Genomic DNA, 70,661 nt, shown 5'->3' on the forward strand with positions numbered 1-70,661 from the left:
TTTGACTAAAATATGTAAACTGGGAGGCTGGTGAGTGGTCAACAGAGATGAAAATTAGATGAGAGTTAAATCTAAATGCAGAAAGCAACATGAGAAAATGGATTTCCATGAACTCAAACAACAAAATCAATTCCACACAGTTAAACCATGATAGCTTGCTGTGCTGCATGAGGTCAACCACAGGCTTCTTTTTGGTTATTTCCTCTATCTCCTTGTTTTTACGGTCTGATGACTTGTGCTTCTGCTTGGGGCACGACGACCTGTTGATCTGATGGCTCGGACTTCCTCTAAACATTAGATACACCTCGATCGCAGCTCCGCAATTTACGTTCCTTCCTACACATGTAAATCTGCAGACATCTGTTAGGTTATATGAAAACAGGCAAACTGTGAGGAAAAAGATGTAATGGCAACATTGGTGTTTGCCCATGTCACATTTTAAGATTTGCCTTGAGGAATAATCTATTTTTAGACATGGTGTCTGCCTGTGTGTGCTTTCTTGCCATGTGCTAAATTGGTCACTTCAAACTGAACCGTTTACACTGCAATTTAGTGTCCTCAGTGGTCACGCTGGGCCACAAGACGTCAGATTTGGCCAGAGGGAGATTAGAGAAGGGTGGTCTGTCTAAGCTCTTCACTGCGCTAAAAGGCAAACAACAATGTCATCACTAAATAACTCTTCCTCCTCACAGAAGATGAAAATAAACCGAGGCACAGGCAGCATGACTCGTCATCAGGATGTTTGAAGTGTTTTCAGCCACATTGCCTTCACTTTCACAGGGGGTTGGGTGAAGTAAATACAGTGTAGTGGAGGATAGATTTGAGTATATTTAGGTGCACTTGAATTTATTCTTCTCACCCTGGTTGCCACATGTTTGTGTGTGCATTGAATGAGCAACTAATAAATTAATATCTTAAATAACAGAGGTGTTGCGAGTACTGTAGATAGTAATTGGGGCAAATGGAGTGCTATCTTAAGAAAGTGGTCAAACTGGAGGATAAGTGTTTTTCCCCGTTCTGTATTTCCTCATCAATGTTTTTTTTAAGTAAATCCTTAAAGGAAAAAGGAAATGTAATGTTTCTTTTGTGTTTCGAGTGTTGAAGCAACACCTTGACACCTCTTTCCGATATGTGCATGACAACAAAGAGCAAAGGCTCAGGTGTTGACAGGTTTATGTATTCCATATGCATGTTAATCATAAGAATGTATGTATTGGCTGAACAGTTTGGTGTAAGTGGCTGGTGGGAGATGAACATGCAGTTTGACAAGTTCACATTAAAAGCTACTGCTTAAAGCCAATTGTACATTTATGTTTATTGGTGTATAAGTAATGACTTTAACCACTTGTGTACCAAAATCTTCTGAATTTTTCCAGTCACAAATTGATTTGTGTGGTTATCTTACACCATACAAACTCATAGTAAATTACTTCAACTTTGTTTTTCGTAAATAATCCTGATTTGCCGGAGGTTGTGCCTGAATACTACAATACCCAGAAGTCATAGGTGCAAGTCTAGAATCATAGTTGGTGAATTCACCTAAAATTGACCAAGAATTTATACAAACGTTCAAAGTTTTAATGAAAGAACCGGATATTTTTCTCACACAGTTTTAAAGCTTCTGTATGTATTATTTTAGAGGGGGAGTTTTCTGTTGATTAAAGCCATAGAAGTGTCCCAACCCTGAGTCATTGTCTATCGGAGAAATTAAAGGCGCCTTTACTGCTGAAACCAAAATTGCTCCCCCGCCTTTCCAACTCTATAGATGATATCCTCCAAAATAAAGCTGGTGGACATCCCATCATTTCTTGAATATAGTTTGTTTTGTCTGCCTCAGCCTGTTGTCCTTTAAGACAGACGTCCTCTACTCTGCAGCTCTTTGCTTGTATTCTAGTGTGTAAGCTGTGCATGCATGTGAGTTAGTCAGTTCTGTCAAAAAGATGCATGCGCAGAAGTGAGTGTGCGACAGCTGTTATTTCAATGTCTCAGATATTTCATCAACATTTGACAAACACGAGTATTTATTTGGAGTTGGCATTAATATAGACTAAATTGTATTTATTTCTTTACTCTGTACTACATGGCAGTCATAGCCAGGTTGTCTCTGATCACTTAACGCAGCGAAAATCCATATTGTCAAGAGGTGACCTAATCAGCCTCTACATCTTTATATCTTTACGACAGAGAAACAAAGACACATTGTTTTCTGATCACGATCTATTTTTCTTTCCTTGTCCGTACTTTAGCGGGAGACGCTGGAGCCAGGTGCTGTGCAGCTGAGGTGAGTTTCTCTAAGTGCTGATGGAGGAAAACATCAAGGTATCCTGCCAAAGAGCAGATGGTGCGGTGGAACAGACTAGGAGAATAGGATGGACACAATGGATTTTGAGCTTTTTCAAAATTCCTCCATAAACATATTCTCTTTTGTACATTTTATCAGTCGTTGACAATGTTGAGTTACTCATTTATTTGGAGTTATATCAAAAAACATATAAAACTGCATTCTGTACCTAATATCTGTATGAATATACTTTTCATGGTATTGATATTACACCTGTCGAAGTCAAGATCAAACCAGATTATATTAAAGGGATAGTTCAACCAAAAATGACAATTCACTCATCATCAGCTCACCACTAAGCCGATGGAGGGGTGGGTGAAGTGTTTGAGTCGACTCACTTCTGGAGTTTATTGGGTAAACAGCGTTGCACCCACCCTTCCATCGGCCTAGTGGTGAGTAGATTATGAGTGAAGTTTCCTTTTTGGGTGAACTATCCCTTTAACAACCAGGGTTATATGAGAGCTAATCGGCTGCTGCGTTCCATCCTCGTCTCGTTTATTCCACTTACACAGCTCTGCGGCCATTGAAGGCGCTTTTCTCCATTCAAGGGCACAGTTTACATGAATGTATGCAATAGTACTACCGCTTTCATGATACAACATTTATGAATTGCGTTCGTCAAGGTTGCACATTCATCCGTTTGCTTTTGTGCGCAACAAAGGAACAAAGGCAGGTGCAAAGTCTTTTGTTTCTGTTTTCTTTATGAGTAATGGACAGGGGAGCAAGGTTGAGCAAGCCAGAGCTGCTCTGCTGGTAGCAACAAGCGTCTCTCGCTGTAGCAAACCTTTACCTTGACATTTTACTTCTACTTTTGTGCTCCACCTTAAAGAACTCTGTACACTCACATGTCCGTTTTGTGTCAGCTCGTTATCTCTTTGACTCGCTCTGTTATCTTTATGTCATGTCTTTCCCCTAGAATTAGAAGGCTTTATTGTCCTCGTGTTAAATAGTAGAATGAAATTTCCTGTGCAGAACACTAAGAACAATACATACATACACACATTCCTACACACACATCTTTCCACATTCATAATTAATTAATAAATACTAGTAAGAAAGCTAAAACTTAGTATAATAAGAGCATCATATCATAAGCATCGTAATGGGCACTGTAAAAACTATGGCACGAGTAGAACTTGTGGATTGCACTTCTCTGTCTTCACCCTGTGTGTTGCATTGCATTTAGTTCAATATTTAAAGTCTGAGTCAAGGGGCTAAAGGGAAAATGTGAGTTTTAAAAGACTCACATTTGTGTAATGGGCAATAAAAAAAAATGAATGACAGATTGAGGTATTAAAACCCCTTGAAAGACATTCTGCATATGGGAATTACAGAGGTTTCATGCTGGGTTAGGGATAAAACTGTGAGACATGAAAGGCTGACACTAACAGAGGTGTGTGTGTGTGTGCATGTGTGTGTGTGAGAGAGAGAGAGAGAGAGGGAATGAGGGAGGGGGGGCTGCTGTGTGGAGAATGCATGTGTGTACAAGAAGGAGCTTTAAGAGGGAGAGCAGAGCAGCAGAGAGGGGACTTAGGGGGAGAGAGTGGGAGCTGCACACTGCCAGAGAGGAGGAGAGAGCAGAGACCAGAGGAGCGAGGAGGCAGCACGTCTGTCTCTATCTGTTGCCTCTCGAGCACAGCTGCCGGGCTGCTGCTGCTGCTGCTGCTGCTGCTGCTCACTGCGAGTGGCTCATCTCGCACAGCGCACACCAGAGTTTCCCAGTGGCAATACGCACAAGTGTGGGTTCAGCTGTTCCCGTTGTAGCACTGCCACACATGGGTGAAGGTTTGACTCTCTTCGATCTGGACTTGACTCAACACCGATGATCTCCAGCCAAATCTGGCATCTCCTCTCATTAAGGTAAGGAGGGAAACAATTGTATTGACCTTATTCTGTGTGTTTTGGGGGATTTTACAGCTTTTGTTTGTAAAGAAGATGATTAAATAATAGAAATTCTTGAGCACATTTTGAGTTTTATTAAGCAAGCATGGTTTATTTAGAAGAAACAAGCGTGCAGTGGAATGCACAACACAGTAGATCACATTGTGCTTGTCCCGGGCTCTAGCGTCCCTGTTTGTTGTGTCTGGTCTGACCTGTTTTGTGAGTGCAAACATCCTCGTGCACTTGGTTTTGTTATCTCTTCCCGGCTCTTGTTTCCACTAAATAATTGCACATTAGGCCATTACTCAGTCATTAGCTCACGGCAGTTGAAAAGAAGTTGGCTGGTTATTTTCAACGGAAACAGATTCTGAGGATGATGAGGAGTTCTTGTGAGGCTGCAAACCTCAGTGTTTGTAAAGCAAAGGACACGAGCGTCAGATTCTATATGTTGTACCATGCACTCAATTGAATGAAAGTTAATTTGGAGTTAAGGAAAGTTGATTGGAAACTGTCATGTGGATTGTGTTAGTTCTGACATAACAGCCCTATGGAGAGTGGACTGAACATGTTACATTGACTGACGTTCATTATACAGCACGTTGCGTGTATGGTTAATACCACAGTGATCATAGATGTATTAAGTGTCAGGGGTGAGTCATCGTAGAGCGCGTTTTCCCAACTTTACAAAATGTTAATTAACACGTGATTCCAGCGCCACATGTGACCCTCCACTGGGGGGTTGCAATGAATGATGTGTTTGTAATTGAGACTCTCGCAACATACAAATAGGGATAATGAACCATCTCCCTCGGTGGCTTTCCCTAAATATACACGTCTCCCTCTGAAATGTGAGCTGAAACTATTTGGAACGCTCTCTGCTGCGTCTCTCTTCAGACAGCAACTGTGTGTGTGTGTGTGTGTGTGTGTGTGTGTGTGTGTGTGTGTGTGTGTGTGTGTGTATTCTGACTAGTTCTGCCTTTACGTGTTTTTGTTGTGCACGTGCTGTCTTGAGTGCGTGCTTTTTCAAAATGACATTTGAAGTGTTCAGCAGCATATGAGCACCTGAGTGTCACTTTCCCTCACTTTAAGAATTAGTGCGTTTTATAAATACTCTCCACTTGATTCTCTAACTGACTTACTTGTTGCCAGACCTGTGAAAAAATGTTGATTTGATTTATTTAATTGATTCTTCTCAGTTCCAGTGCTGGTGACTTGAGCTGTTTCGTGCCACAACAGCTTGGTTCTCAGTGCACAAATCACTGGTTTAAATGTGAAAGGTTGAGTAACTGATTCTGGAGGGAAACTGCTGATATTTGAACAGTAAAACAAACACAACCCTCCCTTCTCTGCTCCTTAAGAGGCTCCACTCTCCAGATTCACTGACAACAATGGTGCAATGACACAATGGTGGAATCCAGAACTTCTTATGAGGCATGGAAGTAGAAACTCTTGCTCTCTGGATGAATCAAGGCATATATCACAGGAGAGACTGAGACCAGAGGCAATTTGCAGCGTTGTTCTCCAAATGTTTGGGGGGGAATGTTTTTTCTCTCACAGTGGGTTTCCCCTTGTTGGTCAGTAAACTAATATGTTTTTTAAATTTATTTAATCGGTTTAAAACTACAGGGACAATTTTCTTTAATAAACATTTTTGTAAATTAGCTAGTTTAGCCATCTTGGCAAATTTTCAACTGTAGGACAAATAAAATACATAGACATACAAACTCTTCATAAGAACACACAATGTTTAAAAACTGGATAATAATACATAACACATGAAACATAAAAGGCTACTTAATTCTACAGAGTATGGTCATACACTAGATTCTTTCAACCATAATTTTAAGTTCATTTTAAATGAAGGAAAAGTACCACAGTCTCTGATGGATGTTTGCAGGTTGTTCCAAGTGTGAGCTGCTCTAACTGAGAAAGCTGACTGCCCAAAGTTAAAGTCCTCCTCGGTGGTTTTATACAATCCCCTCATACCTTAAATACAGAACACAAACTAATCAATTAGCTGAGAAAGTTATTTGTATTTTGACAATATTCATAGTGACATAAAGGTTCCAGACATTTTCTAAATTCAGCTCCTCAAATGTGTTGACTTTCTGCTTTTCTCTTTAGTTGTAAAACAGACTAACTTGACAAAATAAGCAATATGACAAATGTCAATTAATCAGAAATTTGTTCAATCAAATCAAATGTTGAAACAAATGTCAAATATCCTCTGATCCCATCCTCTCATATGAAGATTTTTTGCTTTTCTCTGTTTTATATCATTGTTTTCTGACAAAAATAATAATTGGTTGAAGTCCCTACATAATGTGCACATATGTATCCTTCTGCTGGTATGAACGCATGCCCTGGTCTACCTGAGGTGCCATTTGACTTTTTATCTGTAGGTGACATAACCCAGTTCGTCCCACTGTGTGACACCATGGAGCTGTGGGAGGGAAGGTGTTTAGCAGTTATGTGCCAGGAGGGGCGAAGGGCTGAGTGCACAATTAATCAGGTTTATGGAGCAGATGAGGGAGAACTCCCAGGCAGCTTGGAGTGAGGAAGGGGGTGTTTTATAAGACCACTGGTTGCATGTGTTCTTGCTGTCTCGTGGTTACATCACATCGTTTGTGCCGTGTCGTTCCAGATAATAACCCTGTCTCTTTTATCTGCTTCTGGCTAATATATGTTGTCATGTGTACTTGGGTGAAGAAAAGATTAATAAAATCTACATATATAGTATGAAATATGCTAACATGGCTTCAAGGGTACGACAGAGGTCATGGTGAAGGAGAGAAGGTGTTCATGAGCACACAACCGCATCTTTGTACCTACTCGTGAATTGAAGAGGTCACTGGCACAGTGTGAAGGAGTACTTTTATGAATGAACATTTATTATAGTTTCAGTGTGGGCACACAAACTTGTTCCCTCTGTACACTACTTATTCTATAACACCACGCAGAGACAGTCATAGCTTATGAAACTCAAAAAACCCACAGAGTCTGGATCTAGTTCAGTTTACTCTGATTCATTCACTGACTTGATGTCCGCCTGAGCTGCCTCTTCTCCACCTCACCCCTCTCTCTGCGGCAGAAGCTGAAAAAGGCTGATGCTTGTGAATTTTGCGGAGGCATCCACTCATCTGTCATTTGGTAAATGAATGAGTTTGCCATTTGAATGTTGTTACCGACCAGAAAACCACTTAGGAGGTGAGGGAGGCACTTTAATGCAAGAGCGATCTGGCATTTATCATCATTTACTGTTTCTAAGAGGGTGATTATCAGGTTTTCGCTATTGTATAAATCAAACACTCAGGGACGCAAACAAAGTAATAAGGCGGCAGGTGGAGACAACTCAATTAAACAAACGCACACAGTTTCACTGAACTGAAGCGGACCTCTCTAATCAAGCACCCCTGTATTTATCCCACAGACACTTCTCATGTGTGTGTTTTTACATGACCCAGAACATTAGATAATTGAATCATTATTATTCAATGATTTCATTAAATCATTATATCGCTGCTTTAATGAGTTAACAAATGTCACACATGAGTAGCGTTCACTTTGCCTAATGGACTTATGCAATCAAAATATGAATCAAATCTTATCTGACCTTATATCGCGCATGTGACTGTATAAGTCTGTTTTAATTTTTTTAATAAATATGATGTTAGGGTTAGGGTTAACATACGTGGACACTCAAATTGAGGGTATGTAAAGATGGACGACACAACAGCTTTATCCTGATCGCCCCCTGGTGGCTGACGGCAGTAGAGGTCATAAACCCTGCCTCCTCCATGTTAGCAGATGACATTTGGCTCAAACTATACAGTAAAGTAAACGCTAAATAATGTTTTCCCAGAGATGGTTTCAGTCATTTTAGGTATTTTTTTCTGACACTGACATACTGTGTTCAGTTAAGTTTGGTTTTGTTTATAAATTAAATACTTTAAAAAGGGGGTGAGGTGTCATGATTGACAGCTGAGACTGACTCCCGGGCTGATGTACTTGCTCGATACCTCAATACTGCAACTCTACTCTGATTCACTCCAATTGCTCACCTGTGCAGGATGGCAGCGCCTGAATCTGCGATATTTTGGCTTCATTTTTGTACAGTTGGAGGAAGTGGAGATGCATTGTCCTTAGTAAGTGGAATTGGCAGTGTGTGCATGAATGGTGGATCGTCTCTGCATGTTGGCCCTGAGGTACGCTGGCGACCTTTCCAGGGTGCACCCCACCTGTCAGCAGGGAATGGCTCTCCCCCACACCACCCCCACAGACATCAAAGGACAAGCGGTACAGATGGACGGATGGACAGTCAAAGACAGATAGAGATCATTGAACTCAAGACCACACTTTTGATGATCTCATTTTGGGCTGTTTGGGACAAAGTCTCATTTTCAGCGTGCCCAGTAGCGAGAGCTGCCATAATTGGGGATGAATGTAACCAGTACAATGCATTGATGCATCTACATATTTACACAATGCAGGTAATTGAGTACTTTGATGCGTCGTTCCAGCCCTAAGTGGATACAATAAAACTCTGGAGATAGAAACGAGTGTTTAGACATCCGACTTTATTGCTTTATTGAAATTAGTTTTCACAGTAATTTCAGTACAATACAACACAGTGTTGTTCTTAAGTGAGAGAGAACATTGAATTAGGGAGGAAACCAGCGAGAGGCCTTATTTCGAGGAGCAGGCTATAGGGGCTTGTTGTCTCTCTACCTCATCTGCCAAGTTATTCTGCCTGTCCTTCACAAAACACTGAGCTATAATATTGTGATATTACGCCAAATTGAATGTGATAACTGGTGTCGAATGGTAGAATAGTTTTGTTTCTTGGCAGTTTTTTCTCAAATATTGAGAAAAACATTTGGCTTTAAGTTGTATGAGTATATGAGCATACAGTACATGTTTGTCCATTGCTTTAGTAGTTTGTGCTGTAAATGTTGACCAGCTCATGAAGTGACATGTCTCAATGTGACTCACTGTAGTCGTCACTATTATTCTTATACAGAGTAGATTACTCAGTTTACTTAAAGTTAATGAACCTTATATGGAACTTTGGCAAATCTACAACTCTTAGTCTTTGTAGCTTTAAAGAGAGCACAAGAGCAAAACTTTTAGACATTTAAGTGACCCAAATAACAATAATTTAACAAAAGCCTAAACTTTAAAGCTGTTTTTAGAAATGACAGACCAACATAGCAACACATGAATCTCCAGAGCTTTCATGTGAGTAGTGGCTCAGGAGGCAGGACGTGAGATATATATATACGTTCCACTGCAGAGGTCATGTGATTTTGTTTACAGCACAACGACACCAGTGTTTGGGCTTATCGCCAAAAGCTTGTAAATGTAAATGTCTTTCCAAGTTGACATCTTGATTTGCATCATTTATGTGTTTTTCATCCTGAAATGTTTGTGCCCTTTTTGTTTTTTACAGTTTTGTGTCTGTCACTTCTTGGGGGGAATTCTCCAAACATGTTCTTGCTGTAAAACCAACACAGAAGTTAGCTGTGTCATTGACAAAACTATACAACATGAAGGCAGCAATTCAAAATAGGAAACATTCTTTAATTGTTGAGGAGAATTTCCATTTAACGAGTGTAGAGCATCGATTTTTCCAGTGAGAAAAGCATTTCTTGCTCTTGGGGCTTGTATCCGAATGATTAAATCCGAGCTTCTTCTGATAAAAAAAAAAACTCCAAGATACTTTGAGAGTTTCGTGCCTTGAGAGTCATTTTCTTTCTTTTTACGTTTGACATCTTCTTTAGCCTCTTATACATATGTGCGTATGGCACCTCTTTTTCATCCTAAGATATGTAGAAATGCCGATTTAGAAGTGGATACAAGAATCTTTCAATGTTTCTTTGAACTATGTATGAAGATGCACTGAACAAGAGTTTGATGCAATACAATTCTTTCAACAAAGAGTCTTTGAGCCTTTGGTTAAGCAGCCTTTGGTTTTCGTCCTCAACGTGAAGAGGGAAAAATGCAATTTTACAGTCCTTGTCATTCCTAACCCTCAGGCACGCCACGCACGCACTTCTATTCTGTTGTGTTTCACTCTTGTGAAAGGATAGTTCGAAGATGAGGACAACCATCGGAGATTTGTTTTCATGGATCACCACGTGTCCACTGTTATAAAATATTTGACATTTTGAAGATACAGTTAGGACAAGACAAATTTTGATACCTGTTGTGCCCTCTCTGTGTGCCTGTCATTGGAGGTACGCAGCGCGCGGTCCCCACCGGATAATCTTTGGCGGCTTTGTACTTATCTGCTGGGGCCCACCCCAGGGAACCAGGGCTGCCTTTCCTTTACTGTTCACCCCTGGAGTGAAATGCAATGCTGTGAATCCATGTTGGAGTTTTTATCTTTTGCCCTCAGAAAAGAGGCCAAATTTCAGAGACCATTTTTGGTATTCTGACAGAACATTTTATTATAACAATGTCCTCATCTCGTAGCTCCTCGGAAAGAAGCCTACATCTACTTTAAACAACGTCTTTATCGATATTCTTCTTAACAGAAAAACCTGTGTGTATTATATTTAAACATGAAAACATTTAACTTGCACTAAGCCTCCGCGATGTGGTCGGTGTGTGGTTAATCCTCAGCCAGCAAACACAGAGCTGGGATCACATTGTTAACAGCTGTGACCGTAGCCGTTGCCAATATTAAATGCTCAATGGAAGAAAACAAAAAAGAACATTATATTCATTTCACAGTCTGCTTTTTTCCCCCTCAGCAGTTACTTTGGGATCTAGTTTAGTTATTATCTATTCATTCCATTACAGAAAGTCAGGGCAGTAATTTGGAGCAGTAAGTTTCTTCCATTTTCCCACATGTCCAATATGGATTGTGAAAAGGCCACAGGCACAAGTTACACTGGGGACAAGGGGCACTTATTCCTATTATGACATTTGTAAATTACTTTAATCTCCTGCAGCCTCTAGTGCCCCAACTAGATTTAGCATATAATCACGTTGTCATAGTTATGCACATTAATACAGCAGATGTCATATAAATTAAGTGTTTTAGTCTGAGGTATGAAGCATTAGTAAGATTGATAGCAGTGGTAAGATATTTGTAACGAGTAATACATTTTGCAGTGTGGAATCTGTGGTTATTCATCCAGTTGACAGTTTATTAGGTATTAGGTTTTATTAGGTATATATCTAAGGAAAATTCAGTCTAATATAATAATGTTCTATTTTTTAGTTAAAACAAATGTTGATTCAACTATGTGAGCTGTAAGATTATACGCAGAACATGATCAAAGTATATCAATGTATTTCACCATCACCACAAACTGCAGCTTGTAAAATGAGCAAACAGTTGAAAACCTCTCTGAAAAGGTTTCAACTTTATAGCCCTTAATGAAGGAGGATTTATTCCAGGGCTGTTACATTAGACTGGATAAGTTACCTAATAAAGAGCCTCAGTGGAATTAGACTGAATGTTTAGTATAACATGGCACAAGTATTTTTTTCTTTTTCAGGTTCATTAAATCCAGGCTCTCGAAGTCGGGTTTGGGGCAAATTAAACCTCTTTGCCAGCACACGCCCTCCACATCCTTCAACGACTCTCAAAACAAATATATACGAGCCCTCATGTTCAGTGTTGTTGCAAAATCAAGACTAGAATGGCACCGGGTCAACCTCCGCCAAAGCCAAACAATCCTCAATATGTCCGATTTTTTTCAGCATCATTTCCTGAGGCGCTAACAAAAATATCCCAAAAATCGTGCAATGTTGGAGAAAGTTGTAAAAAAAATGGATCTGCACTTTCAAGCAAACCATTTAATTTTAAGTTTTCACCCCAGTCTATTTGTTGGTTAGTTTGTAAAAAAGATTCCTTAATTAAAAAATCCCTGAATGGATTTAAAAAAGACTTGGTGAAAGGAAGTGTTATGGGTCAGAGAAAAACCTTCTAAATGTCGCTGTGTTTCCAGATCAGGGGGCTGATCCTGGAACTTGTTATCAGGTTCTTTCACATTGCGAGATTTTCCCCATTTTATCAGGGAATATTCATGGATCTTGATAAAAGAAAAACAGGCACATTTAGGGAAGTTATGCTTCTAAGTGTGTAAAATTGGATGCGACTTGATTAAATGTAAGTGGACCTGCCTTGGTGGAGGTATGGAATCTACCGAGTGCTATTCTCTTGTGTGACACATGAGTTCGCATAATATGTCATCATGGTCCCCTCTCGCTTAAGTGGAACAAAACAGCCAATTTTTGTGTGTGTGTGTGTGGGGTGTGTGTGTGTTTGTGTGTGTGGGGGGGGGGGTGTTGTCATGCTACCCAATTTTCTGTGTAATTTTAGTCGATACACTTCAACCATTTATCTTCCAACATCGATGCTTGTCTCATTTGAATATTCTCCGACCAATCATGATTGTATTTGACTGTGAATTAGTGCTGACAGACAGATTCCGTTGCCATTGCAATATGAGCATGTGCAGTAAACACATTTCTAATCACTGCCTGAAGCGCCATGAATTAGAAAAAAGAAAGTCCAGTACAGTACAGTTGTAGCACTGTAAGCTTAATCAAAACCTGTATGGATAAGATATCATATGACCATACATCTGCCGCACTCCATTTTAATCGGCATGATATTAAGCGGTGAAATTTCTCTTAAATCCATCCTGCATACTGTGAATTCTGTTATATGTTAAATAAGGAGAAGCTGAACAATTGACTAATTATGATCCACAGTGATTTGCCTTAAAGCTGAATGGAGCCTTTGACTCTGACGGGGACATCTGCCATTTACAGTACCCTAAAGAGAAACACGCCTTGGCCTTTGTACAGTATGTGTGTATGTCTGTGTGCACTGTGTATAATGTCCGTGTGTGATTATCTGCAGCATGGTCATTCCCCCGGGGTAGATATATCCTGAATGACAAGCAACCAAATGTCAGCCGTCCTTATCCTCATGTACTGCATGCATTATGTATGAGGCTGTCACTCCCCAGCTTAGACTGTAAGAACAACAAGAACACGCTCTTACACACATCCACCACACAAACTAGTGTATGCATAAATACACACACACATTCATGCACATACTAAATTGCATCGGTAAGGGTATGGCTTCCAAATTATTAGGCTGTGTTCACAAATGTCTACCTTGCTTTCTCTTTGAATAATGGCTTCTTTACCTCAGCACAGAACCGGCCATGTTTAGGCTTTACAAACTACCATGGCATCTTATTGTAAACATGTATTAGAAAAAGTGTCATGTTGCTGTTAGTGGGATTCCACATTAACATAAAATGGGTTTACAGTCCCCACACGTATGGCAGGTCATTCCCACAACTGCTTAGATGGCTTCAATACAAACGTTAAACCACACAACCAGCAATGAGTAATTTAATTAGAACATGTGAACCAAAGTACTGCTTGCCGCTACTTTGTCTATACTTCATAACTTGATTTCTATATTTCATTACATGTACATCATGTACACGTGGGTGTGCATGTGTGTGTAATGTTGGAAGCCCTGCCCCCACTCAAACACACTCAGGCACTGGGCCTAAGTACAATAACGGGAGGTAGAACCCTGAAATCTACACTCCCAGTTGCATTGTTTTCGGTTTTTCCAATGACCACAGCTGAGTTTTACATTTCTGATCATAGTATTTTCTACTTCAAGAGATAATCTGTCAAGAGAGAATCCTGATACATCTTGGAATTGAGGAATATATCCACTCCTCTTGGTGGAGATAAAAAAAAAAAACAAATTTTAAAAAGTCGATAGAGGTAGAGAATGAGAGGAAAATAATGAGATTATTGAAAATGTCCTTAACATCTGTGTACCTTTTATCTTTTATTCATCAGTTTTTTATTGCCATGCATTGTGTGAAGCACTTTGTTACCTTGTTTAGATGAGTGCCATATAAATTACGTTAATATTATTATTAATATTATTATTATTATTGTCAGCTTGTTCCACTGCCTCTCAATAGATAAAACATTTGTAAATCCATTGTAATGAAATTGGACTATTGTTCAAAGGGATTTTTGCATATGGATTTTTTTTATTTTGCATGTTTCTGTTCTCCTGCTTTGTTCTTTGTGATAGTTGCAATATGTTTCCCTTGTCAGTATAACACCAGATGCTTTGCCTTCATCAAGTTACATTAAATCTAATTAGTATCAATTTACAATCATGAAAGATGACAGATTTGCTCCCAAGTTGCACCCATGGCGCAAAGCTGCATATTTACCATCGGTTCTCCTGCACAAGCCTCCAAATGTACATTCAAACATCACAGAGGACCTGTGCACAACCTCCACTGACACACTCACAGATAAACTACCTTTAGTGCAACAGGTGTAAGATCAAATATACACACTCAAGAAAACCTTCACACATTCACACACATTTTAAATAATCACTGCCACAGCCTGCAAACTCCCACAACGTGAATTATGCACACGAGCCCTTCGGATCTCATTAACTTTGAAATGACTCATATAAACATCTCAGTGGATTTTGGTTTGAAGTCCGAGGCGAACGCCACATCTCTTGCTCTCTCTGCTCCTCATCTCTTGCATGACTTTGGTTGTCAGCCGAGAATATTACATCACAGCCTCCCTCTCTGTGTTACTCTCCCTCGGGCCCTGTGCCTCACATGTCCGTGTGACACAGATCTTAAGCTTAAGTACCCCCCCACACCTACAATATTGACGTCTGACGAGAAAGCAAGTCATCGCAGAGGTACAGTAAAAGGTACAGTAAAATGATGCCAGTAGCACTTACACCTGTGCCACACAGGCTTTAAATTAATCCTCTTCAATTATATATGAGAGCATTCACTCTTCTGTAACAGGTCAGTTATGTGAGCAGCATAAACAAATTATGATACCTATATATACCGAGATAGCATCTGGATATGAGGCTTATCTTAATGTAACTACAAACTGCAGACGTTTATGGAAACAAACACTCAAAGCCGCACAGGGAAGTGAGGGCAGGAAAGAAACATGCTAAAATAAACACAATAGTATTGGGGGCAAAGAGGTTGTTTAGGCAGCCTCTTCACCTTTGACTCGGCTCTGATTATTAATGAAGATCTCTGTGGATGGATGATTATCTGAGTACTAGTCTGCTGCTCTGAATTAGCTGTTTGTTTATGAAAAACCGACTATCGAGCAGTCTGGGCCTCTTTCATTTCCGCTCTTTAACACCACAATCACATGGAAAATGGGACAGTGGACGACAGTTAAATCTAGCATGGAGGAGAAGTTGAAAAAATAAGATCATGGGAAAGGGGATTTTTGCCATGCCAGGTCATTTTTTTTTTTTCATTTTCATCGATTTCTCAGGGAATAATTCATGGACTTTGATGGAAAATAATCAGTCATGTGTAGGGGACTAATATTTGTGAATGTGTGTTATTCCGTGCAGATCTAAATTTAAATCTAGTGGATTTAAATGTGGTTTCATAAGGAAACAGTTGGGCCCTGGCTGTGGAACACGCTCTTTTAATGCCATTCTAGTTGTATAAATAAATGAACAACGACAATAATTTTTACAAAGCGATAAAAGTCACTTTTTTTTGCCCACCTCAAAGTTAAAACAAATATCACAATAGAATTCTAAATTATTATTATTAGCCAGAGTAAACACTGAGGGCATCATTTTTGATTGGATGCGGATGAATGGATGAAGAACTGAAGAGAGGCTTAAAAGGACAATGAGCCATACAGAGACAAGGGGATATAGTGCCCTTCAGCAAATTGCCTGATGAGTGAAGTGTCACATCTTCACTGGGTGACTGACGGCCGATTGAAACGGCACAGATAAAAATTGCAAACAGTTTCATTTACTAAACATAATTGCAAAACCAACAGATCGAAGTACGAGTTGTACTTAAAGTGGTGTCGTGTGATTATGTGGAGTAGGAAGTGGGTGTTCATATAGGAAATGGATTAATTGGATTTCTTTCTCTGAATGGGAATGTTGCTCATTAATAATTGGAGGAGGGGAAATCAATTTAAAGTTGTGTCTCACACACGTGTATCTTGTGGAAAACGTGTAACTCCAGGGGGCAGTGAAATGTCCAAGTGTCTACATGTTCAGTTTGTGTTCTGCCGTGTGCATGTCCACAGCGTCCAGGAGTCGTGTGTCTCATACTGTCCACGGCCGCTTTCTTACTCCGCTGTGTTTACACGCTTGGTTTATTTTTGCCAGACCAGCTCCCGTATCATTGCATTTATCCAATCATCCAGTCATGTGGCAGAAGTGCAATGCATACAAATCATGCAGATACAGGTCAGGAGCTTCAGTTAATGTTCACATCAATCATCAGAACAGGGAATTATAAAGTCTCAGTGACTTTGACCACTGTGTGATGGTTGGTACCAAACAGCTGGTTTCAGTATTTCTGTTACTGTTAATCTCCTGGGAATTTCACATTCGTCAGTCTCTAGAGTTTTTGTACTCAGAATGCTGCCAAAGACCAAAAAAAAAACCATCCAGCAGTTCTCTGGATGGAAACGCCTGAGAGAGGTCAGAGGAGAATGGCTGGACTGGTTTGAGCTGACAGAAAGGCTACGATAATTCATTTTTACAGCTGTGATGAGCAGAAAGCATCTCAGAGAGCAAAACTCAGGCAGAAATCTGAGGCTGCAGTGGGCACAGGCTCAGACTGGGAAAAAAACATAGCCTGGTTTGATGTATCTGGATTTCTGCTGAGACGTGTAAAGTGTAGTGTTAGAATTTAGCCTGCAAAGACCTAAGCTGCCAGTCCCGGCTTGTACTGGTGGTGTAATGGTGTAGTGAATGTTTTCATTCGACCCCTTTAGGCCCCTTGATACCAATAAATCATGGTTTAAATTCAACAGCCTATATGAGTATTGTTGCTGACCATATACAGTGCCTTGCATAAGTATTCACCCCCTTTGGACTTTTCTACATTTTGTCATGGTATAACCACAGATTAAAATTTATTTCATCGTGAGTTTATGTAATGGACCAACACAAAATAGTGCATCATTTGGAAGTGGGGGGAAATATTACATGGATTTCACAATTATTTACAAATAAAAATCTGAAAAGTGTTGAGTGCATATGTATTCACCCCCTTTACTGTGAAACCCCTAACAAAGATCTGGTGCGACCAATTGCATTCACAAGTCACATTTGCAAGTCACATAATTAGTAAATAGGGTCCACCTGTCTGCAATTTAATCTCAGTATAAATACACCTGTTCTGTGACGGACTCAGAGTTTGTTGGAGATCATTACTGAACAAACAGCATCATGAAGACCAAGGAGCTCACCAAACAGGTCAGGGATAAAGTTGTGGAGAAATATGAAGCAGGGTTAGGTTATAAAAATATCCAGAGCTTTGAACATCTCTCTGAGCACCATAAAATCCATCATAAGAAAATGGAAAGAATATGGCACAACCGCAAACCTACCAAGAGGAGGCCGTCCACCCAAACTGAAGAGTCGGACAAGGAGAAAATTAATCAGAGAAGCAACCAGGAGGCCCATGGTTACTCTGGAGGAGTTGCAGAGATCCACAGCTGAGGTGGGAGAATCTGTCCACAGGACAACTATTAGTCGTCTACTCCACAAATCTGGCCTTTATGGAAGAGTGGCAAGAAGAAAGCCATTGTTGAAAGGGATCCATAAAAATCCCGTTTGGAGTTTGCCAGAAGCCATGTGGGAGACACAGCAAACATGTGGAAGAAGGTGCTCTTGTCAGATGAGACCAAAATTGAACTTTTGGCCTCAATGCAAAACGCTATGTGTGGCGAAAACCCAACACTGCCCATCACCTGAGCACACCATCCCAACAGTGAAACATGGTGGTGGTAGCATCATGCTGTGGGGATGCTTCTCTTCAGCAGGTACAGGGAAACTGGTCAGAATAGAGGGAAAGATGGATGGAGCCAAATACAGGGAAATCCTTGAAGAAAATCTGATGCAGTCTGCAAAGACTTGAGACTGGGGCGGAGGTTCATCTTCCAGCAGGACAATGACCCTAAACATACAGCCAGAGCTACAAAGGAATGGTTTGGATTAAAGAATGTTAATGTCTTAAAATGGCCCAGTCAAAGCCCAGACCTCAATCCAATAGAGAATCTATGGCAAGACTTGAAGATTGCGGTTCACAGACGGTCTCCATCCAATCTGACTGAGCTTCATCTTTTTTGCCAAGAAGAATGGACAAACCTTTCCATCTCTAGATGTGCAAAGCTGGTAGAGACATACCCCAAAAGACTTGCAGCTGTAATTGCAGCGAAAGGGGGTTCTACCAAGTATTGACACAGGGGGGTGAAAACTTTTTGTTCTCATTATTGTTTGTGTCACAATAAAATTTATTTTGCACCTCCAAAGTACTATGCATGTTTTGTTGATCAAACGGGAAAAAGTTTATTTAAGTCTATTTGAATTCCAGTTAGTAACAGTACATAATGGGAAAAAGTCCAAGGGGGGTGAATACTTATGCAAGGCACTGTACATCCCGTTTCAATTAATTGTCTTTCAGGGGCTACCTCCAGCATGATAATGCACCATGTCACAAAGCAAAGGTCATTTCAAACTGGTTTCATGAGTTAATTGAACTTCAGTGGCCTCTTGAGTCACCAGGTCTGAATCTAATAGAACACTTTAAGGAAGTGGCTGAACAGGAAAATTGCAACATTAAAGGTTAAGTAGTGTAGGATTCAGGTGAAAGGGATCTATTGGCAGGAATTGAATATAAAAGAATCTTAGTGATGTTTTCACTGGTGTTTTTCATCTAAATTGTACGAATTGTTGTTCTCTTTACCTAAGAATTGGCCTTTTATATTGAAATACTTTATATTTACATCTGGAGTGAATCCTCTCTACAGTAATGTTTTTTACGGTAGCCCAAACTGGACAAGCCAAACACCTTTTTGAGTTTTTTGACAACTGACGGCTGGTTCTCTTTCAGGGGTATTCAGCTGCAACATGCCATTTCACCACTAGATGTCACTAAATTCTACACATTGAACCTTTAATCAAAAACTGCAAAAATGATGTGATGCACTCAGGTCAACTATTTCTTAATATTGTCATTGCTCAATTCCATCTTATTAGGTACTTTGTCTTAAGAAAAAAATTGTCTTTTTTGTTATTAGACAGAGAGAATAATAACACAGGACAGAAGGAAGAAGACAATATTGCTCAGGCACGTCCTGCTCCGTGTGATCCCACTGTATTTCAATGCAACCAATTTCTCATTACAGTTGTTCAGTGGGAAATATGATCATGGCTCATTTATTGGCTACTAGGGTCAGGAGTAATAACCACGGTGGTGCACGGCAAAAATATACATTTTATTATAACTATTAGACAGTGATATTAAGATTTGAAATGAGTGATGAGAGAAAATTGGAGGCACAAAGGGTTGTCATACTCAAGTACGGCTACAAGGCATTTAAACCACCCCCCGAAAATGTGTATTGAGTTTGCTGTAAAACACATAAATAATAGTTAAACAACTCAGAATTACAGTAAATTAAAAAAGTGCCAGCTGAAGAACAGACTCTTCCCCTGAGACGTTTTCAGTAACGGACAGACATTAAAAACAGTGAAGGGACTGCAGGTGAGCTAGAATGTAGCAGACAATTCTAAAATACTGAGCAGATATGCGCGGACTAACTTGGAAACTAAATCCTGTGCTGTCATGGTAACAATCATTGACCAGTGACATGATGAATGGAAAAAAAGGAATATTGCACATATAGTTAGTGTGTATCTAACAATATGGAGGGAGTGATGAGAAAGTTTCCCAATGGAAATCAACAGCAGGGAAGACATCATCAGTCATTTTTGTTTGGCGAAGGAAACTTTCCTGAGTCTGACTGATTAGTTTACCGAAGCACTGAGCCCTGCCACAGCATTTCAGCAGCAGGTCTGCTCTCTGCTGATATGTCATTCTATATGGGAAGGTGTTATATTATAGTACTCTTGCATTTTCCCAGTAAAATGATGAACTGTGGACTTAGTCTAGAAAGCAAACATTTGGAATGGCCAGAGCTGAGTCAAGTATATATTTTTTGAATTCATGAATGCATATTGTTGAATATACTTTTAGTAAAACCAGCTTCGGTTTCACGCTGCACTAAACCTGAATGATGGTATGGATGTGTGGTGTGAAAGAAATAATCCTTTCCACCTTTTGATGGATAGAGGACTGGTGAGATGACGGTTTCTTGGACATTCTGTTGACACCCTAAAGACCCCTCCTGTTACAACTACCGCTGGCAGACCGTCAAACAGTTGTCAGAGAGTCACTATTGCACACTGGCAATGGCAGCCCGGGGTGGGGGTGCACTCCAGTCACTGAACTATCAAAGCGTAGATACTGGAGTGTCAGGGCAGCGCTTGGTTGAAGGTGTTTGGCGATAGTAGACAGGAAAATCCCTTCCCACGCTCCTCGTACATGGAAGCACTTTGAAACTCTCCCTCGATCAGAAATAACTTCATTTAATGCAGCACCCTGACAGCACGCACACAAACTCCCAACAGGGGGAACAAATCAACTTAATGTGATTTCTGTCCAACACTGATGTTGCAGGGGCGTCTTATCTATCTGCTGAGATCCAGTATCTGCAGGCTGATACGTGGGCTGCCTGCGTGAGGCAGTTGTTCGCTGAACGGGATAACTGGGTCCGAGTGTGCTTATTCCTCAAGGCTGGACCAACACTGCACGGTCAGGTTGTGAGAAAGCTGGGCTAAGTGTCCATTTGACTCTCAAGCTGACATCCTGAGTGCAGCCTGAATTGCCGAGCAACACAGTTGAGTAAAAGCCTTCACATGTCATCTGGACCAGCCTGCAGCTACACACACCTAACACGTGCTGAGAAACAGAAGACAATCAATGGCTGGAGATTAGGAGTGAAAAAAATCGATGGAGCATTGTTGTCAGAGTTGTTTGACCTTCATTATAATTGGATGTAAATTCAATTAGTGGGCCAGCATCATTAGAGAGTCGACGTCTTGCCATTGCTTTGTGGAATCTCTCCTGGAGGCTTTTAGCATGCACACGTTTTTCTGCTCACAATCATCACTGTAGCCCATCGGCATTGCAAACAAATGAGGTGTAGCCCCTTGAGGAAATGAAAAAAACAAAATAAACAATCAAGCGTACAATGTAATCCATTGTCCTTTATCCCTCTCACCATAAACATCTGATTAACCAACATTAGATTTAGTCTCCTCAGAGGACGCTTTCCCCAGAGAACATTTGGTTACTGAATAACATCGCAAACAATTGTTCTACTTTGCAGCATAAGAAGGATGTGGCTGTCCCATTTCATTTTACTCCACACTCACCCTCGCTGGAATTACGCCGGCAAAAGAAGGATCTGAAACGCTGTGAAATGGGTCACTCAACCATCACAGCGTCGATTGTGATGATTCTGCAAACACAGAGATTACGTTTAGGGACTAAAGTCTTTTAATGTTCACGACCAGTGTTTTTCAGATCATCTATCCAGCCCGTATCCATATACTTTAGCAGCTGCCTTGTGGATCAGGTGCAGTTAATTTAAGCAAACAAATCAGATGTAAGGGAACAGGATCCCATTGGTGATTCAAACTATGGGATTCTTTGGGAAGGTGACATCCGGGTAATACATTTCAAGATTAAAGACTGAATTTAACAGTGACGCTGTTGACAAAGAGACTGTATATAAATGAGGGTTGGTCCTAACAAGCTGTTCACAGTCCATTTAAAAAGATCTGCATCAAACCTGATGCTCTCAATCCATCTCTGTAGCCCATCCAACAGGCATTGTAAAGGAATAAGGTGTAGCCCCTTGGGGAAATGAATAAAAAAAAACCAATCAGGCGCACAGTGTAATCCTTTGTCTCTGATCCCACTCAACATAAACATGATTGACTCCATATAAGATAAGATTTAGTCTCTTCAGTAAGAATCAGCATCAGGCCTGATATTGTTCTGAAAAAATGTAATTAGTGCATACAGTACGTCGTTAGGATGGAGACATATACAGTCTATGAATGAGACCAATATCGGGCTTCCGGCATCCAATCTATGGTTCTAGCAGAAAATGTACTTTATGTTGTACTTAACATGCGAGCGTGGCTGTTCACTCTTTAATATTTCGCCAAATACACTATATGGACCCTTGCTTTCTTCCACTAAACCATTTGAGACACTGACGTTGCAGAATTAACGATTTTGTGGAAAGTTTAAAGTTCACACCATGTGACATGATACAGTTTGACCGGCTCATTACTACAGACCTGAAATTAGCTACGCTATGAGAAGCCACTGGGGTCTGCTCCGAGTAATTAACAGTTCAGTAACAACACAGTCCTTCACCACATGTGACATCCATTCAAACAGTCAGCCCACGTAAACACTATTCTGCTCTGTTTCTGTTTGAGATGAATGAGAATTAGCTTGTTATTCTGATCCAGAAAATGAGCACTATAGAGCTCATTAGCTCACTCAAAGCAAAGAGTGTGTCTTAAATGAATGAGAACCAAGGGAAGCTCAAGCAGTTCAATTACCCATTTCCCGTATAAAGTCAGGGCTTTCACAGTGATGGCCTGCATCAAGGACAGAAATCTGAAGAGCGCTGTCTTGAAAACTAAAAATGAAAAACGTTGCTTTCTAATTACAACTGAGTGCTCCCATTACATTTTTATGACAAAATTATTACAGGGAATAAACTTACTTTACTGTAAACCTCTAACCTAATTAAATCATTTAAACAGCCACTATCCAACATCTTAATCCCCAGAGGGCTGCATTGTGGGGCTGGAGCCAATCCAGGCTGACATGTCAATTCCTCAGTATGACATATTCTCGTATCCGGTTCAACAGATGTGTTGTTCAGCTGGGCAGCGCAGTCCCAAGACCTTGATGATTCTCCCGGGTGAAGCTTTCGATTTTGTTAAGAAACGTCGTTGCCATGGCAGCACATTAAACATGTAACAGGAAGCTGTTTTTGAGCTTTTACCCACATCTCAGAAGGCCTCAAATGTGTAATGTGATGGGGTTGTTCAGAAATTTGGGACAGACAAAATGTCTTGCTTGTGGCCCCTACAATCTTAAACAAGTAGCTCTCATGGTGCATTTCACCTAGATTTATGAAATTTGGTAAAACAACATTATTGGTTATAAATCCCACCTCATCCATGTTAGTGGATGGGATAGATGCAAAGCTAAAAAGTAAAAGTACCCGTCAAATTTTTTTTCTTCCTCAGAGATCATTTCTGACATTTTAGGTCATTATTTATTACATTTTTTCTGTTAAGTTTGGTTTTAATTGCTTAGTTGATGCTATTAAATTTGAGTGAGACTCAATCACGATTGGTCGAGAGCGTGTATCAATGGGATCTCGCTCTGCTGGGGCTCCTGTGCAGACTCAGGCTCCAAATGTGCCTGGTGGCTGTGTTCGTATTTGGTATATTTTAGCTTCATTTCTGGATATTGTGAAGAAGATGTAGTTAATCGTACAATAAATGAAAGTCAGTATAAGGAGATTTGTTGAATGTTCCACTGTGATTCATACAGTTTATTAATGAAGAGTAAATTAGTTCAGTGCTATTTTTCAGTCGGACGTTGGCATTGTGCCTAATATCATTATAAGGCCTGTCTTCACCTCTTTTCCTCAATGACTCATACTGTAGTCTGAAGTTTCAAATGTTACTGTTTAAAGATTTATTAACACAGGATTTAGTGCCAGTTTTACTACTCCAAAATCCTTTTCTATTAATGGTGTGACTGTGTGTGTGAAGTACTTTATTCTTTATGGTAACACGTCTAACACAACGCCGTGTGTCCTTTGTAACAGTTCTTATGTGTTCACAGTTGAAAGAGGAACAGAGGCTCCACTGTGTGCGTTGTGTTTATTCACTCTCAAGGACGTCCTCGTGCAGAGCGGAAGACCGAATGCTTCATTCCTTGTGCAGTCCATGGGGTTAGAAGAATCAATTGATCCTAATTGTTCGATTTCTACCATCTAACCAGACAGCGTGAGCCCCGGCCCCTCTCCCCTGACGTAACAGCAACAGTGTTTGTGTTCTTTGACAGATACATGTTTTATGTTGGCTTCTCCTTATTCTTTGTATTCATTTAAAATATAGATCAATAGAGTCAGCCACAGTGAGAAAACCCATTTTAATGTAATATGACCTAACAGTGGTGTATACTATCCTAAATTTGATTTATTTGCACTGCTTGCTCGAGGCGGGCATGTTGCACCTTTTTTCCCCTCACCACCAAGTGCATGGGGCATTATTGTTCCTATATGCCGGTTTAGTGGTGGCAGTGGCAGAGCTGGATGGATGTATCTGTAAAAGTGATCCAGCTGGATACTATACTATCTACACACCGGGGCATAACAAGGGGATTTCTGCAGAGTACATTTGGTTTATAATGCCTTTTGAGCTCCATACTGGACAGTTTGATTCTGTCTTGCCTTGTAACTGTTCACCGAGAAAGGCTTTGAGTGCAACCCGCACTAGTGTGGCTGGTTTTATTTCTGTTGTTTCACAAGTCAAATTGAAAAGTGATCCTCAGAGTGAAGGCGACATGGTTTCTATATTGGGAAACCACTTGTCTGTGACTATTCCACATCTACCAGATGTTAAATAGGGTTTTGTCTGTGTGTCAGAAAGTTAGAGAGCAAGGGAGAGTTTGTACGTTTGTGAGAGAGACTCTTTTTTGCATTTTAAAATATTATCTTTTCAATTAAGAATCCCCAAACAACTGGATTGATATTTGGGGCCTGATGTCGATACCAATATTAAGGAGTTTCCGATATTAATATATTTGCCCATAAATCAGTATCAAGATATAAGTTGTCAACGATTCTTGATATCTTGTTCTCAAACCCTCATAAAAGAGAAATGTAATTGAGCCCTGATATTATACAGTTTAAGATAATAGATAAAGATAATAAGAAGATGATTCCTGTCTTTCTCCTCAGGCTTCATGGCACGTGAAATGTTACTCTATGTTCTAGGTTATTTGCTTTGTCACAGATAAATGAATTGCTGTGATGATTTTATCATTATTTCTTGCTCCTTTGACTTGTCCGCCGATCAAGTTGAATTCAGTCGGCAGGCTGGACATTCCCCACCACTGGGTCTAGGTGCTTGACTTATGGTGACATATGAAGACAATAACCAGCTTAGTGTGATCGTAAGAGAAGAATGAGCAAACAGTTAATAATAGTCTCCTGGGAATCATATCCTCTTTATTGCCAGAGGGTGAAACAGAGTGATTGACAGCTGATTGTATTATAAGGGTTAGTTTGTATAGACTCATTTTACATGATTGAAAAGGATGTGGTTGACATGCTCTTTATTTTCCTTATCTGGGGTGTACTTATTTGGTGATTGAAGTGTTTTTATCTTTCCGTAGAAAGATGTTTCTATGAGATAGGTAGTATAGAAACGCAGATGAAAGTCAGATATGCTTGATACATTTTCTTCTCACATGCTCCTCAGCGGCTGCAGCCTGAATCTAAACTTTTTGATCCAAAAAACTGCATAGGTGCTACACCTATGCAGTTTTTAATTACCACCGCCAAGAAGGTTTTGTTTTCACACGTGTGTTTGTATTTACGAAAGACAAAAAAACGACAACTGATCGTATTTCTACGAAACTTGCTGGAAGGGTGTGAGTGTGAGTCAGAGTAGAACCCATTAAACTTTGGTGTGGATCTAGATCAGCGGGTGGATCCAGAAATGTTCACTTCCTTTAAGATTGTGAGATTTTTTTTCAACATTTATGTTGATGTCTCAAATAATAAATCATCTTCTCAATTGATGAAAAAGAATCTGGCATTTTAGGTAACTATGAGCTTTTTTTTTTTCTGGATCTAGTGAATTTAAATGTGGTTTCCTAAATGGCCTGTTGGACCTTGACAGAGGAATGTGCTCTACTGAGTGACATCTTTTTATTCTGCTCTTTTCAGGAACTGCATCCTTTTTGAATCCCTTATTGAATAATATAATAATAGATAATAATGACTATATGACAGACCTTCCAATCCTTAAAGACAAAAGCTATTGTTTTGGTCCCTGCTAAACTATAAAAAGACACAGTCCACTGGTCATGCACTGGTGTTACAGTGTCATATGTCTTTTCACTCATAAACATTCTTTGGCTGAATTTGGAGACACCAGCAGCAAACGGAACATTAACCAGAAAACAGCCAAACTTTTCACTTTAGCCAGAATGGAATACTTTAACCTACAGTTGAGCTGGTTCAGGAACCTGTTATGTTGTATAACCAGCAGGAGTTGGTTAAAATGAAAAATCTTCAATCCACTCTATGATTCTCACAAATGTAGGTATTTTGTAGGTATTTTGCTGAACATTCCTTGGAATCATCCACAATCGATTTAGGATGTGAAGGGAACCAGGGAGAAGCCGACATAGGCTGCTTTTAGACGTGCTCTGAACTCCAGAGTGTCTGTTGAGGTATCTAACACACAACAGACACAAAAACTGAAAAAAACTACAAAAGGAAAACAAATATCTCAGGATGAAAAGGCGAAGATGGCGAAGAGTTTTTGGTGATAAGAGCTGAAACACCGGCGATGTGCTGTAAATGAAAACATGTGATCTCCGCAGCAGAATGAATCTGTTACCTCCTGTCTGCTGCTCCACCCCTCACCTGAATCCTGGGGAGAATTTCTTCCTGTTGCGAACGCACCTGAGCGGAGAATCTCCCGCTGCGTTGTCCATGTGAGAAAGGAAACCTCGGGAGAAAGTCGGAGAAAACGGCTTTGGTCTATTCTGTGTGGTGGCAGCAGGTGACAGACACAGAAACATCACTCAGCCCAGAAAAAACATCACTTATGGTTAGAATCACACTTGAACTCCTCTGTCAAACCCCATTTTTGTGCAGAGCTGTTTTCCCCTCCTCATGCTGGGTTCCACGGCTCTGAATAAAACATCACCTCAGACTCGCTCCTCTCTCAGTCTCGAAATGCCACCACTTGTTTTCCTTTTATGCAACAGCTTCATGGCAGGAATCTGAAAGCCTAAATCCCCAAACACCGACAACAAAAAAAATCTGGGAAGCAGAAACGCAGACAAATGCGAACGCATGTTCAAAGACATAAATAAATCTTAACACTGTCTAGATGACTGGCAGGCTGACAGACAGACACGTTTCTGCCATTTTAGATAGTTCTGATGTAAAAAGGGTTTGACTTTGATTCGTTTTTTGGGTTCAAAAGTCATGATTGACAGCTGAGACTGAGTTTCAATTGGTGGAGCTTGTGTACCAGTGGGACCTCGTTGCGTGGCTCCATCATCTGATCAAATATTTTAGCCCAATTTCTGGTTACTGGGAGAAAGTGGAGACGCATCATCCATCTTTTTGATTGTGTGCTAAAAACATCAACGTGCCAGCATTATCAAAGCAGGAGAATCAAGATACAGAGACATGTTTTTCTTTGTTCTGTTTGTGCCCTTTGTGGCACTCAAAGGGGAACAAAAAACGTAAGAGGAGGTACGGAAATTAAATGTTATACAATGAAATATACAACATAAGACAGATCTTTACCTGTTTACAGAACATTTCAGAAATAACCAAATATCTCCCCCTTGTCACTGGCAGGCATGAACTGTACAACACACAGATGCACACATGCAGTGCACATGATCAAGCATCTTTGTGTGCAAGCAGAGTCATGAATTTAAAAGAATCAGTATAAACTGACACATTTATGTGCGGTAACGTAAGTTACCCTTCATAAATTAAAGCTGACAGGCTTGATGAAGTGCTGAGGCTGAGGGGCTCCCCTGTGGCGCTGCAGCATCTCAGTGACCCAGCAAACTGTGAGCTGTGGAGCGGGAGGGTGGCAGGGGGCACTCACTGCATTGCTGGAGATATTGTCTTTAACCTGCATTGGGCAATGTAGATGAATAATCACATAACTCAAAGTAATATGAAAAAGGTTTTTTTATTTCATTAATCCAGGGAAAGGCCATTGAGGGCAAGCTCTATGTTGCAAGGACGCCCTGACGCCCACAACACAAGGAATGCATCAGTAAATAAATCAATTCACTTCATCAGTAAAAAACCACAAATAACAAGAGAAAGGCTAAGAACATCAACAGGCACACACGAAATAACATAACAGAAACAGAGAAAGAGAAACCAACACATATGCACTGCCAGTGGTATAATCATATATATAGTTTTAATTATGAGGTAAGAGATGTATTAACACACACCTCTGCAGCTCAGGGCAGCTTTTACACTTGTGTATTGTGAGTCATATTTTAATGAATGTGTGTGCTGAGATGATGCACAATGCATATTTTATTATATTGCTACAATGCTGCCATGACTCAGTCTCAAATATCATGACAAACCATCAAGTCATTGCTGAGGACTGACCAATGGACGGACATTTCTACGTCTAGAAACACAGATGCAGGTGTCATGTCTGGAACCAAGTCACAAGCATGACAGAAAATGTTAAAAGTAAATCTGTCCTTTATTATTACTATAAATCTTTCTATGATCTATTTTGCTTACATGGAAATATTGAACCACATTTTGTATTTCTTGGATGAGTTGTTTAAATTATCATTGAGCTCAGTTCAATTAATTCAGTGGGTATTCCTCAGCAAAAACCCTTTTACTTTGTATGACAGTGCTTAATAGGGTGTAAAAGATTGTGCACGTGGGGTGAGGAGCATAATGTGGGAATGGATGTAAAGTGAACATAGTGCTAACAGTGGGCGTAGTATGAGAAAGAATGGCCGGAGGCACAAAACCCTGTTGTTGAAAAACGGTCTGTTATGAGTTACACAATCAAATTAAAGTCGACGTCTGAGTTTAGTGTTATCGGATGTATCTCTCCTGCTTCACTTCTTTTTTTTTTTGTTAATTAGATTTTAAACAGTTTCAAAGCTTGTTCTCCAAATTGAGCATCAAAATAAATTAGTACAACTAATTGAATAAATTTACACCCACGAAAAAAACAAGCTGGGACGATTTCTCAATATTTTTTCTTACTTAGAAAAAATGTCATGTGCCCTTCCCTTTATGATTCCTATCACTTGATTTCTGCCTTGATGTTAGAATTAAACAAAAGGATAAATCTAATGTTATGTAGTAGTTTGTATGTATTTAAATGTTAATGTATGTGTATGAGCGACACAAAGTAATGGAGAAATTCAGAGCAGTGGATCGGTCTTAGCATGTTTTGCACATCAGAGTGTTTCATACCCTTCTGTTACCATGTCAGCAGAGTGACTGACCAGTGTTTTTTACGGTTGTGAAGATCAGTCAGGTCTCTAGAGGGATTGTCAAGATAAACAGCTCTCACAAATGAGGCACTTGTTTTGAATGGCATGACAGTTATGTCTCTTGTTCCACCCTGATGTATTCCTCCTATTTCATCCTCGCTCTCATTAGGCGCAACACAGGTTCACTGCCTAGTTAATCAATGCGTCTGTATCTCTGTGTGTGGGTGTGTGTACCTGTGTGCCTGTGTTTGTGTGTTTTAGTGCTCCAGTAATATCATGGCCACTTCCCAAAATGAACATGGACCAAAGAATAAATCGATTAGTCTAGAAAAATCTCCCCCCTGACTAGACTGCGGAACAAAATGATGAATTATCACCACATCATTCGTTTCGACTGACACTCACCAAGGAGCCACGTTACATCACACTCGAGACGCTTGTTCTATTTTTTGGCATCTACCTCAAAGTGATGCTAAGCACTGAAAATATATTGGACAATTTTTTTGACATATTCAGATTGTATCCACATGTACACATACACACACACATGAAATCAAATTTTTGTAAATTGGATCCAAACCACATAGGGAGGTGGTTTGAAATGTGATTCCTGTCTGATCTCTACAGATCAGTCCAGGCGCTCTTTCTGCTCAAATGTCTTGAGTAATGATGCATTCGGAGTCATTCACAACAGCAACACCAAATCCAGAGTAACTGTAGCTACATAGTTACGGACGCCTACAATGTAACTATAGCAACCCGTGCAGATATGCAGGTGATGTCTGTACACTTACATCTGATCACTGGCAAATAACAGAACAGAGAGTCTGATCCAAAATATCTAATTTAAGAAACAAATCCAAGTTGCCTGCAGTCTGTGCTATGATATAAGATCCCCAGGCTTGAATACGGCATGTGCACGTGTGGGAGTGGAGGTGTAGGACACAACATTGGTTCGCAGCAGTGTCAGTGACATTTATGCTCTTACTCTGTATTAAATTGATCAATATCCTCCTGCTGGTCTTTGTATTAATATTTAATAAAGAGCAAGAGACACCTTGCTGAAATTCATTAGTTTGGACTATACCTGCAAGCGTCACAGTTGCCTTATTATGTGAGCGATGGAGCTGGATTATTTGAGACAAGCTATTAATCCCACTCTGATGAGGATGTCGCTCTCTCCTGGTCCCACGAGGATCCGGGTCTTAACTTTAAGAAGATTTATGAGACATTTAATATATACGTTCAATATCTATTACAGTAGTCATCCATCCATGCTAATGTATGGCATGCAATCTAATCATGTTAGTGTAGTGTGCAGCTAATTTACCTCCAACATATGGTGGGGTCAAAAGAGCCTGACGACACATTTGAGAATTCAAGGAGAAGCCATTTTTAATTCCACACTGAGCAGTAAAAAGCACATGACAAGAAAACATGATGAACAAAATCCACTCAGATCCCCCAGCGAGTTAAATCATCAAGTGATGAGAACTTATCTTCACATAGCAGATTATTATGACACATGCTTTTGATTATAACAAGTCGCTCTTTTTATGAACCTTAAATTCCAAAGAGAGGATGAAAAAAAAAAACTAAGGAGTGGAAGAGAGGCGACTCAATCTTTTTACAATATTTTAAATTGGCCTCTCCCATTCCACAGCATGCATGTGTGTGTGAGTCCCGATGTGACCCTGCACCCTTTCTTGGCTCACACTCCAAGTACTGAACTCGCCAAGCTCATCCTGCTGCTTCACTGTTGTTTACCTACAGTCAGGATGGGAGCCATTGCCACAAAGGTCGATTTCCACTTCTCAGATCTCAGCTAAACTATTAAAAGTCCTAGATGGAGCAGCCATTGGCCACATGCCGCAAACAGGAGCAGACAAGCTGTCTTAACCTTCTTGTTTTTCTTGCTGTCTCCCTCTGTCCCTCTTATCATCTCGATGGCTCTGTTCACACCCGACATTAACAACCGTCTCGTGTAATCCGATCACAAGTGGACAGCTCTAAGTTCAGGTGTGAACACCCAAGACATGTCTGATCACTAAGACCACATTCTGTTACGCTTCATAGTGTCCATTTCTTGATTTGTTTGTGGTCACCGTAACAACACTGATGATTTCTATTTTTGTCTTTTCTTCAAAAAGTTAAAACCTTCATAGCAGGGCGGTGAGATGCACCTCCATTCAATCAGCCCCTCCTGACTCTCTCTCTCTCTCTCTCTCTCTCTCTCTCTCTCTCTCTCTCTCTCTCTCTCTCTCTCTCTCTCGCTGATGCAAACAAACACACATCGTCTGTAAACTCAGACTGGGTAAACATAACCTGGTCGTCATGAAGGCAAATGACGTACTTGAGTGTTTGCATATAGAGCAGGGACGTGACATCTGATCACAAGTGGTCACAGGAGACACATTCAGGATGCATTTTGATGCCAGATGTGAACACATGTATTGCGGTTAGGATCAGGGTGGATGTTAATACCAGGTCTGAAGAGGATCTGTAGGACACACGTGCCAAAAATGTTTTGACTGCGTGAACACAAATGCATCCTGGGCCACAATAAAAGGATCAGCTGATGTCCTCTGACCTACCACTCTCCCAAACTGTTTTTACAGTCACCTTTTCCCATACACTGATTTATATGTGGCTATAACATCAACATTGACTCTGACCACAGATTGATTTTCTTTTTTTTTTACTATTTAAAATGACCAAAACCCCTTATTTCATTTTAAGTGCTGTGCACAGCTCATTGATTCGCTCAGCCTCTCCTTGCCCTGGTCCCCCTCACTCTCTCTCTCTCCCATTGTCACACACACACACACACACACACACACACACACACACACACACACACACACACACACACACACACACACACACACACACACACACACACACACACACACACACACACACACACACACACACATATATAGAGAGCGGGGAAGTGAGATCCGTTCCCAAGTTGTCACTTGAGACACATGTGGAGATGCATCCTAATGCCAGGTGTGAAGTGGCGTCCTCAGAGCTGTCCTCTTGTGATCTGATCACTGGAGAACAGTGTTAAAGTCAGTTCTGAGCAGGACTAATATGGGACTGATAAAATCACCAATACTAACCTCAGTCGTAGTTTTCACGTGAGCTGCAGACGTCCCTCATTCTCTACAACAGCTTATTATTGGTTAGGGTTAGGGTTAGTATCACTGCTTGCACTGCTGCTCCTTGCTGGCTCCTGCAGACACATGGACATGTATGTTTTGGCCGTTTGCTAATGTAATGCGACGGTGATAAGTGAGAGATTAGTGAGGATGAAACCCAAACAAACACTCAGGTTGGGCTTTGTGCCACAGCAGCTGGTGTCTGGCTCGACGGCCGCTCCAGTGATGCACCCTAAAAAGTCCACCTGAGATCGTGTGACTGTGTTTCAGCTGAAGAAAGGTAAAACTCATCTGATGCCAGAAACTACATCAGGAAGGGAGAACGGACAGTTTCAATGAAACAGCTGATGCTCCACTTTGCTGCTCTGCTCCTTTTGCCTCAACTGCAGTTTCTATAAAAAACATGGTATTTGTCAAGAGGATGAACACCGAGGGAATTTGTGTGATATAAAAAGCTTTGAAGTACATTCTGATACATGATCGCCCTTCTGGCAGGGGGACACGTGGCCGTGAGACGAGGCAGGGAGACGAGAAGGATTTGAAGGTGGAATCACTGGGACAGAGCAGCAAATTTTAATTATTGATCTACACTATTACTGCTGTCCATCTGGGAAGAGAGATCTCTCCTCTCTTGATCAAGGGTGTATAGTCAGAGGACATCATGGGGTGGAAAGGCCTCTGAGAAAAAAACTGTCTCTGTATTTTAAAGCAATACGTAAAACTTAGTCTTTACTTGAGGGAAACAGCAGTTTTATTTCGAGACATTCTCCTTGTTCATTCCATAAATGATTTAACAGACCTTCCTGTCATATAGGTTTAACTTATCTAAGGATGATCTGCTTTGAAAAAATACTGTGAGTTTGATATTGTTTTTCCAACAAATTCAAATTCAGAAAAGGACATTTACTTCTTCCCCCTCATTTGAAGAAAAAACAGAATGTATGAGCATGTAAATATTGTTTGTTTTTAGTTGGAGCATTTGGACACAAGACGCCTCCTATTTCGAGAGAAGTCCACTTGTGCCCTGCCGGCTTCAGTACTGGAAAACAAGTGGTTTCCAAACAAGTGGCAATGGCACAAATCATTCTCAGATTTTCCCGTCCATTGAACAAATGTGAAAACAATCAGTTCTTTCAGTTCTTCAAAACTAAGGTCAAACAAAGAACAGCAGGCAAAATGCATAGTTTGTGAGTGGAGGCAGACTATAACATTCATGTTAGACTGGATGACAATTGTACTGCACATCAACAATGAGGAGTAAATTATGCAGTGCTGTCATAACAACCTATAGTGATAGAGCACATACACACACAGTATCTTTGGGCTGCTTTGGTGTCAACACGTATCAGTGCCTCCATCTGTCTCTGCCAGGTATCCTGCAGTCTGCAGCCGGCAGGTCCTGTGGAGACTGCAGAGGTCTGGGTTAACGAGTGGATCTCACTGTTGTCCACCCTGAGCTCTCTGATAGCGTGGGCGCTCTCAGACGGGGCATGGAGGAGTCAGATGGACCTGCGTGGGGTCAGCACTTACCATTAGTCACCTTTTGAGAAATGTCTAAACGGGGGAAATGTTCTACTACAGCCATTTTCATCACATTGCTACTGAGTTTGATAAATGGTTGTAATTTGCCACTGACACAGAGACTATGCGCATATGTATATGATGTTGCAGTAATATCTCAAACTGAGTATAGTGTTTTGTGCAGTATACAGGGAGTAGTGAGGAGCGATCAGATGCTCCAGACCGGCCGTCAGAGGATTGTATGATTTCCTGACATGTTGGTTTGCCATCTTCAGGCTCTTGCACAGTTAAAGCATAGTAACCAAGTGGCAACCAACTGCAGGTGGTTTGGGAACTGCTGATTTAAAGTTTTTTGAAACCAGAAGTCACCATATTTCGAGGTCACCTACACCTGTGAGCTGCACCCACTGGATGGTCCTAGCTATCAATCAAACAGTAACCATGCCCCAATGCAAACAATGCATTTTACTCCAAATAGGGCCATCGTTGACAAATTGAACATCTTGTTGTATTGAAGAAGGTTTGAAACTAGTGATTGAGACCATAGCAATAATGTTTTTACAGTGTATCAATGTAATGTGAAAAGCTGCATGAAGCTAAACACATCTCCAAAGGTTGTAGACATAAATTGCCCTTATTGGAGAAAGTTATGAATCTGAAAGCAGTTTTGGATAAAACATAACGTGCGTTATAACAGTGAGTACAAATGAGAGGGAATCCTTTGGTTTACCTACCCGTCACCCTGTGGTGATTATCAGGTGGGCTCCAGGACTCTATGACAACACAGCAGGCTGTAAACAACAAATGCGTGAGCAGAGTTGAAGAATATGTCTAACGAGAGACGAGAGCAAGACATTGCTCCTCAATCACTCGTAAAGGTTCTCGCAACACTCCATCTTCCAGCAGCCTATTTGGCAGCGTGTTTACTGTTGTTGAGGGGATTTTAACAATCTGCGTGATACTGACTTCAATGTTTATCTCCAGCACTTAATTAGATAAACCACAGACACTCATTAAGGTTTACAACATTCCAGAGTTGAAAGCAACAAGCCCAGAGGCTCGGGCTCAGCTTTGAGGAGCAGCAACAACCATGACAACTAACGCACTGTAATTGGGTACAAAAAATAACTGACACATTGCTTTGAGAGGAGAGCTATTACTCTAAATCACGGCTTTTTAAATGATGTCTGGTACAATGAGGGAAGTCCCTTATTCCCAGACTGGAGTAAGTGAAGATAATGAGCTTCTTACAAATGATTGTTTCAGATTTGTATTTAGAACAGAGAGTTGTCTGAATTCATCCATGGTGATGATCATGACGATGTCTGTGATAAACCGTAGAATATGATTTGTAAACTCAACATAGTTCGTAAACATAAACACACAAATTTCTTTTATTGTGAGATTCGTATCTTGCTCTGTGACGGATTGATCTGTTTATCATCTGTGCGTCTCTGTGTGAGTTTATTCAGCATGTAATAAGATTGAGGTTTGAGGTTTGCTATCTGTCAAACACCTGCTTGATGTTTTTGACACATGCTGCTTAGGTGGTTGCCTGGAGAATTGCCCATCAAAAGGAAATAGTTTCCCTCCTCAGCATGCCAATAAATTACCTTGTTCAAAATAACATTTGTATACCTCTGCGCCGGTGATATCCATTGGCCTGAGGCATTATGTTCTCAGGTTGTCCATCCGTCCCATAGGATACTTGTGAACACAATATCTTAAAAAACGGCTTCAGGCAATTTCTTAAAATTTGGTACAAATGTTCGATGTAAATCAAAGATGAACTGATTAGATGTTGGTGGTCAAAGGTCACTGTGACCTGAAACCTTGTTTTTTCGTCTTGTGAACTCAACATCTCAGGAACGCCTTGACGTTTTAAAACATTTGGTGAATATGTTCACTTGGACATGAAGATGAACTGATTAGATTTTGGCACAAGGTCATTGTTATCTCACAAAACCATTTCTTGCGTAAAAATGCTTCTAGAGACTTGTTTCAAAGTTGGCACAAATGTTCACTTAGACTCATGGAATAATTGATTGGGTTTGGGTGGTCAAAAGTCAAGGAGGCTTCTCATAACATTTTTGTTGCCTCTTGAACTCTTCAGTCTGCGTTTAGGGAATTTCTTCACAGTTTGACCATCACTTGAACTCAAACATTAAAGGGATAGTTCACCCAAAAATGAAAAATCACTCATTATCTACTCACCACGATGCTTATGGAGGGGAGGGAAGAGTGTTTGAGTCAACTCAACCCTTTTGGTGTTTCAGGGGTAAACAGCGGCAACAGTCAACTCGTCTTGTGAGAAGTCGTGAGTATGAGTCTGGAAAGAAAAATGTTTGTACATTGAGACTGCACTGGTTTTCCAGTGAAATTCTAGTTAAATGCAAAAATCTATGTACGATATAAATGCTCCTACCATTAAAGTATGAGTTGAATAGGAATTGAGGAGAATAAAGCAGACACAATAGCAATGAATAGGCAGAATGTTTGTCGTCCTAAACACAACAAAATGAATGATGCTTCAGATTTTCTTTAAACTTCTCAAAGTGAAAGTCAGACTTTTTTCTTATTCTTTTGAGGAATGAGGCTGAAGTATAACCTGATTGTTTTCAAACACATATATCTACATGTCATGTGTCTGTTCATCACAAAGACAAATCCCCTTCTGAGATATGGGAACGTTTGCAGCTTGAGTAGCGATTGGCTGCTGGACTTGAGGTGAACAGATAGAAGAGGGAGAGATGAGTGATTTGAGCTGCTTGTGATATTGAACAAAAACTAAGTGCACCGAGAGAGAATATAAATGTTTGATGGGTGTGCTGTCTGGGAGGAATTTGTCAGAGGCAAAGAAGTGGACAAATGGATGTATGAATGATGGAGGGACAGGGCGTGTGGGGAATACAAGAGACGACTGCAACACATGCAATTTGCATGCACTTGAGTCAGGGCTTGGATTGAAAGAAGAGATGATGGATAAATGGATGGATGAAAAGTGTATGAAGGAGGGATGAATAAAAGAAAGCTAGAGGGGAAGAGAGAACATGACCTTCCATCTGGTTGGCAGGAAGTCACATGCAGTCAGAAACAGTGTCGAGCATTACTCTGGTGCAAAATGTATGCTTGTTGGCATGCCGTGCACAACATGCACCTTTGGGCAGGAATCGTCACTTTACATGGCAGGAGAGGCTTCTGCTCATGCCACCAAATAAAAGAGATGGAAATGTTTTATTTTCAAATTAGCATTTTAATGTCAACCTTTCAAACCGTTGTAAAATCCCTATCATCTCTCTTTATGTCGACTGAGAGGGAGCCGCTGTGACACCCTGCTCATGTCTTCAATAATTTACCCATTTGTCTTGTCTGTTCAACGCGTTGAGCATTGCCTCCCCATTTCTCTTACAGAGCGTGTGTCAATCATAGGGATTGTTAAATGTCCGAGGGAAGCAGTGATTGTCAGCTCATCTTCCAGGACTCAACCGAGTTTTTCAGTGATTTCATCAAAGTGTTGATACGTTTCCACATGGAAGGACAATCCTGTTTAATGTAGACATGGCAAATTTGTATTACACCGACCCTGTAAAATGCTGCTTCATTCTGCCATTGTTTAAAACCAGAATGGCCCTCAGAGAGCTCTCATGAAAAATTGAATTGAAACACTCATGGATATCAGTTCCCTAAACATGTGATTTTTCTCATCAAAATCCATGAATGATTCTTAGACAAATCAACAGAAATGCTGGAAAACACATTTTTTTCGCAGTGTTAAAGAAAGTAAACAGAATTCCTGCATCATCCCCCTGATTTAGATCTGCACCAAAACATTCCATGACCGCATCCTTCCGCCAAATCACCAGAAGATAAACAAACATAGACAAAAACATAACCTCCACAACGGAGGAACCTAAGGGACTTTTGTTTTTTCTTCACCATAGAAAGCTATTTTACATGTTTTGTATTATATGCTGCTGCAGTTGCAGTTATGTGAAAATATAAATTTAGATTTTGATGTGATTATGAAGCAACACGGGAAACTAAATGCCAAAATAAAGACACACAAACCATGTGTAGTTTATTGTTGTTTCAAGAGAAGTGAACTTTCTACATCAGAAAGTAGATCTAGAGTTGTTAAATGCCCGGAGGGGAACATCTGAGTAAGGAATCATGAAGCCTTTTCCTTCAACTGAATGGAGGAAGAATCCAGATCTTCAATGTTTTTCTTTTTTATGCTGAAGCAAACTTTACTCCAGCCCACCCACCCCACCAGCCCTTCTTCTCTCTCACTGGGACCTTTCACCTCCTCCCCATCTGGATTTTTGCTTGGCTCTGGAGTCTCTGAGAAAAAAGATTTACAATCTGCCCATTAGCCACGTAAGAATCATGCTCCCGGGTTAGCTCTCGCTCAGTAATTCAAAAAGACTCTGGCAGTTGTACTTGGCATCAGATGGATAGTTTCTCAGCCATGACTCATGTTTCTGAACTGAGGATACCAAATGAAAATGATTATTGATTTCCACATGAATTGATATTTGCTGTGGTTTTTGGCAACAAGGTAACACTGCTTATTTATTATAATCAGCTCCCACTGTATCTCTGCACAGCTCATTAGGATGCTCCCACAATGATGTGCCTTTGCTCTTTTTTGCTTATTTATCTTTCCAGCTCACTGAAAAAAGAAATTACCTCAATTCTTTTCTCTCCTGTCGATGTGTATATAACAGACAGGTCCGACTTAGTTAATGATATCCCTGGTGTATGAAAGGAGCGAGACATATGCCATTATTAGAGTGATGAATGCCTGTATGTGTCAGGCTAATAAGTGATGCCCTTTGGAAATGAATTCGATGATCAAGGGACATTACAACATTTAATTACTTGCACTGTCTTGGCATACGACACCGAAGAATAGCGGTGGATGAGGGAGAAAATCTCTAAATGAGATTCTTTATTAGACTCATTTCAGTATAATGAAACTCCAGCTCTCTGATCTCTGTGGTTTTGAACCAGGCTGTGTCCTGAACTCAAGATTCAAGAGGTCATCATACTCAGGTACAATGAAATTGTAGAGGCTTCTATCTCAAAGATATAACTATGTGGTGTAAAAATATATAGAAATACAGGGTGAAAACGACAAACGTAGCAGCAAATAACTGTATACCTGGTTTCCTGGTGACTGGTTGTGGCAGTAGATGGTTGTCATAGACACAAAGAGCAAAGTTATATTTGAAACATATCTACAAACTCTATCAGCCGACTGAACTGAATTGAACTGCACTGCACTGCGTGGAGGAACAAGTAGGACTACATCGATCTTCAGCATCAATGCAGTGGTTTATCATCCAGAGTGTGAACGCAGGCTATAGCCTGAGGGGCAGCTGTAGCATGAATGAAATGACAGAACGTTTGTACAGCATTCGTTTTCATTCAGGTTCTTTCATTTACGTTTTCTTAGTGCCCACAGATAAGCCTCTATTCCCCACGCAACCTATTGCAGGAACTCCAGTTAAATAAGGAGTTAAGTTAAAACAGAGGGATTTTATTCACCTGTGAGCAAGTAAAGACTCTGGGAAACGCTGCCACAGTTTGTACAGTTTATTCCTCTCCACATCCATTCTAGTACCATTTAGTTTCTGTGGCTGAGTTAAAGTCTGGAAGGTAGAGACGGAAATGACGAAGCAGTATCCCACATTCACTTCCTGCTTGAACTACGACTAGACAACCAGCGGTAAATGCAACATTTACTTTCAGCCACAGCTCCACCTCCTCGTTGGTCCAAGACAGGAAATCTCTTGTCCTACTTTTTAGTTCTCAGTATTTTCTGTCAGTAAGAATCTAACTGGGGAGGCTGCGGCTCAGGAGGTAGAGCGGGTTGTTCCCCATTCTGTGATAGAGAAAGTGCTGCACACAGATGCTCGGTGTGGATGCGTATGGGTGGATGGCAGAACTGTGCTGTAAAGAACTTTTAATGGCCATTAAGACTATAAAAGTGTTATTTAAGTACAGACCATTTACCAACATCTGCCTCGTCTGCTCAGTGTTTGTGAATGGTCCCGTGATGTGCATATTCAGGTGTTATTATGGATGGAGATTATTACTGATGTGGAGTGAAAAGGCTTGTGTGGATGGAGATTTTAACGAAAACATATAAGTTTGGATGTAGCCTCGGGAAAAAAAACATAAAAGCATCAATGAAAGGAACTAAAGGCTTGAAAGACATTATTTTTTACATCATTTGGAACCAGCTTTACATATAACAAGGGTTTTAAAGGATGTGTGTGCACAGTGGTGTTTGCAGTATCACTGAATTCTAATATTGGTCCACGGTCCCATTTGTGTTACAGCTAATCTCCCCTATTCAGCTTTCAGTCCTGAACTTCTGATAGTTCCAGTTATGGGATTTCTCTCATCCTGCACTTGTCCTCACTTGTCCTCTCGTTCTATTACGACTGCCTCCTCCACCTTTCTCTCTCTCTCTCTGTTTGTACAGTATGTTCGTCTGTGGACCAATTTCAGTGCTTGTATGACACTAAGGCTTAAGTTGTCACAGGCATCGTCTACAATCATTAGCCCTGATTCCACCATTCAGCTACAGCCTGTCAGTCACCTTATGACTTTCGCTCACTCTTTGTCGCATTTTCTCCCCCTCTCAAAGCGATGGGGGTGAGCAGGGGTTCTTCCATCTCACCCTGCCTCCCACTCCCTCCTCTGCCTCTCTCATTTTTGAGTGTCTCTCTCTTGACTTCATCCTCTCAGAGAGATATTCCACTCTTGCCCCTTGTTCTCCTGACACTGCTGAGAGGAGAGCAGACAGTAGATAGGGGAGTGGGCGGTAATGTAATCAGACAGGCAGGTCAATTTGTTTCTGACAGATGTTCCCCTAAGTTTACGTAAGATCACTAGAATACAGTGATGTCACGGCCACTTGAAAAGCCTGGATCTCCCAAATGATTGTTCAGAAATTTGAAGGGAGTTTACAGTTTTAGTTTTAAAGTCTGTTTATATTTACGAGGCGGGTGCAGATGGTCTTTGTTTTCATTACCCTGCTGGTCTGTGGTCACAAGGGCAATAAGAGGCAAAGACAGGAGGCTTTCATCCTGTGAAGATTAACTGTGGATCAGGGATAGGGTTCAATAGCATTTTATCCAATCTGAATCCAGATCCAAATCCGCCTCTCAAATCCCTTGTGTTTGGCGAGGAATCGAAACATCTGTCACTTTAAAAAAAATGTCAATGGGGAACACGTCTCTATCAGAGGCCTGGGAGCCTGATGGTTCTGCACAGTATTCGATCTGTTCCTATATGACTGTGCTCTTCTGAACAGAGATCTCTGATGCTTTTCCTAGAATCTGCTCAAGTCACTTTCCCAGTTTGAGCCCACACATACGCACACACACACACACACACACACACACACACACACACACACACACACACACATGCATGTTATATAAAATGGGGTTATTGTGCTCATACATATCTCTATTTACTGCCTCCATACTTTATGCATTTTATCTAAATAACTCATAAAACCATTCACTTGTTGACCAGTTGATTTAATGTTCTGCTTTCCTCATAATATTGACACTTTCATTACTACTTATACTTGTGTGCACTTTGTGTTCTTTGCATAGAAACAACCGTATCTTTCATCTTTCATATCTTTCAAATACTTAATTGTGTTCTCGTCTGCTGGTGTGACATCCGAAACCTCCCCTCAGGGCTCAATAAAGCATCGTTACATCCCATCCGTTCTCTCCACAGTCACCAGACCTCAACCACTATGAAAATGTATTGGAACATTTGTGAAAGGGGAATGGGGGGAAACGTTCTGTGACATCACAAGGCGAGACATGTTCCCGGACACTGAAAGACAAATGTAGACTTGCACCAAGCACACGTTATGACTCAGTAAATTGTAGAGATAACTCACTGGGTTAATCAACTGAAAAACAATTCAGTTATATGTCAAATGAACAGTGCATAGCTGTTTGATAAAATTGGATTGAAATTAGTAGGTGATTAATATAATAACAAAACAATGATGATAAAAGAATTGAGATGCCTGTCAATGATTCTGCTGTGTATTGTATGCACATATACTGCAGGAACCCACTCCCAAGCCATAAACCCACTGCTTATATATACATACAGTAAATGCAAATACAGGCAATTAAATTGTGCAAGCTTGAATTTGCATACATCATGTGCTGCAGGGCCACATTCAAATTGTAATAGAAAGGCCTCATAGAATAACCTTTAAATCATTTCCTTACCTCTGGTTGTGTTTGAAGATAGTCTCCTGAGTGAATGGGGATTTCCAGGGATTTAAGTATGAGCAGCTCCACTCTTAACCCCAGGTGATGTAACTCGACTCCTTCCTTTTTTTGTACTTGATACCCTTAAATTTGTCAGTACAGTTGAAGTCGTTGAGTAAATAGAAAGGCTATGAATAAATTTCCATGCTAATCTTTGCGACAGAAACATGCCCTGGCCACAGTGGTGTTATACACCGATAGACCACTTACCGGTTTGAATAATTTGCCATGTTTACGTTTTAATACTGTACACAAACACACAGCATGTGAACAATACGCAGCGTGAATGCATGATATGCCGCTAAACTGCAAGGCTTCCAAGTGGAGATTGATTTTATTTTGAAGGTCGGTATTGGATTTGTACACAGAGGAGGAGGAGGAGGAGGAGGAGGAGGAGGAGGAGGAGGAGATGTAGTAAATGTCCTTCATGGTTTGCAGCACCACTTACAGAAAATTTGGGAAAAGAGCCGACAAATAGGGAGAAAAAAAAACTTGTCTCTGTTTTATGTGTCTTTTTTTATTTTGAAGCGGCAGTGAGAGATTTGTGTGAAATCATAGATGCGGTACAAATAATATGAGCCATTAAAAGCTTTACGAGACTGAATGAATCCTGTTTGGCCTCGTCTTCAAAACAATATTAAAGTGGGGAAGTGGAGCTAAACTTTTTATTATTGGAGTCTGGTTTCAGGGCATTTTAACAGCAGCTGACCCACAAGTCATTTTGTGCCAAGGTGTAAGGTATGAGGACGTAAATGTATAAGGAAGTTGTTTTTCCCCTTGTTTTGTTTTTTTTATAAATTGCCTGAAGGTGAAAACACAAGTTTAAAGATTTGTCTCACCTTCTCTTACACCTTGTCTTTTTCTCTGTTTTTATCCATTTCGTCTCTAGATGGGAAATGCCTCAGAAACATTTCTGCTCGTGTCCAAGATATCAAAAGACAATGACTTCCTCATGGGGACGATCTACATCATCTTTGGTGAGTGAGTTGTTTTTCTTCCCTCGGTTTGCAACTGTATGAATGTGCTCACACCCTAATATACCCTGTCACTGTGTCCCCAGGTGTGCTGTCGGTAATAGGAAATGGGATCCTGCTGTTTGTGGCCTATAGAAAAAAATCCACCCTGAAGCCTGCTGAGTTCTTTGTGGTTAACTTGGCCATCAGCGACTTGGGCATGACCGTGAGCCTGTTTCCGCTGGCGATCCCCTCGGCCTATGCTCACATGTGAGTGACCATTTAGTGCTCCGCCTCTCTCTCTCTCTCTCTCTCTCTCTCTCTCTCTCTCTCTCTCTCTCTCTCTCTCTCTCTCTCTCTCTCTATTTATCTATCTACTATGTCACTATGTCATCTTCCCAATCAATAAATTCACAAGGAAAGAAGGAACAATGTACTTTCTGCAGGGGATAATAGGACGACTTGCTCCTCTCAGTTAATAAATCCTGAATGGTTGCCTGCTATGGCCGAGAGTGGTGAGAATGAACCATTAAACAGTCAAATCTTTTTAAAGCTGAAGCTACAGATACATTGTTTTCAGGGAGATGTCAGTTTTAGCTGATTTAAGCTTCACAAGCAGCAGCCAGTGATTTGTGAACTTTCTACCGAGGGTGTTTTTTTTTTTGCCTTCAAATAGTCGCTTCATGAAGCCTGTCCTACCTTGTAGATAAAGTTTAATGAGGCCAACTGCAGCCGTCCTCTCAAGCCTGAAGAAGGTGTCTCCACATCCTCTGTTACAGCAATAATGTTACAGTTAATATGAACCCAAGAGACACTAGTGACTGAACCTCAGTCAAAGTCTGTGGTAAAATCTCTCCTCAGGACTGTAATGCTGCTATAGTTTTTAATTTTTTATTATACTACCATTATTATTACAAGCACAATAAACAATCCTAATTTGTAATTTGCTAACATGATATGAATCTTATTACAGCACCCTTGATGAATGAATGATTTTTTTCTTTTAATCTGAAAATGTTACAAACCTTTCATGGTAAAATGCAGGAAAAAAAACAATTAAAAAAAGATTAATGGAAGGTTGGAATTCATGGCACTCTCTCACATGTCTCCTGCTGCGTTCCCCGGCTCCATTTTCTTGCTCCTCTGATCCCCAGAGCATGTGCGGCCAATAGCTGTCATATGTGCCATGATTGCATCAAAATGCATCACTGCTCACTGCAGTGAGCAATGACCCAAGAGAAGCCAAGAAAATGTATTGCCTGTTTCATCTACTGCAGGGGTTGGGAACCGCCGGCCTCTGGACTGTACACTGCCTACAAGACAATTTAATCCAACCCGCGAGACAATTGACCAAGATGAAAAAAAAATGATTCCGAAAAATAAATCTCATTATAGTGACTTATTATGGCAATTATCTTTTACGTGTTTTAAGATAGTATCAAACATAGTCGACGAACTTGACCTTCAGGGTGGTCCCTTCTGGCTGTGTGACTGTCACACACATAGCTGTTACGTGTCATCGCTGACAAGCATCATGGCGACTGTTGAGAAGGAACGGTCCATGCAGAATGTCACACTTTCCAAAACATAAAGACAAGCCAGTGAACCTAGTTTGCAGAGACACAGTCACAGAGATTTAAAATGCCAATCTCAAGTGGCCTTACTGATAGTAGCATGAAACTAAATGGACGAGTTGTAAGGACAAATGTAGTAGAATACAATGAATATTCTTTGATGAAGTTTACAGCTTTCACAAGTTTGACAGAGACTTTGATCCCGTTCGGTGATCAACTCGAAGTATAAGTGTGAATGCACCTAAATAATGAATCCTCGATGCGTCGTGACACCCGAACACATTCTTTTCGCTGTGTAAATGCAAATCCGTCCTGGGCCACACTTCCTCAGCCGACATCCCCTGACCCACTACAGTTTTGTAATGAACCAAAGATTTGATTGCTTTTTTTAGAGTCCATACATTGGTTTGTACATCAACAATATGAATATCAACACTGACCACCACATAAGGATTGATACTTTCTTCAAACTGGTAAAATCCTCGACAGCTAATCATTGATTCATTCAGCCCCTCCTGACCCCAAAACAAACATAAACCCACTGGCAATGGACACATCTATAAACTAAAACTGGATTAAAACATCTTGTCGTCTCTGCAAATATAAATCATGTACATGTTATATATAGTGGCCACAAGAGACATATTGAGGAAGCCTTTTAGATCCAGGTGTGAACAGGCACATGTATCAATCAGAGCAGATGTTAATACCATGTCTGACAAGAGCCAATTTTTACGCAGGCAGGTTTTCTTGTGAGTTAGCTAATGGCTAAGAAGCTCGTTCAGGGGGAGAATTTGAAATTTTCAAACATGGGATTACAGCTGAATTCAATAAATACATGGCACTATTCATGTGATTCATGTGAACACAACAGTTGGGCCAAAACCATCTGCGATCAGCACAACCATTTGACATCGGACGCTTTGCCAAAGAGAAGCAAACTCATGCAAGAGGTCAAAAAACAAACTAGAGATGACCCCAAAAGGAAATGTGTTCCCCACCCATGATCTACTGGGTATGAATTGTGTGATTCACTAGAGGGAAATTGCAGAGAAATCTTGGAGAATATCAAGAAAACGGTCAATAACAAATGTCCCCTTGTGTTTCTCTCTCCGATCAGGTGGCTGTTTAATGAAACGGTCTGTATGATCTACGCCTTCTGTGGCGTTTTGTTCGGCCTGTGCAGTCTGACCAACCTCACAGTGCTCTCCTGCGTCTGCTGGCTCAAGGTCTGCTGCCCAAACTACGGTAAGACGAGGACATTTTACATTTTAATGCTTTCCTCCAGCATTGCATATAAAACAACCATCATCACAGTATTACAACTCATTATTTCAAGCGGAAGAGTTCACTTAAAGAGCTCACACAGTGTGATTCATTATTGATACTGATTAGCTGTAAGGCTTCTTTACACATATTGATCACCACGCTTTTTCATTCTTGCCCTCTGAGCCAAAAACCTTGAATCTGAAGAGATGAATAATAAAGCAGCAAGGCCAGAGATTCAAGAGCTTGTTTCAAAGACAAACTGCCCATGCTGCAGTCATGTTGATGTTCAAGGCAACATTTGAACCCCTTTTAACTACATGATATGCAAAAAGGAAATGTTTTCAAGGGCCTTTTGCTGTTCTCTCGACGTTTGTAATGTCTTTCCCTGCATCTGCTTAATTTGAAAAGGTCACAAACCATCCAATAATTGGACTTGAACGAATGACTGTGAATGTTCTAAATCCACTGTCAGTAATTACTGATTAATTTAAACTTGTGTTAATTTTACTAAAGACCAGACTGAAAGAAAATCGAACACATAAAACAATCAGTTTTTTAGTGAATCTGTGTTTCTCTACTAATCATAGCTTGGTAACATTTACTTTCAGACCAAATATAATGCATTTATATGCAGTATTCAAACATACCCTCTGAGTCAAGGTTTTTTTTATAAAATGAAACTGAATTTGCTTTGTTACTGCTCATGTGTGTATATAATTTGAATGATATATATAACTGGTCTTATTTTTCCGCACCACTCATTGCAAGTCAGTTTTTCAGGGGTCTGTTGAGCAAGCAACGCACTCTACAGACCAAAGTCTGTAACTTTTCAGATTAAAAGCTCAGTAATTCAACTTGAAACAAAGTATTGCTACAAAATAATGACAATGTGCTTTTACTTTGTAAACAAATTGCTTGAGGGAAAGTGATTGAATGCCGCTGCCACCGCGAATTAAAAATAGAAAAATCAAGTTATCAAAATGATAGTTTTGGCCGGCGTGCCGCCATTTGACAACCACTGCCTTACAGCACGATGTGGTTTTAAAGGTATTTCAAGTGTTTATCAATGTACAGTATTCACCAACAATTATAAACTCTCAAATCAAGATGTTTTATTTTATTACAACTGTATTTCTCTGTTTGAGTGACCTCAGGAGGAATTATAGTATCTGACAATTAAGTAAAAAATATATCTTCACACAACAAATTTATAGTGGGTCATTAACCCCTTTATTCAATATTTAAATACTGCTAATGAATGCTGAGTATAGGGGGACTTACAGTGTGGTTGATTAGTTAATAACATTTAGGTAATTTTTTTGGTTTAAATTATTTGTTATGCAGATATCTTAAACTGGTGCGTGTTACTTACAACCCGTCCATGGCATTGTTGTTTAAGTGAATGTGGCTTTAAGTATTTGCACTCCCATTCAGTGCTGACAGACACGAAGCAGCCATTATGATGCTTTCAACATAAAATAGTTTGTATTATGTTCAATCAAAACAAATTCCCCACAAGCAGAGATAATTACATGGTTAACAGCTTTCGTCGTGTGGCAGCTGTTTAGAGTGATGTCAAGGTGAGAGAGAGATGTTGTCATTCTCATCCAGTGGATGTTAAGGTAAACTGTATTTAGTTAACAAATCCAACCTCAGAGCTCAGGAGAAGAAAACACCGCGAGATAAATATACCACATGTCAAGGATGTCTCTGAACCCATTTACACTTGTCATTTTAATGTTGTGTGCTTCCATATTCACGCTTGCTATTTTAAGTGCATACGCGCATTCACACTGACGAGTATGACAACGTGTAAATGTATGACAACGTGTAAATGAAGTATAAGTACCTGGAGGATGTACTCAAACGGTCAAAAAGTTTCAATTAATACTCAACACCACGAGGAGAGGGACCACCACCATGTTCCAATTTGTTAAAATAGGGCCCAAGGAAGCAGGACAAGTGGTCGGCACAGATGATGGAATAACTTCCATGTTGCATGACACAGGCAGCACACGCAAGAAATGAAATGCCTGTAGAAATACATACAATAACTCACAAAGGAACCTCTGCGCACAGTGTGCTACAGTGTACTTGTATTTATATCTGTGTGAGGACATTTTTGGAAAGTGAGCACATTTTGTCCAGTCCTCACTTTTTCACAGGGCTGTTTGAGGGTTAAGACTTGAGGTTTGGGGTTTACGGTTAAACTTAGCTGTAGGTTTGGGTTTGAGTATGGATAAAGCATTTGGTTGTGATGGTTAAGGCGAGGGTGAAAAATAGAAGATTGTGTGAACTGGCTGAAGGATCAGATTCAACACAGCACAAATAAGAGAAAACCCAGATTAGATTTACACACTGACACTTACATATAAACCTCTTTGTTGGTCGGATCACAAGTGTAACTGCACTATTGTCTTGGTTTTCTTGGGCTACATGCAAATCAGGGTCCGACCCACTCAAGTCCAGACGTTGTTGGTAAAGCAGCTGAAGCTGTGACTCAAAAACAAACACCAGAAGAAGAATGACTTATGTACTCAAGCAGTTAGTAACATCCACCTCACTACACCTATCAAATTAACAGCTAAACTGACAAATTGTTTTTTTCCCTTCTCTCATTCACACAACCTTCTCCACCGCACAGATCATCGGAGACTGGATCTGATAAGGGCTCAGATAAATGCTGCGACAGCTCAATGTGCCTTTTGTACGACTGAGCTGAAATCATTGGGCGCTGTTACTGTCGCTGTAGTAATGTAGGGAGAATGACAGCTAATTTATCTGCAGTTATCGCAGAGGACAGTTCCTGCAGAGGCTGAGTTCACCGTCTGCTTACTGGGACAGTAAAACATGGGAGAATTAAAGATGATTAATGTAGTGTTAAAGGGACAGTTGCATGTTCTCAACGTGTGTGCAGAATACAAATGAAATGGTGGAACTGTAAGACATCACAATCCCAATTCACTGCCGCCGATTCCCCTGAGCTTTCAACTGTATTGCAGGGTCTTCAGTTGGAGTTTGTTCAGTTTTCATTGGGGTGGACCTGTTGACATGACAGGCCAAAGTGATCACGCTTGATTCGGAAAACAAAGCCATTTCAGACATGTCCTGCAGTGCATCTTCAAAGAAAGACTTTCTCTGCCGTTTTCCTTTCACACATGCACAACCCGGCGGGGGTTTCTTTACTCAGACGGGTTCACAACGGTCACAAATTCTGTGCAGGATACAGGTGAGGGGTGGAGCAGCAGGCAGAAGCAGGACGTAAAGTATTGATTTAGCTGCGTTATTGTTGACAGCACGTAGACACTGGCGTCAGCTCTTATCACCGCAAACTCTTGACATCTTTGTCTGTGTCTTCTACGTGTGTGACATCCTCAGATATTTGTTTTCTTTTCATTTTTTTCATTTCTGCATCTGTCGCCGGGTTACAAGCTTCATCAACCACCCTCCACTCACTCATGGTGAGTCCACCCGGAGGATCCCCTGCTGTGTTCTCACATCAGATTCTCCGGACTTTCCGCAAACTTTATACCAGGCGGAAAAAGTCAGCAGAAACTCGGGAGGCTCTCACTCAGACATTTGCATTCACACATACACCTTCTCCAGAGAAACTGTGGAGGATCCTTGGAGTTCTGTGCATGTCTGAGAGCAGCTTAAGTCAAATAAGTGACACTGTATGGACGAATCATTGCAGATTCTGAGCCTGTCAACAGATACATTTTCATGACAACTAAGCAAACTCAATCGACTGATGAAAACCATGTAATGCAGCTTGGAGACCTGGGGAAAAAGCTAATAAGTGGACGTTGAGTTGACATTGTTTTACCAAACTTTCTTTCTCCAAGATTCAACAATGACTTTTAATGCTTAGAATAAACGTACCGAGTGGTGTGTTACGTAAGTCTGCACTCGTATATGCCGCAAGGTTAGTCAGTAGTCAGTGTTGTTGCCTTGCAGCAGAAAAGACCTGAGTTTGAACCAAAGTCTGCGTCACGTTTCCTTGTCCTTCTGTTGCTCTGAAGTTCTCCCACAATCCAAAGATCTGCAAGTTAGTTGACTTTGATAAAAAACACCCAGAGAGGACAAATACAAAAAATAGAATTTATCAAATTATCAAATCCCCTTTCTTCAGAGGTTATTGGTGGAATGTTGATTATTTACAGCATGTGGTGATCTTGAAATAAACACTGTGATGATGTAAAAGCAAGACAAGAAAACTGACACAGCCAATCAAATGTGCCCAGCAAGCAAATTTGTGATGTAAAATTATCGAGGGGAATAGTTGAAACAAAATCATAAATAATGTTTTGGGGGATTTTAAGTCCAAAGAAAGAGGGAAAGAGGTCACAAAGTGATACAAGCCGTCATGAATTACATTATCTTGTCCAAAAACATCCACCTACCCTGTAGATATTCATGTTTTTTTGTCGACTTTGTGATGATAAACTGTCACATCCATTAAAGATTTCAACGTTATCATGCAAATGAGTTCTGATGTTGTTCCAGGGCATAATTGCTGTCAGATAATTATTGAGTTAGGATTGCTTTCTGTCTCAGATTAAATACTTATGTAATGCCCTCTTTCGTATGGAGATACTCTCTCCCTCTCTCCCTCTCTCCCTCTCTCCCTCTCTCTCTCGCTCTCTCTCTCTCTCTCCTTTATGTGATGTGTCAATTCTCGGATCGGAGACATTTAGAAGGAGTGAAGTCCTGCAAATGCTGCGTAGCTCCAAAATGCAGCTTTAAATTGCAGAGAAATGTTAGACACATTTCTCAAAAGAGTAAATAGATAAAGAGGTGAATAAAATGTTTTAATAAAAATGAATAAATCCAATAGATTCATAAAAATACATAATATAAATCAATCCAACGAATGAATTCAACGATAATAAAATATGTTGTTTGTGCGGTGCACGTCGTTACCATTTATGCGTGCCTTCATATTGATTAGACAGGCAGAGGATTTGTGTTTTGCTCAAGGGCACAAACTCATGCGTGTGACCACATTCTAGCTGTAGTGGAAGTCTGTGACTCCTCAGTTTTCAAGCAGCTTCACTTAACATTAACTCTCCTTTTTCTGCACGTTGGTTTGATTGCAAACTGCTCAACCAGCAAATTGCTAATGAGCATCATTAATGTTTTTGCCAATTAAGCCACTGAGGATTAATTCACACGACCGGGTTTAATCCAAATCTCTCTGAGCAGCTCAGACAGTTGAAGTGGGATCCATATTGTCCTGTTTGTTAGAATGAATATATTTAACTCTGGATTTCGTTAAGAAGTCGCAAATAAGTGTATTATATTTGCACTTGATTAATTCATTTTCAGTATTTTTTCAAGGATCGTCACTCTCTCTTAATTTGCTCATTAAACTCTCATTAAATTTGTTGGGGTCTTTCTCTGTGAATAACAATTATTATTATTGCACCAATTAGCCATAATTCATAATCATCATAATTAATCTGAACAGCTAATATGCAAATGCGTGAAGTGGTAGCACTTGACAGACACTGCATATAAATTCATTTCACTCTGAAAACCTCTCGCAATCAGCTCCCCTCACCTCCATATTCTATGAATGGATGCACAGTCGGTTGTACTCTGCAAAACAGGTTCTTTGCACTCTCACCCATATAAACAGCACCACAGCGGTACGCAGAGCAGAGCTGATTTGACACAAGGCAAAGTACACAAGCAGAAAAATATCCAAACAAAGTGTAGAAGACGAAAAGAGAATAAAGCAGATTTGGTGAAGGAATAAATTAGCATAACACAGCAGCATGAAGCAGAAGGAATAGAACATGTGGTGCAGCCTGGATGAGTCAGAGTTCATATCCATCTTCATGAAGTTGGTTTATATCCAAACTTCGCAGGGCTTTGAAAAATTTGTGGGTTCTTTTTGAGATGCAAGAATTTCCCCCTCTACCTGTTAAAACCACTGCTGTCCTGCACAGCCCTCTCCTCCCCTGCAGGCCCCAGCTGGGAGGTAAAACTGCAGGGAGCGATAAGATGGAAGCATCTGACTTGTCGGAACTTCTGAATAAAATAGAAAATCTATCCCTGTCTATAAGATCAGCGATTGCTCCTGCCAGGCACACAATATTTAATATCAGGGCTGTGTTTATAAAAAGGCTTGTCTTGTCTGGTTTCTGGAGGAATAGTCTGTAACGCACAGTTTAAAACCCCAGAGGCCACAAGCCTCACAAATAAGTGTTTGAAATGGTAATGAGCACAAATAATGATGCTTTCATGAGATTTCTCTGTAAGAAACCTTGTATGAATGTGTGCCACTTACAGACACACTGTACTCTTTTTTTCTTAAGCAGTTTGTGTACGATAACAGTAGGTTCCCATGGTGAAACACGGATAAAAACAGAAAATGACCTAAAATCCCAGAAAAATAATTGCAGCCCTGCCGCAGCAGCAGTTTCACATCAGCACGATATTAAGGCTCGTCTACAGGAAAGAGTTTCATCCACGAGCTTCAGTTATCCACCTCACGCACAGACCATTTGTATTTCTATTCAGGCCCCAGTCCCCTTCTGAAACTGCATTTAAATTCACCAGATCCATATTTTTACTTGGATCTGCACCAAATTTCACCGTCTCACAAATATCTGTCCCCTAAACAAAAAACAAATTCTATCTTGCACTATTAAAGAAAGTGAAAAAAAAATTATTCCCGGATCTACACCCTGATAAGTCCTGTTTTGCGTAATCCTGTTAACTATAAAACAAACAGAACAAGACAAACATCCGCAGACGAAAGCATAACCTCCTTGGTGGAGGTGATAAACCCATTGGTCTGCACAGGCTGCACAACATAACTCATAACACCTGAGTAACTGTCACGCCCCGGCTCTAGAAGCCGTGACAAAGAGAGAGGGAGACGCAGGTTGAAAGCCAAAGGATGAGTAATCTATTTAAATAAAATTGTCTGACAACGAACATAACTCAAACTAAGCATGTAATGAGGTGTGTTCATCAGTGGAATCAGTAGTGAGGGAGTGAGTATGCATGAGTGAAGCATATGTTGTGAGGGGGGATGTTGGAAGGCTGAGAATAGAAGCAACGACGAGGCATGAAAGACCATCACACACACCCTCCCATCTGGAGTTCTGTTTAAACTGCAAAGATTTCCCATCTCTCCCTTGGCTTGTCAATGCCCCTGCTGGCCTCCGTCAGTATTGCCACCGGTCGATTGAGCCTTTCCACCACCTCAGCATCCACCTGTAGGCTCCTGTAGGGGTAAAAGACATTTGCTCATCACTTCCCGTTTTATCTCTCTGTTATATCCATGTAATCATATCTGTGGAAGTGATGAAGTTGGAGCCAATAGACAACAAAGTCTAATTATGTTCTGCTGCTGTAAAAACTATTTCAAAGCTGAGTTGTCAGACTGAAGTTCTCTCTTATTGTGCACCACCTGTTCATGCAGATGTGCGTGTTTGTGAGATTTGATCATTAGCACCATCAGCGCCCTTGAAGTTGTTTTTGTTTTCAGACAAGAATACATTTTTACACTGAAGAGATTAAAGTCCTGCTGTCAGACATCAACAATACAAAAATTTTAAAAAACTAGCGTCAAAACTCAAAATGACTCCTTTGTTATCTGGCACTAGTTTGGGAAAACTGATAAGGGGATGTGGGACAAAAAGGCCAAACTAAACACTTTAAGGAAATGTGTGCACAACATAGGTGTGTAGGTAAAAAGGCGCAAACAGTCTCAAATGAAAGTTGTTGTTTGGACTCTTCATCCCTTTTGGGCGCAAACTGAAAAGAACCTGCTGAGGTCACATCCTTTTAACGTTGTTTACAGTCGTCGTAATGCGAGCATCACTTCAGTGCGTCGGCATCTTCGTCTCTTAAACACCATTGGCAGTTTAAAGTAGCTTTACTGAACTCTTTCTCATTATGCAGCTCATTTATCATTATGTAATTTACTCCAGACCATTTCTTTAGACAATTTAGACCACTTCTCTGAAGAGGCCTCAAACTATGAAACAGACACAAAATTATATATATATATATATATATATATATATATATATGTGTAATTGAATTTTTTAGCCACAAGCTGAATGTTATGTGTTAAAATGTAAAACTTAAACAAAAAATAAAGCAAAAAAGCAAAGATTCCCTGTCTACAGGCACCAAACATGTTAAAACTGAAGTTGTTAGAGACTTTAAATCCGCCAGAACGATTTCCTGGCTGATAAACAGGAGCAGCTGATGAGACCTAAGGTAGCAGAAGAGTGGCAGCATTAAGGAGATGGGTGAGCTTATTAGACAGTGCCTCTTCCTGTCTCTCTTTCATTAGTTCTTCGTTTTCCACCTCACGTGGATATTGCTGTTCTTAATAGACCCCTGCTGACAAATTTCCCTGCACTTGTTGATTTAAAAACAGCACATGGGTCTAGTGCATCCTGTAAGGGTTCATTTGTAGCCGTCCATGAGTCAATCAATCCATCAATCAAATTTTATTTTTACAATTTTAACAAGGTGCAAAATTGTCTGTCCTTAACCCTCAACAAGAAAAACATAAGAACCTCAGAGAGAGCCACACGTGAGGGATCCTCTCCCAGCACGGACAAAATTGCGTGAAACTGAACGCATCAACCAAAATAACAGTATTTACATCATTGATGAGAAAAAATAGTTTGTGACATAACGGAAAAGTGTGTCAATGTTTGAAGTATTTATTCATCAGAAAATGTATGATAAAGATAAAGGGAGCAGCAATGACAAATGAATTGAGGAGCTATTGTATTGTATTGTATTGTAATGGTAGAATATGTGAGAAGGCATATTGTATGTCAAGCAGTCTTGTTGTAATCATAGTCCAGGATCAGCTGCCACCACGATCAGGATCCACCATCTTGATCCACCACCTCTATCAGGATCCTCCACGATCAGCATGAGTGCTGATGAGCCTGTTACTGCTGGATCGAAGCGCTCATCCTGCCCCGGTGCGGTTCAATAAATTAAAGGATCTGACAACCGTTAGGTGAGGCAGGAATAACAGAGAATGAAGAGGGTGGCTGGGGGATTGCCTTACAGTTAAAGAGGATTGATTCACTTTTAACTGACAACAGAATCAATTTGCCCTCCCGATTAGTGCTATTGGCAGTGTCAATTGAGCCCTTTTAGTTACAATTGAGGTTGTGCAGATCTCAATTACACTCGAAGCCTAATAGTGTATTATTGTGAACACGTTAGACAAATGGCAAAAGCTGGTATCAGGATTTCCACTTAGTGCAAATCTATAGACTGACTCTTGACTCTGTGCGACACAGGAACCAGATTTATTGCTGGATACTCAATTTAGCCAAAACCATTTGGATTTAGCTCCTAAAGGAAATATCTGACCCTTTAACTGCTAATTACGCCACTATGTCCACCAGCTAGTCGCTGATAGTTTCTGCTGTTTGGTATCCTCTTCTTGTTCGGACAAAAAGTTTGATATTTGGGTTTGGGAGCGGGTTGGATGGGATATCTATTCGATTTTTTTACACCAAAACAACGAACAAACATGACTATCTTGAATTCAAACGTTGCAATAATCTATCCGAACATTCATGTATCAAATTACAATACTAAACCTCAGAGTTAACCAAAAACAGGCAACGTGATGAAAGTAAACTGGTACTCCTACTGTCAAACAAATACAAAGTGAAAGCGTTAAAACACGCAGGTTTTCATAGCAATAGCCCGATAATGTGGCAGATTGGGAGACGACGGGGTCTGTGTGTCTCCTTGCAGCTCCACTGTGCTGTCTTTGGAAGGTTCCTGGTTCGAATCCCGTTTCGGTCAGTCGGAGTTTGCATGTTCTCGCCATGTTTGCATGGGTTTTCTCCGGGTACTCTGACTTCCTCCCACAGTACGAGGTTAGGGGTTAGGTCAATTGGAGAATCTAAATTGACCAAAGGTGTGAATGTGAGTGTGAAAAGATGTTTGATACATGGATACACCGGCAACCTGTCCAGGGTGAACCCCGCCTCTGAGCTGAGACTGACTCCAGCTTCCCCCACGAGGATTAGCAGTATAGATAACTAGGAGCATAACGCATAAGCACAGCCTCCACAATTTCCTGTTGCTCTCTGCACTGACTGTCCAAATAAAGGCAAAATGCCCGAAAAACAATACTTTATTGAAAAGACAATTATTCATGGCATTCAGAGAGCTGGAATAAGATTGAAAGTCGATATTGGCAGAGCTGAGGTATCTGAATCAGAGGAAAAAATTGTTTGCTGCATCCCAGTTTAAAATGTCAGAGCATGTTTGAGGGCTTTTGTTGGAAATTGAGTCCGGGCCCCCTGAATAAAAAGAGCTCAGGTTGAATCCTTCACGTGCCAATCAGAGGGCTGGAGAGTGTGATCGGTGAAGGGATGCGTCACAACAGCTCAAAGCCGCCTGGAATATCTAACAGCCCCCTTCCCAAGCACCACAGGGCTTTATCAACACCACCACCCACCATCAGCATGAACTGTGAGAGGGGTTGACATCCAGCTCAAGAGGCTGTGTGGTACCTTAGATAAAGCTCCCTGTGTTCTCCTCTCTGAAGAAGCCCTTGCTGTCTAAATCAATCACACTCATTAACTCATTCACAAGTATAAAAACAACCAACAGAAACACACAACAAACGATTGCAATCCAAATGCAATCCATGCACATTCGATATGGAGTGATCTTCATTAAAATGTCAGCTCCACTTGTTGTATATTTTAACATTATCCAAAATGTTTCCAATAATGTTCACACCTCGAGAATTCCACAATTTAAAAAAAAGATACGAGTTTAATTATTTGTCGACCTTTAATTGCGTTATATCCGCTTTATATCCGCTATTTTTGTTTGTTGTGCAACATGAATAACACTTTTTTTTATATAGCTTCATCCATGAGCATGATTTGCACCTGAGTTGTGTCAGAAGTGAGAAAACAACTCACACACTCCCACACTGCATCACAACTAGGTCTTTTGTTTGTGTTTAGATTGGGAGACTCCTGGTGCTCGAAGTTACATTATGTACGTTTAATAGCTCTGGACATGAATAAAATACAAGAATTAAGCTATGCAACTACAAAAATGTGTTATTGCAGCAATATCCATAATACAAAGAAAACTAGTCCTTTATGTTTAGTGTATTATGTCATCATGGTGGTGAATGGAGAACGATAACAGGAATAAGGAACTTTAACTGCCAACGTTCTGGTGATTAAACTTTTTTCTATTTGTTTGAAGTCCATCGTCTTTTTAGTTCTGGAGTAAAGCAAATGAGCTTGTGAGGCACTCCAGTTAAAAGGCATTGTGCGATCTCCCACACCATATATGGCAATAACGGCTAGTTTGGGGAATCACAATTACGATGCTGCGGCACAGGGGCTCGCACACCTCAAGTTCAATCCTGGTGGAAATATATAACATGAGCTGGAAAAATATTATGTTTTCAGCGAAAGTTTAAAAAAATATAACGGAAGAAACTGAATGCAACTATCGCAGATTTCATTATTTGAATATAGATCCAGATCCATGATTACTTAGAGCAAAAGTAGTAGTGACTGTGTTTCCTTATACGAGGTCCTGTGTGCAGAGGGTTGAGATTGTGGCGAGAACAGGAAAAATAGTTAGTATAGATTTTCAAAGGGTTTTTCTCACATACTTTTAACCTCTAAGTAAACATGCCATGCAGCTCCCTCTCTCTCCTTGCACACAGAATAATGTTGACGTATGGGTCCGTGGCATTATGAAGATTACTCACTTCACATGTGCATTCCTGTGGGCCATGTGACCTCTTCTCCAAATGAGTCAGAGTTCAAAAATAAGCACTGGTCAGGACAAAAGAGAATTATCATTCTCTTTTCTTTGTCACGTCTACATGCCCTTCTTAGGGAAACGTTCTTCATCACTCATTGCACAATATCTCTCAGATTCTTCCTCCTTCTGTCTTCCTCCCTCTCCTCCTCACACATCGTAACCAGACCCAATGTGCTTTAGTGGTATATTGTTGCTATACTCTTGTTTCTTATCCTTCCCCTATGTCTTTATTTGACAGCAATGGCTCCACTCAACTCACCCTCCTCTGCCTCTGCCCGGTTACATTTCTCAGGTAACAAGTTTTCGTACTGCCACGCCGGCCTCCTGGTTGCTGGGGTCTGGTGCTATGCTGGAGTCTTTGCTGTGGGGCCCCTGTCTGGCTGGGGAGAGTACGGGCCCGAGCCTTATGGGACGGCATGCTGCATCAGCTGGCATGCACCCAGCGTAAGCACTGCAGCTATGACCTACATCATCTGCCTCTTCTTCTTCTGCTACATCGTTCCGTGCACCGTCATCTTCCTGTCCTACACATTCATCCTGCTGACCGTGCGGGGCTCCCGTCAGGCTGTGCAGCAGCACATGTCCCCACAGAACAAGATCACCAATGCACATGCACTTATCATTAAGGTAACTGCATGCTGTATAGTTTCACTATCCAATTTATTCACAAGTACACATGTTATTTACATGATAAATATACATTTGGTGTGTGTTGTTGTCTCTTTTCAGCTTTCTGTCGCAGTTTGTATTGGTTTCTTGACAGCATGGAGTCCATATGCTGTTGTGTCCATGTGGGCAGGGTTTGGTGACCCAGCATCTGTACCACCCATGGCTTTTGCCCTGGCAGCCATCTTTGCCAAGTCCTCCACCCTCTACAACCCTATTGTCTACCTGGTCTTCAAGCCCAACTTCCGCAAGTCCCTGTGCCGCGATGTGGCCCAGTGCAGGAGGACACTCTGTGGAAGTCCGTGCCAGCACAGCTCTGCACAAAAGGGAACTTGCGGACAGCCTCATCACAAAGAAGAGTGCAACTCAACAAGGTTGTCCAACGGGCTACCAGAGAACCACAGGACCTGCAGACACTGTCCTTGCCCTGAAACAGTCCTTGGTGACAGAGAAAACCTTACAGACAACAGCCCACAGAAGACTGCAAGGATACTTAAAGGATCTCTGCACAACGAGGTGGCTATCAGTCAGCTCTCCAACGAGATGCAGAGCGACTTCCTCTAGAGGAACAAACGCACCCACACAGTGAGAAGGTGAAAAATCAGGAAAAGACAGCAAATATGAAGGTTGAAGACACTAACTGCAAGTGAGGGGAAACAATGAAAATATAATTAAAGATGAAACGATAAAGATTGACTGAAGGGAAGGGAAGGGGAACTTTCTTCATGCCTCAAATATGTGATACTGCCAAAATAAACATGGTTACAGAGTTAGAAGCCAACACAGAAGGATAAGTGAGTCAAACAGCCAGCATGCAACAACAGATGTGTGCATCAATATTTCATCAGGTCAAATTAGCCTGATCACCTTTACTGATCAGCACTAAGAGAATCCAGAGTCACAATGCAAATCAATTCAAGCTGGATTTAGAGGGAGGAGCCGATACTGAAACTTTGTGCTTGCTCAACTAGCTTTTATGTGTTTATTAAAAGTACTGTATTTGTTGTTAGAAGTATTTATTCATGCATGAAGAACCACAGGGCCGCTGATGTTATCGAATAGAGAATTAGTCATGCACCCTGATTGCTGAAGATTAACGGTACGAGATTTGAATTAAGAGCCATTGCTTTAGCTACAGTGTGTCGGCCTCTGCATTCATCTTCATAAATAGGCCTTTTAATGTTTTTTGGCTTAGTGAGCCCTTAGTTACATGTGTAAAAATGGACATGGACATTTTACCCCAGGGTGGTTGCATTGATTCCTCTGCAGAGAGGAGCTGCTGATGCCAATCTTTCCTAATTAGTTGTGTCCAGCACAAAATACGTGACTGAAATTAAGAAGCAGAAGAATCTGTTCACTCAGATTTATTTGGAGACCTTATGATAAAAATCATCAAGACAGCAACAGGAAAGGAATTAAACCAAAATATACACTTTCTGAAATCCACTGTGAAATAAGCTCCAAATTTGTAAACGTACAAAACATTTGAAGTATTGAAACACATATTTGAATGTAAGCATAATTATTTATTTTTGTATTAATAATGCAAACAGTGTTTATCAGATGTAAATCAAAGTTATCTATTAAAGTTTGTTTAAAGCAACCGGCATTACCGGCTGGAAGAGATTGTGGCAGAATCTAATTGGCCACATTAAAAAAATGCCCACAATCAGCTGATTAATAAGCAGAGAGAAGGTGAGAGAATTGTGATTGAAAATCTTCCTGATCAAACTTAAGCTGAGCTTCATGTCTATGCATGGTTATGAGCCACTTGCGTTTAGAGCTCCTCTTGCCTCTTTGAAAAGAGTGGGCCTGTTTTTCAATAAAAGTGACATTGGGCTGCCCAAATTATCCCTGTAAAAAAAATGCACAGTGAGCACAGTTGAGCTTAACCACAATATTTGTCCGACTAGCACTTTTGTACTTTTCCCGTTGCTGCATAGGTCATCAAGTGCACAAAGACCTGCCATGGACAAGTTAATTAGATCTGCGCGGGCGCATGTTGTGTTTGACTGACATGACTTTCATGGCATGTCATGATTCCTTTCTTTACAAAGGTGAGAGGAAGGGTTGCAGCTCTTTGCAGTTTCCACAGTATCAAACTATAAAAGCGGTTCCCATTCCAAGTCATAGAAATAATTCGCTTTAAGTCATGCAAAACAACCTTCTCAGCACATGTCGCGTTAGCTGCTGCTCGGCTACACTCCTCCAATGACTGCTCTGACTTTGGTAGCGACCCCCTCTTGATGAAATTGATACCAAACCACCATTTCCACCTGAACCAACAATCTGAGTCAGCTTTTCACGGAACCTCTGCCTTGGGGTTAGACCCTTGTTGGTTCAGTGCTTATTGATCTGTTAGCTGTGGGCTTAAGCTGTGTTCAGACTAATATTAGCACAGCATGGAAAAAAAAAATTGCCCCTAAATTAACTTCAGTGACGCCACTACAGTGACGCAGACGGCTCCTGCAAAAAAAAAAACATCGTGAGAGACCACTTTCCCATTCACGTGGTCTGCAGACCCCACTGCATGTGTAGGTGCATGTTGCTGGGAACGTGAATGAGTCATTTCTCCTGTTTACCTCCAAATGTTGAGACGGAGGATAAAAAATGCACTTGTTGTCCTAACAAGTCATATGCTTGGTGTGTTGTGATAAAACTAACAACAGACAGGGATGTGATGTTCAGAGATATGTTGTGAGGTAATGTTGAGGATCCATCTACCTGTGAGCAGCTGTAAAACTTAACGCTGTTTGGCAAAGACAAGCGAACTTTCAACTGAGTCAATGATTCATTCAGATTAATATATTTCTTTTATCTAAGTATCTGACAGTGATTTTATATACAACTACATGGGTGCACAGGGTAGCAGCTCACTTCTGTATTGCTCTCTATCGTCCAGGGAGAACTGAAGTGTGATAAGTAGCCGACTAACTGCATATGGTAAATGTGTATTTCTAGAAAATAGAAAAGTTGTACAATTGTATTTACAACTCTGGTATGTCAAGAAAAAGCTGGTTATCACGTTGGCTGTAAAAAGAAAAGAGGTGAAAGAGCCGAAGGATCGGTGAAATGCAAGAGGATTTTTTTTATTTTTTGCTCATCATGCTGGAACCAAAGGTTGCAGTCACCTTTACGCTCACTGTCAAAGCCAAAATGTTGTTTTGGACACTTGTATTTTTCTACCAATACCATGAAGAGAACTTACATATCAATATACCATGGCTTCCAGTCCTGTGCTGGACAGCCTTTGTTCCTGGGCAAGGATGGACACACAAACCAGGAAACACAACTGTGAAAACCAGATTCCGATGACTCTTTTTGTTTTCTATTCGGTTCTACTCAAGGAACAAATACTGCAAGTAACCAAGTTGTATATTCTCTATCTCTAGCCATTCCCACCTCGGGTCTTCTCTACTGGCTTTACTCATTCAAACAATGTACATATATATCAGATGTCAGGGATTTTATGTAAACATTGGTTTGCATGTATATAGATATTGTGTGTATGTGCAGATGCCTAATTTAATTCATATATTACCATGGATATCAGCCTAAGTGTATGAGTAGGGGATGGAGAAAACCCCTCGCAGTGTCTTGAAATGGGGAGATGGATTCTATTTTTGTTATTTCAGCTTCTGACTGGTGGCGTAGAAAAGTGTTTCCATGTTTTTCTTATTTAGTGCAAAACAGCTTCCAGGTTTGTGGCTTCGCTCGCTGCAGCTGGAATCTATTTTCTTTCAGCCCTTTAATAGCTGTGTCGGAGACGTACAGACTTACCTGGACTTGTCTCCTCATGCCAAGATCAGTAATATTACACAGCCGCAAAATGATGGCCATTACTTTTGACCATTATTACTGAAACTTTATTTCCCTCCATGGTCTTGTTGGGTTTCGCGGAGACACAACAATCCAAGTGGGAAATTTAATCTATTATGAGGTTATTGTATATGCAGCTTCTATGAAGGTGACCGTTTCTACCTCCCAGTTGATCATGGAATGTATTTGTGGCTCTTGTTTTTGTGTAATTTGAATTGGAGATACACAGCATTTGATATTAAGGAATCCAAGGAGCGCCGTTTGATGTGATTACAGCTGCTTGGATGAGCGAGCCATCTCGATTATTAAGAGAAAATCAAAGCGCTGATGTGTCAGAAGTGCACATGAAGCGTCTCGAGCTGGATGCAATTATCGTTTGCCCTCGCATCAAACGATCCTGTGTTGTTGCCGGCACAATGTAAGGCCTCGTGTCAACACTTGAGTCAGACGTGCTAATCGGGACGCTCCTTTTTCTTTGTGAATCTCACCTGTCGAGATGCATCCTGGGAAACATGACAAAAACCCTGTTAATCCCGTTCGAGATGCGAGACTCTGAATCAGCAGAACTTCTTTATGCAGCATTTATAATGGTTTATAATGCACTCACTGAACTCTATAAGCCTACACTGGGTCTGAAGGATGTGATAAATCCTACATACGCACTGCTCTCTATACGTCTGTGCTAATCCACTGTAAATAAAGCTAAATGCGATCAGGAGGATGCAACTAGAATCTGAATCTTCTGACTGCCGCCGGGAAAATAAAAGTCTTTATGTGAATCCCGATTTTTCCTTTTGTCTTTGGAGAAACAAACACTCCGTCCTGAGATGCAAATTTAGACGCTGGCATATGTGGATTACAAGTACACACACGTCAGAAGTTTTGCAGCCCGTCCCCCCGGAGTTTCTAAGACACAGATAAGGCTGAATGTATTGTGTTGTAAATCTTTGTATGTTTGCATATTGGGGGGGAAAAAAAGTCTGTCTATCTATATATATATATAGGTTTGAAAATATATTTACATTTTCATTATTAAAATTATTATCCTTGTTGTCAGTGAAGTTTCTGATGCACTGTGAAAAAATGTTTACAGTTTTTCTTTGGTTTTGAAAAATATTGAGGATTGTATGAAAAGTGTTAAATACATCTATTCAAGGGCATATGATTTGTTTTGGGGGGTAAATTTAATTTTGAATAAATATAATTCAGGATTCCATGAATGACGAGATCACTACTTTTATGCATGCTCCCTTTCTTCAGTCGGTAGAGCATGAAGATGTAACATGAACTGGTTCAGCTGGAGTCTCATGCTCGTTGCTCTGTGAGGTTGTAAAACATAAAAAAAACTATTAGATAAACATTGATATACTAAACTGAATTTTGATCGAGTGTCACCAAGGTTAAAATGGATTATAGTCAATATAAGAAGTTCACAGGTAACAGCTGTACCTGTGCGGCTTAGGTTTTAATTCATAACTAATTTATAACTTAATTTATAGCAGACGGTTAGGGTTGGATTTCACAAGTTAGCGGCTTCACAACACAACCTGGATGAACAGTGTCTTTACAATCTTCATTCGCTTGTCAACTATAACATAGAACCAGAGTTACAATCAGGTAACTTCTGTAGTTGTGTCTTTAATATTCTGAGCAGTAGAGTTGTGTTGCAGAAAAGAAGATGACTTGTGAGTCTTTGTGTTGTCTTCATGTTGTCTTCACCCTGAACAATCTACATTAGGAGATAACACACACAGACCATTGCAGTCACTCATTTGTTATCTCCATCTGGAGCCGTAGCCCCCATTGAGGAGGCACACATGAGTTATGGTGAAACACACACAACTATGAATCCAGCAGCAAGTCGACCTCATGGAAGCAGAAGAGGAAAAGTTAGAGGATCATCAATTCCAGCTTTGTCCTCTTCTTGGAGCCATAATGTTCAAAATGTCATTTTAATCCATATAAATGTTGAGAGGTGGTGACTAGTGGTGCACCGATGTATCGGCCGTATATCGGCAGGCTGTGTGGGATTTCTTCACTGTCTCAGAGAAAGATCGCCGTTTAGCAATTTGCAAGACATGTTCAGCCGACATTTCAAGAGGGGGTAATACCACCAAGGATTTCAACACCACAAATCTGAAGGCTCATTTGAAAAGCAGACACATTGATGAATACAATGATTTCCTGAAAGCTGATAAGAAGCGGCAAGATGCACTGGCTATAATAAACAAATATCGGTATCGGCTATCGGCTAGATTGTTGTTTTAAGTATCGGTATCGGCCAAGAATTTCCATATCGGTGCATCCCTAGTGGTGACAAGTGGTCCACCACTCGACTGACTGATCTAATAATCCTATAAATATCTGTCTGTACGTGGCACACATATATTGACATGTGATGCCTTTAACATGAATAAACTTTGAATAAACAGGACTCACGCTTGTGACGTTGAATAACGTTGAATAACGACAACATCCTGCTCACGACAACGGCATCAACAGCTGATTCTCCAGGTCAGGGTTCTGCGTACTGAGTCACCCTGAACTGACTTTTGAATAAAGAGGAGAACAGCTCTTTGTGCAGCAGCGGTGGAGCAGCTTCACTTTCACAGTTTCAGGGGGAAAGCTGCGACCAGCATCACCACGGGCCGAACAAACATTACAGGCAGGTTTAGAACAGGCTCTGCACTTGTACGTTCACGCTAAAAGAAACAACAATAAATAATGTCAGACAGCAAGAGACTCTGCTGTCCATAATCAACAAGACTGAAGAATGTGGAAACAAAATACAGATCAAAATACAGAAACACCACCAGGGATTGTAAAGCTCTTCTCTGAGCTACAGTTATCTACACTCGGTACATGAGAAGGTCAAGTTGTCAACAAAGTCTAAATATTTTTTTTCCCAGCATGTTTGTGTCACAGTGTTCAATTTTCACAAATGCTCATTGTGTCCTGTAGTGATTTTGGGGTATTTTCCCCACTGAGGAGATGTTACGCCCCGAGGAGAGATGAGCTGATATCATAGTCAGCTGTTGTGTTCTGTTTTTTCCTGTGTCACCAAACCAACTTCCACTCTGTGTATCTTTCCACATAATGCACGGACTGTGTAAAAACACACACACACACACACACACACACACACACTGACTCACATATAGTGTGTGTGGAATATTTGTTGGATCTCTCAGCGGCCCGACATGGATTTTGAGCTTTAATTGGTTTCATCACAGCGTTCTGCGTCTCCAAATCAAAGACTTCTGATTGAGTTGTTTTCTCTGAGTCCTACTGACCAAACTTCACCTCATGTTCATGTATGTGTGAGCATGTTGAGTGGAAACAAGTTAACAAATTAGAAACATGTGAACGAATGAAAGAAACTTCCCCCAATTTTATTAATATTCTGACTGAGTCGTGGAATCAATAATCTCTCGTGAGAAGCTTAAACATTCGTATTACATAACAGGCTTTAGTTCAATGTGACCTTAAAAGATGTGCACGGTTTTAATCTTAATCTTCAATCACCATTTCAGCAACATCTCTGACCTTGAACAAAGTTAGGAGAGAAACCTCCACTTCATTCGTTGATATTGACAATAAGTATCTTCTGCTGCTGCGGCAGCTTCGGTTCCTGCTCTGCACCTTTGTCCTCTCGCTTTGTCCTTGCACACCTGGCTGTTGCATTCACCTCCACAGATTGAGGCGTAGTGCAGAGCATTTGTGTTGTACGCAAACAGATGGACATGATCTGGCTGCGGCACCTTGACAAGATGCCCCTGCTGAGCCACCATCTGTCAGGACAGCCCAGTCTGCCAGGTCCGCATTAGAGCAGGATTTCAGGACGGGGAGGAAAGTGTGAATGTGAACTGGACTTCAGCGGCAAAGCATTTAAGTTCAAGTCAATCGTGAGTTCTAATGGTTGACATGTAAGCTCTGCTGCTGTTTCAGCTGATGGATGTTGCACGAGGGATCTCAACAGAGAGTAATGTCGGTCAACAGGAAAATAAACTGCAACAGCTGTGAAAACTTGCATTTCGAAACCCAGAATGTGGTTTATTAGTTGAAACATTTAAAGTATGTTTAAAGTTATTGTGACAACTCAAGAAGAAAATGACAGGTAAGATATTGTATCCAGAAGGTTCTGAGTTCAAACCTGACAGCTGAGTTCCTGCAGAAAAAATGCAGAGGACATGCAGCTTATGTTGATTGGAGACTCGTAGGAGTGAAGGTGAGTGTGATTGGTTGTTTGTCTCTACATGTTGGCCCTGAGATACGCTGGTAACCTCTCGAATCAATGTCAGCTGGGATTGGCTCCAGCACCCCCACGACCTTCAAAGTTTAGAGGTATAGGTAATAGATGGATGGATATGTTACTCATCTCCTTCTATCTTATCAAAAACAAGACCATTAACTTTAACTTCTCTCTACTCCTAATATCATGAGTGAAGAAGAATATTGAACAAGAATAAATTAATGTTAATACCTTAACATTTAATACCTCATTGTCTAGAGCGTCATTGCTCTAAAAAGTTGTCATAGAAACAGGTGTTACTATTTAAGTTTAGGTCGTGTTTAAGTAACCTACAGAATATTCAAAGCTTTGGTGAGAAGAGATCTTCTTGATAGTTAAAATTTCCCTCTGGTGAAAATTAAGATTTTAAACATGTTAACATGTCCCCTTGTGACTTTTATATGATAAAAGACATATTTTATGCCAAATAAGCAGTAGATGAAGGACATTAAAGACGTTGTATGGCCATGAGTCATTTTTTTTTCATGACAAACCTTTTGAATATGTAATTTTCATGAAAAAATAAGCTTTTTAGGGGGTGTACTAAGCTACTGGAGTGGGACTTTAACATAATAACCACTAACCAATGTTGGTCACGGATAAATTAAACCAAAGTTGAATGTCAGTAAGAAGGAACGACGTTGTCGACCCATCCTCCTGAACTTCCTCCCTACTGCTCTATAACATCACACTATACTTCCATCAGGACGGCTTTGTCATTTGTATAACGTGTTTTGGGACACTTGAAAATAAATTGTATTATATCCTAATTTCCTGTCCCCACTCACTGGCATTATGAATAACAACTCAAAGGTAGAATTTGTTCTGTAAGCAGATGGTTTTAATAAGCACAGCACATCAATGCCAGATCTGCAAGAGGGACAATCCTATGGTTCAGTGCCGACACTGTCAGCATGTTTGATTAGTATTTTTTGTGTTCACAGTGAAAGTGTCCTGACCTTGTTGTGTAAACACAGCTGTGCATATGTACATGTGATAAACAGATTCTCTGGTGTACACAGTCGGATAAAATCCTGTAAAAATGTATTAGAGTGAACAGTTACATGTATGTGTTGGATTTTCATGAATTAATCAATGATTTTTTTCCAGTGTCCTGGATTTTTCTTCATTTTCTTCCTTCACTCAGTTAAATATTTCATCTTACTTGTTTCTTATGTCCCCTGCATCACTTTTCTGCTTCTAATTCCACTTCACGTTATGTGAAAATATTTCTGTCTGGCCCGAAGCCAGGCATTCGATGCCCATGGGCAGATTCCCTGAAAACAAACAATTCATTTACAGCGAGTGTCCCCGTCTTCGTTCCCACAGTCTGTGTGGAACATTGAACCAAATTGCACAACATTGCCAGAATAAATACAGTAATTTTATTTTTGAACATTAAAATCCAATCTCCCCTACACGAATGTGCCATCCAATAACACAGGATATAAGACTAATTCAATTCTCTGTCTGGCAGAGTATTGAATTAGATTAGACACTTTATCTCAACACAAAACAATGGTCACAATGTTCAAACACAAGTGAAAGTCTGTGACTGTTGAAGCTCTAATGAAAATGCATTTACTTTTTGTTATGTGCTAACAAAACGTGGTAAAAATAGACTAAGTACATTACACATTAGCCTTTGAAATAAAAATAAAGGCAACTAATACTGAATAATAAAATTGGGGATTAACTCCTGAAACCACTTCCTTCACTTGCTCTATCCAAGACAGAACCAAATATAAGTATATGATGACGACTAATAATAAATAATTACTGGTATCTATCAAGTTTTCAAATAATTCCAAAACTACAGGATGACAGGAGTAATGTAAAATATGTGCAGTTTATGAAGCACCAAATGGGCGAAAATTTTCGAACCCAGCACGGTCCTTCAAATTCCAGAATGCGATAGTGTCCTGCAGATAAGTAGAGCAACAGCTATGATAACAACCCAGTGCTTAGGGCAGTGAAGTAAAAATTGTACAATGAACAGTATCTAAGGCTGATTTACTGTCTGAGAGTTAATGCTTTCTCTATAGCAGATTCTCCTCAACAGCAGTAGCCATTTCCATCCTCCATTGGGCTCTGTAGCTAATTTTAGACAAAAAGGTCGAGATTAACTTGACCAGTTTCAGGATAGCAGGAAATTGGCCAAGAAGAGGGGCTGACCCATCTGCAAGAGCAAATAAACATGAGCTCACAGATAGTTTTGGTTTCCAGGCTAGCATTGGCTCTCTATTGCTGCTCTCAGACATGCACGAGATTATCCAGGTATCCAGTGTGAGAGAACGCAAATGTCTGATTCAATTGCTGTGGACATTCTCCTGAGTTTTTCCTGCCAGCCCCTTAGTAAAAATTGAGAAAGAGTAGGAACACGTGGAAGATGCCAAAAACGATGTCAACTATGAAAGAAAATGAGATTTCTGCATTTGCATTCATACACCATCTCCCGCCTCCTGCATGCTCCGCCCAGACGCCACCCCACATTCCTATTTTGTTATATTTTAGTGTGTTTTACGGATTATTTTCTGATCTAACCGTGTTGTATTGGAATTGTTTAACTTCAGGTGAGGTGTCATGATCTGTGTGAATGCTTGTGCAAACTTGGGTGGGCTAGAAAAAGAAAGGAAAACTCCCAACAGATCATGATAAACAGTGAAAACTTAAATAAGACACAGTGACAGCAGTCTGACTTTGTCTAAATGAGACTGCCGATGAAGAGGAGATATATTCTTTGCATCATAGAGAGAACTGGAGGATGATGACGCCATGTGATTTCCTTGCTTCAGGGAAAAACATTGTGGTGAGTCTGACCACATGACCAGTAAAAGACTCTCCTTTGTTCTCGTTTGCATGCATCATTAAGTCAAACCTGGGCCATGAAAAGACTGTGTACTTTTCATTATCTGTGAGTAAAAAGAAAGTTATCATTTGGTTCACGGAAGTGAATTACATTAGAAAGGGGTAAAATGGGTTGTTAGAGGAAAACATGTAATCTGTTAGATAAATGTGGACAGAACAAAGGGTTATCGAGAGGTCTGAAGAGGAAGTGTTTGTTTGCGTCATAACAAAGCTAATAGGGAACATTCTTCTGGACGGTTGTTGTCCAATTGTTTTGCTCAATTCAGGTCACAAATGGTGATACATTCATTTACGTATAATATCTTAAGAGGGCTGTTTTAAATCATTTGTTATATATTAAACTAAACTCTCTGCTGTGATGGTTGGAACTGCTTCTCTTTGGCGAGGTGTCTGATGTCAGATGGTAGTGATGATGATGATGAAGACAGTGATGGCACACAGGTTATGTTTTCACCCAGCTGTTTGTTTGTTGGTTTGTATGTGAGTTTATTTATTTGTAAGGAAGGTTACACAAAGATAGATAAACAGATTTCCACAAACCTTGATTGAAAGATGCGGTACGGGTCAGGAAAGAAACCATAAAATCTGTGGATTTGAATCAGGGGGCAGATCCAGGATTTTCTTTTCTCTGCCTTTCATATTGTGGGATTTTTTTTCAACATTGTCACCATTTTACCAGGAAAAAGCCAATGGGCCTGAATGGAAATAGATGGAAATAGAGGACAGATATGTGTGTGTTACATTTGGTCTTTTAGACTTTATTGTGCCCTTAGGGAAATTTGTCCTCACATTCATTCCAGTACAATCACCACAGACAGACACAAGTACCATTCAGTGATCTGTTCTGCTACAGTTGTTTAATACAAACTGGCAATTTTGCTTTGGAACAACTTTGCACTGTCCATGACGAGCAG

The 70,661-nt window shown here is 40.5% G+C and overlaps 1 protein-coding gene across 1 annotated transcript; it reads left to right on the forward strand.

Moving 5' to 3' along the window:
- Positions 1-3,886: 3,886 nt before the first annotated feature.
- opn7b (opsin 7, group member b) lies at positions 3,887-59,383 on the forward strand. The gene is made up of 6 exons (XM_035160505.1): positions 3,887-4,201; positions 43,380-43,467; positions 43,551-43,713; positions 46,138-46,265; positions 58,396-58,730; positions 58,833-59,383. Exons 2-6 carry the CDS (start codon positions 43,380-43,382, stop codon positions 59,331-59,333), a joined length of 1,215 nt encoding a protein of 404 aa, XP_035016396.1. The 5' UTR covers positions 3,887-4,201; the 3' UTR covers positions 59,334-59,383.
- Positions 59,384-70,661: the final 11,278 nt, after the last annotated feature.

This window comes from Hippoglossus stenolepis, chromosome 6, assembly GCF_022539355.2.
Source record: "Hippoglossus stenolepis isolate QCI-W04-F060 chromosome 6, HSTE1.2, whole genome shotgun sequence".
Lineage (NCBI taxonomy): Eukaryota > Metazoa > Chordata > Actinopteri > Pleuronectiformes > Pleuronectidae > Hippoglossus > Hippoglossus stenolepis.

Excerpts from the sequence above, each read along its gene's own strand:
- opn7b (XM_035160505.1), top strand. The coding sequence starts at position 43,380 with ATGGGAAATGCCTCAGAAACATTTCTGCTCGTGTCCAAGATATCAAAA. Across the intron at positions 43,468-43,550 it reads GACGATCTACATCATCTTTG|GTGTGCTGTCGGTAATAGGA; the intron begins GTGAGTGAGTTG and ends CTGTGTCCCCAG. Across the intron at positions 43,714-46,137 it reads CCCTCGGCCTATGCTCACAT|GTGGCTGTTTAATGAAACGG; the intron begins GTGAGTGACCAT and ends CTCTCCGATCAG.